The following is a 72,089-nucleotide window of genomic DNA, read 5'->3' as shown; positions in this document are numbered from 1 at the left end:
TTTGCAAGTACGTTTGGTGCTTATTTAGTGTTAGAATAAAAGTTTTTAGGAGAAATCTTACGCCTTTATTAATTTGGAAAGTAAGGAAAACACACTAAAATAAAATTTGCCTATATTCTAAGGGGTCTTAGGACCATCTAAAGCCTTTATTTATTTATTTTATCAGTCTAAAGAACTACTAGGCGTTTTTTTTTTACTAAGGTGCTCTCTATGGCTCAAGCCTTGGGTTTAGTCTCGTAAAACTTTGGTCCTTCGCCGGTACTCATCTTGAATTCTATTCCCTTTGTGTTGACCCACTGACATGTCTTCACCCATCCGTTCTCGCCCTCTTTTAGTGTTGATGCAGGAGAGATTAACTGGGTTGGATCGAAACCTTCATCTTGTAAAGCTAGGGTAGTCATCATAGTCTCGTCCTCCATAGGCCTCGATTCGTTAAACAATGTCCATAGAGCCTGGTTGTCCAATATTTCAGCTGTTTTGGTCTTGGTGAGGTGAGGTGCCTCATCCAAGGTATGGAAGTCATGGAAAATTTCAAATCCGGGTTTTAGCAAGCCATCCTGAACGAAGGGTTCAGGGAAATCACAGCATGGGTGTTCTTCTCCTTCCCGAACGAACATTCCGTTAAGAGTTCTTTGATACGGGGGAAGAAGGGTGGTTTGTTTGGCCTTAGTTGGGTTAAGGCATAGCCCAGACAAGCGGTCAGCAATATCTTCCTCTGTTGGTTCATAGCCTAGGCCAAAGGGAGTAGATTTGTTGGGTAGAAAATGGAACGTGCATTCCTTCTTCCTTATGCCCAATGGGGTTCCTGGGAAACAACCTTGAGCTAACAGCATTTTAGGGATGACTCGGGATGCATGCGGGTCTAGGAATGCTGGATCATAGTCCTCGATGAATTGGATGGCTTCATCCATTTAAAAACCGTAAAGGTCGTCTGCAGTTTCGGCCGTTCCAACCATGGTACAACTGATGTCGAGAGGAGGAGCGCGGATTTCTAGAATTACCCCGTTATGGTTAAGTTTAACCATTTGGTGCAAGGTAGAAGCCACACCTCCTAAGTCATGTAGCCAAGGTCGCCCCAAGAGGAGGTTGAAAGTGGGCTTGATATCGATTATTTGAAACTCCGTGGTGCGTGCCACAGGCCCGGTTTGTATCGTAAAGTTGATTTTTCCCAATACAGGCCTTCGAGAGTTATCATAAGCTCGTACTCCTTGCGTGGAGGTTTGGAAGTCATCGTTTCCTAGCCCCAAGCAATGGGCGATTCGCAATGGGCAAACGTTAACTGCTGAACCGTTATCTACGAGCGCTAGGGGGATGTTTTGTCCTTTGCATCCAACCACTAGATAGAGGGATTTATTGTGGGCGCCTCCTTCCTTGGGCAAGTCTTTGTCAGTAAAAACTATTGCTTTTTCCTCAGCATCTCTTGTGACGTGGTTAACCAATGAGTTAGGTGTGATATCCGTAGGCACTGAGATGAGGTCAAGTGAGAGAATAAGTTTTTCGCGATGCTCCTTTGAAGTACACATGAGATCCCAGATGGTAATCTCAGCCTTAGTTCTTTTTAGTTGCTTCAAGAGAGGATTTTCAATGACTTCTGCGACGGTGGTGTGCCGTCCGTTCTCAGGATTTTGTCTGACTGGGATATCGTCCATGGGAGGTGGGCGAATATTCGGTTGGTGTATCCTTCCGGATCGGGTGAGATTCCTGAGGGGTGGTGTCAATGAGAGCATACCCGGGCCAAGTTTCGGTAAAGAAGTCCTGGCCCGATACTTGAGATAGGTAGATATCTTCAGCATCATCATCCCACGCACCGCACACTTCTCTCTCGATTCGATCCATAGGGACCACAGCGAGTGGTGCACCTTGAGGTGTAATATACACCGTAGGGTCGAAGTTCTTATTTTCTGGTTGGTCGAGAGAGATGTGACAAGAGCCGAGTGGGCTCTTGTTGTTGTTGGGTTTGCCAACGTTAGGGAGAGGTATTACTTCATCCTCTATCATGTCCTGGATCGTGTTTTTTAGATTCTAGCAGTTTTCAGTGTCATGCCCATTTCCTTGATGGAATTTGCAGTAAGTACCTTCGACCCAATATTTACTTTTGACAGGAGGGTCACGGGTGGGGCCTGTAGGCCTCAACTTTCCTTGATTGGTTAGTCTTTCGAAGGCTTGCACCAAAGTCGACCCGAGTGGGGCAAACTTTCGATCTCGGACCCATCTTCCAGGGCTTCTCCGGGCGGGGGTCTCCTCTACGACATGGACTTCTTGGGCTTGGGATGTGTGGCCCCTGTTGTAGGTGTTACTTTTGTATGCGGGCTTGCTTTGTATTGTTTTTGCGAGATCATCCACGATCTTTATTCCCACATCATAAACTCTTTTGAAAGTATCAAGGCCCAGGTACCTAAGGTGTTGTCTGTAAGCCGGGTCCAGGTTGTCAATGAATTTTTGGACCAATTCTGTTTCGGGAGGCCTTTGGGCCGCTTGGTCCCTCCATCTAGCAAAGTAGGTTGTGAAACCTTCATTTTTCTTTTGGCAGAGGACTTCCAGCTCGCGCATGGTGACTTGAAAATCCATGTTCGACGAGTATTTCTTGATGAAGACATTGACAAAGTCCTCCCAAGTGGGGAAGAGCTTAGGGTCCTGGTGGTAGTACCATTTGAGCGGCACAGGTTCCAAGGACAAAGGAAAGGCAGGTAAATACATGGACTTGTCCACGCCTTTCAAGTTCATGGCATTCACAAAGCTCAAGAGATGATCACGGGGATTGTCCGTGGCTTTGAATTTCGGTAAGTCAGATGAACTAAACTTTTCTGGTAGTTTGCCAGGAAAAGGTTCAAGATCGAGGGAGAAGTACTTGCTCCCCATGGTTTGCTGTAGAACCATTTTTTCAATCCTCTTCTCGTTATCGAGGTCGTTTTTGGCTTGCGCAGCTGCTAAGGCTTCGTTTTCCATTTTCAGTTGGCTCATGAGTTGGGTCATTTGGACCATCCGGTCTCGCAATTCTTCGATGGACATGTTTGAGGGTGCGAATCGAGGTTGGGGGAGCGGAGATCCTTGAAAGGGGGAATGACGGACGGAGCTTGGAGTTACTAAACCTTGCGTTGGTGATGTAGCTTCGAGACGCACTAACCTTTGATTTTCAGATCGGCGCCAAGTGGCAGGACCAGCCCTATGCATAAGATAAGCTAAAGTTTAGGCCCCAAAGTTTTAAGCATTACTTAGTCTAGACTTTTGACTCTCTCTATTGGTGTTTCATTCTCTCTTCTGTTGGTACACTTTTTGGTTTTTTTCTTGGTCATTCTTTGGATTTTCGAAACACTTGCCCGTGTGACATTCATAGTTATTAGCATGCTCGGTTTTGGTGCCGAACATTGTCGTCGTAGGAGGCCTAACAACGACACGAAGAGTTATTTATTACTATTTTTTTTAGTCGCTTTTAGAATCGAGTGCCTTTTCATACACCCTCGCAGCAATTATTTTTTTTACGAAAAGTTTTTTTTTTTTGCTACGTATTTTCTTTATGCGCGGGCACCGAGGCTGCTGCGCCTGACCAAAAGGCCAGGCAGCAACTTCAGCGCTCAGCGAAGGGCGTGAGAAATATTGGCGCCCAGACAGGGGCGTTGAAAATGCGTCCCTGGCTGGCCCTTGTCTTCTGTTAGCGTATATCTTTTCGTTTATGCGACTTTGATTTTGCGTGCTTGCCTAATAACGTCCTTTACGCGTTGTGCAGCGTTTGTGGGATTCGTTACGGGCCATCCCGAGCGTCGCTTACTTTTGTGGCGATCGTTCGGGTTTGCGGAACACGTATTTTGGTATAACTCTTTGGCCAATTGGTTTACGAATGTTTGGGCAACTTTTAAGGTCGTTGGTTTTCTAGCATTATTTGTCACACACAATCACATAATTCGCTACACATAACTAACATTACATCATGAGGCAAAATAATAATATGTCATGTAGTTTATGATAGGTTTCTATGGGTAGATTTTGCGCCGGCTTGGTACCGCTTCTATCCTAGATCCAACACATGCCCCGACAGACGGATTTCCCCCAAGAGGTCAATCACGATGTAAGCCAAGGGGGCATGCACCAATGAGAGGGACCTAGTGGGCGAGCGATTGGGTTTGGGACGGGTGTACTACTAGCGAAAAGTGCCGAGTGGAAAACATTCGAAGCGTATGCACCTCCCAGTTGGCGATGGGTATCCTTAGTCCCAACTCCCGAGATGAAACATCCAAGGGAGCCAAGATTCGTTATGCGGTTCTGTCCGTTCACATTAATATGCTGATTTTCAGGTCGTCCCAACTTGATGGGGAAATAAACGCGGGGTAGGATCGTTTCACCCTTCGGCTATTTTGATTACCTACGAGCACGAGTATTTCTTCACTATCCCCAGCGGAGTCGCCACTGTGAGGGGGTCGAAAAAGCACGAGGCTAATGCGTGACCTCGTCCCTCGTGGGCGTGACGTTTCTTTTTGTCAAATCAAGTGTAATTGGATTTCCTGTGAGTTTACACCCAATTCACTAGTAATATAGGAGTCGCCATTCAGTTTTTAACGACAATGAGAAAAACTGACAAAACCCGGTTATCGTGAGATAAAGGGAGTGCAATTATGTTTGACCACGACGGCCATAGGTTCCCTTGTGATCCCTGGTGTGGGGATTGCTCAACGTACACCCGCAGGGCAGAGATTGAGGGTTCGGGGGACTGTAACTACCAAGAGGAGTACTCGCTCTTCGATAACTCCAGAGGCAGGATATCCTTACTAGCTCAGCATAAATAATTGAAGGGACATGCGTTAACTATTAAACTAATCTGAATTGATTTAAGCAATATGCAACACATAATACTAGATCGATCGTGATTATCTTGTTTAGATTGATTTAAGGGACCTAGCATGATAGTTCAATTGTCCAAGATATTATCTTTATTAGGCGTGATAGAACAATAAGATTTAATAGTTTAACAGTTTTATAAAAGGGCAAGGAAAGCGATTAAATCATGCGAAGGGACACATTACGACGCACCCTTGAGAGGTGCGTCATGGTTCTCAGAAAACTAACCACTTTGGCTTTGCTATTTCTCCTTTTATTTAACGAACCTCAAGTTTCCGGGCTTAATTCTTCAGCTACAAGGGACAGGATACGTTCTGTTCGATTTTTGGATCGAAGAACGCGGGATCAATTTCGCAGCGTGAGGCTTAGGCTTAGGGGTTGGAGTCAATACTCAGAATATGAATTGTGTCTTGGTTTCACGTCGAATTTGGGGCTGTATTTATAGAAAAGAGTTCGAGGAAAGATAGAATTTTAAAGCGCTAATTCAAGAAGAATTAGGAGAGAACACGTACCCAGGTAATTTCAGCGCCCAGGGCTGGGCGCCGAAGATTTCGGCGCCCAGAGCCAGGCGTTGAAAATAGGGTCTGGGCCGTATTTCCTTGTCAGATTTGGACTCGTGGAATACAGAGTCTTTGAGACTTATCCGAGTTTTTTTTAAGCGTATTAACTTTATGACGGAATGCGTCTGGGCCCGTTACCAACTCTAGGTTCGTTAGGATTTTAATTAACACGTAACTCTTATTTTCGAATTATACTAGGAACAGGATTCCTCTTGCAAATTTTATCTCTTTTAGGATTTATGTTGGAGTGCAACACCTAATTCTGACAGGATTCTATCTTTTATGACTTGCCACTTTTAGCAACTACCCGTTACGGCAGTTACTATTTTTAGCAGGTTTTTATAAATAGTAGTTTTGGTTGAAATGAAAAGGGTGATTGAGATTCGTTATTTTACAGGAGATGCGTTGCCAAGTGGAGATTTTATGTTCTCATCATCGAACCTTCCCTTTCGGGAATGGGGACAAAAGTAGGTGTCTACATAGAGTGTGTAAAGACTTAGCTTGGAAAGTGTTTCTCAATGAAAGACTTAGGAGAGGCACAATACATATTGAGCATCGAGATCTATAGGGATAGACCTAGAGTATGATTGGACTAAGCCAAAGCACTTACGTTGACAAAGTGCTAGCTAGGTTCAGTATGATGAAAGCCAAGAGAGGCCATCTACCCATGTCACATGGCATATATCTAAGCAAGACTCAGTGTCCCAAGACATCTAATGAGCGTAGAAAGATTAGTGGAATTCCATATGCTTCGGCTATTAGATCTATCATGTATGCTATGATTTATACAAGGTCGGATGTTTCGTTTGCACTCAGTGCAACGAGCAGATACCAGTCAGACCAAGGTGAGGCGCATTGGACTGTTGCCAAGAATATCCTAAAGTACATGAAAAGGACAAAGGATCAATTTCTGGTCTATGGTGGTACAAATGAGTTGATTGTTAAAGGCTATACGGATGCAAGCTTTCAAACCGACAGAGATGATTTCAGATCACGGTTTGGTTTTGTGTTCTGCCTTAATGGCGGGGCAGTAAGCTAGAAAAGTGCTAAGCAAAGAACTATTGTGGATTCTACAACTGAGGTAACGCTAAATAGAGTACGGTTAAATGTGTTAAGCGTATCATAGGATAATAGAGAACGTATTTCAATGATAACAGTTCTGTGGGAGAAATAATAGAGAACGTTTAGCTGGCTTAACCGTTTTATATATTTTGCAATAATATAAAAAATTATATTTAATATATACAAATATACGGTTTAGTTATAGAGCTGTGTTTTGAATGAAGTGAGATGGGCGTACTATATTCCCATTTATTAAAAAAAAGAAAAAACAAATTCATCTCTCTCAATTAAGCATTGGCGCGGCAGATTGTGAAACTCGAAAAAAAAAACCTCCCCACAAAACCTATTCCAAAGTTAACCTTAATTCATCCTCTCGCAGAACCTAAATTCATCCTCCCGCAAAATCCAAACCACAACCGCACATCACCCCAATCTCCCACACCGCAGTGTCGTCGCTCTTTTTCAATCTCTGGTGAAGTCGAGTTTCCACACTCCAATTTTTTAGGTTGGTATTCTTATTTTTGTTCTACATCTTTATCCTTCAACTAATAACGTTTTTAATTATCAAATTGTAATATCTTATATGGAATTCTTGTTGTAAACTCTTAATAATTGCGTGAAAAATATTTTCATTGAAGTTTTTGGTCGAATCATAGAGGAGGGTATAATGATTAAATCGAATTACATTTAATTTATTAGGATGATTGTCGAAAAAATCTGGTAAATTAGTCTTTGCATCCCCGATTTTGTGGTTAAGAGAATTAGAGTTGAAGTTTGTTGGAAGCATGATGATTGTCTTTGGTTTAATAGCTTGAAGTCTGATATGTAATGTTCTGTATTTTTTGTGCTTCTTTTTTCTTCTGGTTAGGTGTGGCTTGGGTGTTTTTCGTGGCTTGGGTACGTGTTTTTCGTGCCCGTGTCTAGTGGCTTGGTGTTCTTCTGGTTAGGTGTGTCTTTGGGGTTATGCCTTGTTGTTATAGTTCAAATTAATAGAAAATATTTCCTATAAAAACTGCAAATAAAGTACAAAATTTAAATATTGATAACCATTGTAATTAGCTATTATTTTGTGAAGCTAGACTATCTCACATAATAGGGAATAATATTATTATGAGTCTAGAATTAGGCTTACTGATTATGTAAATGATAGCCTAGGATTATGCAAATTGCTAGTATTACTCGGCACTGATAGCCTGGGTGTTTTTTCATGCTCGTGTCTGGTGGATGCTCAATTGGAAGGTAGTAGCTACTGATACATGCCTTCTTTGTGGGTTATCTGGTGAATCTGTAGAACACCAATTCTTTGAATGCCCTGATCATATTCTGCCGCGCCAATGCTTAATCTGTAGAACACCAATTCTTTGAATTCCCTAGGATTAGAAGCTCTAGCTATTGATCATATTCTTTGCTGAAAGCATTTATTCTTTGTGGATAAATAGGAATGATAAGATATTTAATCATCATTATAAATCCCTTGCTGATCAGTTTAGGGAAACTCTTTTTAGAGATGCAGCTAGAGCTTCTATTGAGCTTGTAAGCTGCTGATTTATTTAAGTTGTTAGTTGCTTGTTTGTGTAGGTAGATGTTGTCACTGTTGGCTTGGTGGCTTAGTGTTGTAATGGATTTTTCCCATTTCTACTCTTCCTTTTGGTAATATAATTTACTTTATTTGCCCAAAACAAAGTCTTCGTGTCATTTTTTCTTTTTGTTCAACTCACTGAAACTTTAGCAACATAAAATAAATCCGAGTGTTAAATAGTTCAGGTGGGGGTGGTTATGATATTATCGCTCTTAAAACTGGTGTCATTACTTCTGGTTGGGAAAAATATGACTTGGCTATCCAGTTGAGCAACAAAAAATATCAGAGTTCAATGCTTGAAACTGTAAGAACATTATAAGTGTGTTGAGTGTATGTTGGAACAAATAGCCTTTTCAATAACACTTAGCAGCAAAGGCCCGTGCTGCATGAAATGATAGTCTTAGGCTGTGTTTTCTTCAACCGGATTTGACTTGTGTGAACTTACTGAAGCTTTTCAGAGTGTACAACAAAGTTTTGGATCGATTGAACCTAAACATATGCAGAATGCTTGGTATCCAGTCAGTGGATGCCTGTTTCATTAAAGATTTGGGCACAAGTCAACCTCCCAATTATGTCAAAAATCCAAGTTTCTCAAAATCAATTGACAATGTAGCTAGATTAGAAAGATAATGGACTTAATTACCTAAAATCCAGTACATATTTTGACTTGCCAACTCTCCCAAGCTGTAGGATGGTTTGTCCTCCGTTAACCTACAAAATATGTCATTAATTTATTTACTAGAACTTCTGAAGTTATAGCTAGAAATTGTAATGCTTTGTTAGTATACTGGCGCGTTAGTTTGTCAATAATTTTTAAAACTAACACCATATTACGAAAATAACTTGAATGCTTGAGCGTCCTTATTAATGTTAATCTTACCTCCATAGTAAGCTGGAAGTTCTTAGCCGAGCTCTGGATTCTGAGGCCAGCTCTGACAGCAAGTATAATATTCTTCTCAGAATAATTTTTACGTAACCAATCAGCTATTTCCACATCACCTGCAGTTAGGCCATCCTGTTCAGAATTGTCTCGGTGAGTTTTACTTGACAGGGAATAAACAGAGATGATCAACTAAACCTAAATGTGCGTGCAACTAAAATATAAAAAACAACACATAAATATTGAACTGTCGCAACCAAATCACCTCTATCTTTCCCAGGAAAAGAGGATAAGGGAAAGTGTAAGTGTGTTTGATGAGCTGAATTTTATAAGTAGCTCAACTTAAGGTTAAATTGCTCTTGTTTGGCCAACTTGTTTCTTCTTTGCAGCCTGCTTATGTTGTTTATACAGCCTTAAAATTAGAGTTATTAACTGAAATCCTAAACATAGAACTGGTCAGAACTGATTTGACAGAACTGATCTGATCAGAACTGATCTGGTCAGAATTGATCTGATCAGAACAGAATATCAGAACTGATCTGATCAGAACTAACCAGATACTTTCCTTCTAAAGCCTAACCAATACTTTTACATATATGTTCTTTATGATTAGGGTGTTAGCAATTGATGTTCCTTGCCGATTGAGAATGACAAAGGTGTCCATATAGTTGTCCTTGGAGAAGTGTACGTTGGGAAGGAAGGATAAGTGGTCAAGAATAATTTCAAACCTGTGCCTAGCGGTTATTATCGAGTTTGTATTGAAGAATATATCAACCCAAGTGCGGAATTGCCATGTCCCGAGGGGGGGAAACAAAATTCGTTTTTCAAAGCTTGGATAGATTTTTTATATTGCCTGCTCATTTGATTTTTCGTTAAATAAGGTACGGTATTGAAATTTTTATGCGTTGCATATCACGATACTTACTTATTTCATTCAACCTATAGTTTTTACATAGTTTTTATTTGTTTCATTCTCCATTAGGTATACTTATGCTAGATATGACGCGACTACATTATATGCACAGAGTACATGGTAATGATGATTACTAAGGCATATTGAGTCTGCTTGAAATAAGTCATGCCACAATATTTAGGCATTTGTTTAAGGCTCATTCAATTTCTTATTGAGGGAGATTTATGATTATGATCAAAAGGTGGAACCGTCTAACTACATTGTGATTGCCATTTGTTTTAAATTTAGATAACTGATGTATGCTTAGAGAAGAAGAACCTTGTTGTCAAGATATGCCATATTGTTGCTACGCGAGGTGCTCGCATTGCTTCTGCTACAATACTGGCATCGCTGCTGCTGTCGTTGCTAATGAAGATGATGATAACGATGATCTAGTGTGACTTAAGCTAACTCAAGGAGATGGTTACCTTAGTTCAGTCCTGTAGACGAATTGTCAAGTTTACAACCAGTAGACAATTTCACCAATATGGTCCCTGATGTTGCTGCAGAAGTTGTTGTTGTTGCATAAGCTGCTATTGTTGCTGCAGAAGTTGTCCTTGCTGCAGAAGCTGCAAAATCCAACACCCATTACAGAAGCTCCAGCGGCTGCTGTAGTAGGCTAGCTCTTTGATTTATTTTATTTTTTTTATTGATATTGGATTTTGTTTTTGTCGTACCTTCTGTAGATCATTTATATTTTGTCAATGAATAATAGGATTTTGTTATGAATGAACATATTATTTTGTTAATGTATGAAAGGATTTTGGAAAAATCGTGTGGATATTACTTTTATTTTATCTATTTAGATTTAGTTTACATGCAGGACCTAGAATCGTAATATCCTATTTTAGGGATGCATATGCTGCTATTTTTGAATAATATTAAAAAAAGGGGTAGAATATAGAACGGTTGTGTAAGGAAACTGCTTTCTATCTTAATATTAAACAGGAAGTATATAGTACGCCTATGTACGGAACATGTTCTATATCTCAATATTTAGCAGGAAGAATAGAGGATGGTTATGTACGAAATGCGCGCTTTATTATAGATTATATGAGACGGTTAAGTACGTTAACCGTTCTATATTCCTTCTTCATTTTCTAATTTTAGGAAGGGAATAGAGGACGCTTATCTCTTATCACTGTATTTTATGACTAGGTATATAAAACGCTTCTTTTACCCGTTTTATAAACTTTATAGCGTGTTGAGTTGGAGAACGCCTCTAAGGCGTCCTATAAAGTGTATTTCAACAGTACTCTATGCCCTTTTTGTAGTAGTGGCAGTAAGCTAGAAAAGTGCTAAGCAAAGAACTATTGTGGATTCTACAACTGAGGCCGAGTACATTGCTGCCTCAGAAGCAGCAAAGGGAGCTGTTTGGATTCGAAAGTTCATCGAAGAACTTGGTGTTGTCCCTTCCATAAAAGGACCAATGGCTTTGTATTGCAACAATAGTGGAGCCATTGCGCAGGAAAAGGAGCCCAGGAGCCACCAGAAGTCCAAGCACGTACTGCGGCGATTTCACATACTTCGAGAAATCGTTGAACGGAAAGAAATCGAGATTGCAAGGTTTAAACTGACGATAACGTCGCAGATCGATTGGCTAAATCATTGCCACAAGTGAAACACAACACACATGTAGCAACCATGGGAATAAAGCATGTTGGAGAATGGCTTTGATTTTCTGGTTTTGTTTTAGAACATCTATTAAATATGTGTTTAAAACAATTGGTTTAACCATTTCATATTTATGAAATTCTTTATTTCATATTCATTTAATTTTGGTTTAGTTTTAAATAAAAAGACCAAGTGAGTCAAAACATTCAAATGGGATGTCAAGATGGATTCTTTGAAAAAGAAATACCCATAAGTGAACTTGAAGATTGAGGTCACAAAGGATCCCTAATCCAGGTCATTGAAAGGTTGGGCGACCAATGACTAATGAAAATTAGATTACAAGTAGATTTTTAGTTCAGTTTCTTGAACTAGATGGACATGTTATGTCAAAAATCTTTTGCATAGATACTTATTGGATCTTGTATCGGATTGACAATGAGAACACTTTAAGAGATTAAAGTCATGTCATAAGTAGTTATCATTAATGGTGATTAGAACTATTCCTCAAAACATGAGTAATTATTATTGCTCGTTTGAAGAATAGTTCGCTTTGATGCTCGCTAAACGTTGCACTGTAAAAGGAGACTATAAAAGAAGTTATTGGCGTACTATGAATCAAAGTGAGTGTTCATAGATTGCAAGACTGGATAGTCCTCCTATCTTTGATAGGATATGAGGTTGTTGTGTAACAAGGCCTTTCAGAGAGTTAGATATTGTGAAAATGCATGGCCATGCTCAGAATGGTTAAGGCTTAACCTTCTGTAAAAGTTTAACAGTTGAACTCAGTAATCCGAGAAACACTTCTGGACCTAATAAGGATGCTTGGATCTTATCTTATGTTCAGAAAGTAACACTAAGAGACAAAGGAATGTGAATGCACACTTGTCTAAATGACAAGTAGGAGACTGAAGGAAATATGTCCTTCACCCAATGTGCATTAGTCTAATACCAAGGTCCAGATTAATTACGAATAATTAATTATGTGAGATCAAGTGACCGGAACAGCTGGCTGGAGCAATACATCCGATCAGTGAGTTCTAATCTATATTAGGCTCACAGCTTACTCTTGACTGAACCTACCAGGTCACACCATTGACATGTAACAGATCACCAGATTAAATGAATCGGAAATTCATTTAATAACTTTTCGGGAAAATAGTTCGGAAAACATAAATATACGATATAACATAAGCATGTCCCCATCTCTGAGGTCAGCCAATCATGGTTAGGGTTTGGGACCAATTCTCAAAAACCCTTGCCCTATAAATAGTTCAGATCCCAAGGTAAAAAGGGCATTCAATTCATTCCCACCTACCTTAAACTATTCTGCTCTGCCTTCTCTCTAAAAATCACTTCTCTCTCTAGCCTATACTTACTTAAAAATCGGAGAGAATATTCCTACGGGAATATTCTTGTTTTGCGTTGCAGGAAGATCGTGCCAACGCATACTTGATACCTCCGAGTAAAGGGTGACACGTCAGCACCAACAAAGTTCCCACAACAATCATCTTCTTCGTCTTCGAGTTCTTCACCCTTCTCTTCATATGGTGTGTCTTCACTTTCATCCCCTGACCCAGAGGCGACTTCCTCGTACTCTTCATCATCTTCTTCAATTACAGGTTCGGTATACTTCTTAAGCTTACTAGTGTCGGGTACCTGGGGAGAATTATCCTTAACAACTTCATTCATTGAAAGCATATTCATGATTAAGTAATACACAAATTATTTTGGACCCAATTTGTTCCAATTTAACAACGATCACATTAATCCACACTTAACAATACTCACCCATTGCTTATTTGACCCGGTGCGACCCTTTTTGAAGACCATCGTGAAATTACAAAGGCCATCAAAATACAAGTAAATCCATTAGAATACAAAACCCAAATAAATAATGATTCCTTCAGACTACCAAACTAACAATAACTTCAGGGTTTGAACCTTTAAGAATATCAAACAAATACCAAAAAAAGTAAGACACTGAATCCATCATAATACCATACTAGCAACAACATCAACCAACATATGAGAAAATAACCAAGACATATCCCCTGTCTGAATTTGGCAAGCTCTCTATATATTTTAAGTCCTACAAGACAAATTTTCCTCTATTTTACAAACCATTTCAAATACTAATAAACATTTTCAGAAATTTAAGACCAATTGAACAAAGATGACAAAAAATGACAAATTTCTCAAATTTAATAAACATTTTCATAAATTAGATACCTAAATGCCAAAAGGGTCAAATTTAAGACCACCGAATTATATAACAATCAGGTTATACTAATCAGGTTTCTTCATACAAACTAAAAAAATACCTAATGTTTATTTACTACTTATTCTTAGTCAATCACCCAAATTCAAAAAATAAAAAATACATAAGAAATTCACAAACCCAAAAACAACAACCATATTTAATTTAATTGAAAATTGCATGCATCTTCAAAACAAACATAAGTCCACAAATCAAACAAACTTCCAACCCTAATTACATCATTATTGAATTACCCAAATTTCGAAAAAACTCTAAATTAAAAACATACAGAGTTTTAACAACATAACTATCAAAGAATATTTATGAAAGCTTTGATCTTTACCTGTAATGGCGAGTTAAAGGAACTTCCTCCCTCTCAACCCAGAAAATAAGTTTTCAAAATGCAGTTTCCAAAACGCGTCTTGAGAAACCCTTATATGTTGAAGTGAAGTAGCGGCAGCTATCAATGGTGCATCGGTTAAGCGTTTGAGGGGGGGAGGTTATTTTGTGTGGGAGGAATAAGGGGAGGTTTCCGATTTCGGAGGGAGAGTAAACGAGCGGGAGACAAATGGTGAAAAACTCAAAGAAACCGGTAAGTTTCTGGAGAGAGAGGATGAAAATAAGTGTAAAAAATCATTTTCAAATTTATTACAAATTTACAGCTGCAAATTTATTACAAATTAAATTAAAAGGAAAATCATATAACTTTTGAATTTTGGAAAACTCAACCAGAATTCTAGAGAGAGATTGGAAAAATAAAGGAAAAAGAAAATGCTGGTGGGCCAAACCATAAAAGGCAGGGAAAATTACACATTTTCCCCGGTTATATCATTTCAATGGTATAGTAGTTATAGGCTCAAAAAACCTCATAAAGAGATCCATCTGAATATTTTTTTCAAGTATATAGAAGTATCAATTGATAGTAAAAGTAAATTATACTTCCTCCATTCCTAAATAGTTGCACCATTTTGACTTTTTGACACTATTCACTTGTCTTGCTTTGACCTCAATTTTCTACTAATAAATAAAATTAAAAATTATTATACAAAGTATTATTAGGTTTGTCTTAATATATATTTTAAATATATTACTCCCTCCGTCCCGGAATACTCGACCCGGTTTGACCGGCACAGAGTTTAAGGGACTTGAATTGACTTATTTAATTTAATAGGTAGTAGTTGATAGTGGGGTATTATTTTAATGTAGTTAGTGGGAAATGTGTAAAGGGGTGGGGTTGGGGAGAGTAGGGGTTGAATTTTTAATTATTTTTTGTATGGAGTAGGGGGTAGGTGGGTTAATAGGGGTGGAGTGAGAAATAATATAATATTGTTAGAATATTTGAATTTTTAGAAACAGGTCAAGTATTAAGGGACGACCCGATAAGGAAAACAGGTCAAGTATTCCGGGACGGAGGGAGTAACTTTTTATAATTTTTACTAATACATAATTATAAGTATTGATGGTCAAAGTTATGCGTTGGCAAAAATAAAAGTCAAAACGGTGAAACTATTTAGGTATGGAGGAAATATTAAAAGGGTACAAAGTCAACCGCGTCGACTAAAAGAAAAGTTTACAAATGTGATATTGCAAACTACGGTTTTGATGATGTGATTTTTAATGGGGTCTTACTATTCGTCGCCCGCATTTATGCAAAACGCCCACCTCTATTTAAGTAAATGTCCCTCTCACCCCACCTCACCCTCACTCACCCCACTTCCCCACCCACTTACCCCACTTACCCCACTTTCTCTCACTAGACCCACCACAAAATTCCGGCAACCACCATTTTTATTGTCTCCACCTTAACCACCGCCATAATTGGCTGGGCCACCACCACCACCTCAATTCAAATTATTGTCACTCTTTCCACTCAGTGAGCTCAACCACTAGCACCACCACCGTCGTCGCCGCCACCACCACCACCACCAACGATGTCGTCATCACTGTGATTGTAGTGAAATTTAGGCTGAGAACGTAAATGGACGACGACCTTCCTTCAACGCCTCCGTCGTCGTCGGCGGCTTCAGCAGCAACTTGGGAGGTAAAATAATTTTTTTTCCAAGAAAACAAAGGAATAGGGCTGGAAATCCCATTCCTCTTAGGCATAGAAGTAGTATTACCAACCCTATTCCATGCATAAGAGGGAATCTAATTCAATGAAATGGGATTGTTTTTCCAATTCTTCCTAGACAAGGAATAGGGATGATAATCCCATTCCAAAAATATAAAATTCGTTTTCCTTATTTTCTTTAATTAGTTTTTAATTTAGTTTTGTTAATTTGTTGACTAGAATTAAATTATTTGTTTATTTGTTGACCATAATTAAATTTGTTTGTTTATTTGTTGACTATAACTAAGTTAATAATTAGATAAGTAAAAAATGTTAAGTTTTATTTATTTGGATAAATTATTTTGATGATATAATTAATAAATGAGTTTTTATAAAAATAACCTATTTAATAATAAATTATTAAAACATAATAAAAAAAATTAGAATATTAACTATAATAAATTTGACAAAGAATTAGTTAAGGAACACGTGGCAACAAAAATAAAAAACACGGAATAGGGTTGATATCCCTATCTTGTTGTCCTTGGGTGGGAATAGGGTTGGGAGCCCTATTCCGTGTTTTGGATTGGAACAAAAAATGTTAAACACGGAATAGGGGTGAGATCCCTATCTTGTCCTTGGGCTGGAATTGGGATAAGAGCCCTATTCCGTGTCTGTGGATGCGACATAAATGATAATACGGAATAGGGCTTAGATTCTTATTTTGTCCTAGGGTGGGATTGGGAAGTGAGCCCTATTCCGTGTTGGTAATGGCGACAATCAAAAGATGGAATAGGATTCAGATCCCTATTCCAGCCTAGGATGGGAATAGGGTTGAGACTCCTTTTTGTCCTGGGGAGGGAATAGGGGTGTGAGCCATATTCCATGCTTTTTTATGTTTTATTCGTGTGTCCACCGACATACTTGTTTAAAATTCTTGGCTTTTTGTTTGTTTTTTTTAAGGAAAGATATCATAGGCTTTAATTTTTGGCTTTTTCTTAATTAGTTTGTAACATTTAGTTTGTTTACTCGCTAACTAGAATTAAGTTTTTTGTCGACTAATATGTATTACGTGCATTATATTGCTTTGTTTTCAGGTAAATAAAAAAAATATAATTATTTGATATAAAAAATATTAAATATGTTTAGTTAAAAAAAAGTAAATTGATTTTATTAATGAATGCTATTGTCAATTAATGTTTAAATGTTTAATATCGAATTATATAGTTTTAAGTTATTGTGTATTATAGTAACTTGGGTTATTATTTAATGCTCATATTCCGTTGCCTGATGATTATGGTGGTGATGGTAAAGACTATTCTGATCATTTTGTTACAAATGACATTTTTCCGAGTTTTGAAGATGCGGCGGAATGGGCTAAACAAGTGGCTATTGGGCTGGGTTTCTTGTTGACAAAAATTTCGTACAAACAATTCAAGGATGGTCGAGGGTATCGTAATTTGAAATGCGGCCGAGGAAGGAGAAAATGTGCTCGAGATATGGAGGCGGCGGAACGACTAGACACAAAAACTAAGGCGTGCGGTTGTAAATTTGAAGTGAAAGTCCAACGCATGGATTTTGCGTGGAAAATTGTTAAGCGTGAAGGTCATGGCACGCACAATCATAGTTTGGTTGTGTATGAAGAGGGTCATCGAGGTATAAATGGTCTAAGTCCACGAGCTAAGAATCTCATTCGTCAGATGAACAATGCGCACGCCAAGCCAAAAGTGATTATGCCCGCCGTGCAAACAGAGTATCCAGATGATCATCCTAATATGAGGCACATTTACAACTACAAAGATAAAATTAGACGGGATGCAAATGAAGGAAGAAATCCCGCTCAACAATTCTTGCACCTGGAGAAAGAGCACAAGTATGTTCAATGGATCGCCGTCGAAGAGGGGAGTAGGGCGGTACCTCACGCGTTCGTTTCCCACCCTTCAATGGTGGAAGTTCTACGTACATACCCATTGGTCATTGGCATGGACACGACATACAAGACTAACAAATATGGATTTCCTTTCTTGGAGATTGTTGGTGTGACACCGACAAATCAGAATTTTCTGATCGCTTATGCAATTATGAAAGATGAGACGGCAGACAGCTATCGATGGGTGTTGGAAAAGTTGAAGATGCTCCTCGGGGCCTCCGTGAGCCCAAAGGCAATCCTGACAGATAAAGAACCGGGCCTGTTGAAACCGGTTGCTGAGGTGTTTCCCAACACAGCTCACTTGTTGTGTACATGGCATATAAACAATGATGTAGAGGCTCGTGTTGGGAAGATTTGTGGAAACAAGTTGAATGGTGAATATTTCAAGAACGGGGTGTGGAAGAGAATCATGAATGCTACTTCAGAGGCTGTGTATAATGCGGTAGTCGCAGACATGGAAGAGAATTGGTCAAGATGGTCGGCAATTATGACATATGTCCATGGTACATGGCTTAAACATAAAGAGAAGTTCGTTCGATATGAAACAAACAAAGTTCTTCACTTCGGAAACAGAACAACTTGTAGGGTCGAGAGCCAACATTCAGTTTTGAAGAGTTGGCTTGGCAGATCACATGGGGCATTGGATACTGTGTTCAGAAAGGTGCATGCTGCAGTTGAGAACCAGTTCATTGAGATTAAAAATCGCTTAGAGAGCTCGAGACGGAAGCATGGTGTGAAGTACAACGGATTTCTGTTTCAACATCTTACCGGTCGTGTTTTACATCATGCTTTGCACCTTATTTTAGAAGAGCAGAAAAGGATGTGGGAGTTGAGTGTTGAAGTGTATGAACGTTGCGGTGGTGCTTTGTTGACGACCCATGGACTCCCATGTGCTTGCACCATTTTCACAGCTAATCAATGTGGTGTTGGGTTGTACATTGATTTGATTGATCCATTTTGGAAGACCTTGCGGATTAGGGAAGGGGCGAATATTCCCCAGTTCCTCGAGGAGACCGCACAGGATGCAGATCACTTTCGAGTCCTAGTTGATGAGGTATTAAATTCTGATGTTGCAGTTATTAGAGGTATTTCGAGCCTGATTCATGATGAGTTGCACCGTGAGCACGCTGGTCATGTGAAACCAGACCCTAATGTGAGTAGGAGAGGGAGACCACCTAACGACAGAAACTCCACTACACGAAATCTGAGTCACGTAGAGCATGTGCGTAGAAGTGGTAGTAGGGGTCGGGTTCGTGGTCGTGGTCGTGGTCGTGTTCATTCTGAGGCGCGGCCGACTGGAATTTACTCATCTTCCTCGTCATTCTCGTTGGGTATTTATTTCTATTTCCACTAATTAATGTCATTTTTAATGCATTATTTTATGTTATTTTAAATTGTTTGTTTTATGGTTTAGGTACTTTTACGAGTGTTGATCATTTGGCAGGGCACTTTAAGGAACAGATACCAAACCTCATATATCCATTTCTTTGTGGATTTAACGATGTTGATGGGGATGGTAACTGCGGGTTTCGATGTATTGCTCACTATGGCTATGGTGATGAGGCTCGGCATCGAGAGATTTGATCCATGCTTAGAGGAGAATTGACCTTTTTCTGAGATAAATACATATATCTATACGGTGAAGAGCAAATGGATTATGAGATACAACGTATGTCTTGGCAAGGTGGTCGATGTGGACCGGAAAAGTGGATGGTAATAAAACAAGACTGTTAGGTTATGATACATATGAATAAACATAAATCATGCGGAAAAACCATAATGCCAGGAAACATATTATTTACACATAATCATATAGCATAATTTAGATGCATACACTTTGTAGCGTGCCCTCCCTAGCTGCGCCCGAACCGAACAAGAACAAGTCTTTAGGACTCCAAGTGTCGTCCCTCCGTAGATAGTCCACAGCACGTCCGGATCCGCCTTAAGATTGACCAACTAGAATCGCCCTTAAGGTACTATAATTTTCGGGTATTATAGGGCAATAATATGACTGAATTTTTGCTCTCAAAAATGTCACTTTTGAATACTTGAAAACTCGTTATAAATTGTGAACCCAGGCCACATATTTATAGGGGTATGGAAAGAGAATTGGAATCCTACTAGGATACGAATTAATTAAATTAGAATCCTAGTAGAACTCTTATTTAATTAATTTATCTTTTAGGATTAGGAATTTAATCATTAAACGAATCCTATACGCTTTAGGTTTCGTATGTGAACACAAACACACACGCCCACACAGCAGTCCACGAGGGGTGCCATGCGCGCGCGCACAGCCCGAGCAACGCAGCCCAATTGCCACGGAGCCCACGACTGCCGCAGACTTGGGCGCGCGTTGGGCCTGCCTTGCGGTGGGCCTGGAGCAGCCTTGGGCTGGCGTGTTGTGGCGCGCGTTTTCCTTGCTGGACGTGGGCCTTGCTTCGTGCTGGGCCTTCGTCTAGCAAGCTCGTCCGATGCTAATTCATACGACGCGCTTCCGATTAATTTCCCGATTCTGGAATTCATTTCCGATACGAACAATATTTAACATTTCCGATTCCGGAATTAATTTCCGTTTCAAACAAATATTTAATATTTTCGTTTCCGGAATTATTTTCCGATTCCGATAATATTTCCATTTCCATTAATATTTTCCGATACGTACCATGTTTCCGTTTCCGGCAACATCTACGACTTGGATAATATTTATATTTCCGATACGATCCATATTTCCGTTTCCGGCAATATCATCGTTTCCGGAGTATTCATTTGCTTGCCTTTGACGATCTCAGCTCCCACTGAAACCAAGATCCGTCGATTCCGAATATCCATAGATGGAGTATTTAATGCCATTAAATACTTGATCCGTTTACGTACTATTTGTGTGACCCTACGGGTTCAGTCAAGAGTAAGCTGTGGATTAATATCATTAATTCCACTTGAACTGAAGCGGCCTCTAGCTAGGCATTCAGCTCACTTGATCTCACTGAATTATTAACTTGTTAATTAATACTGAACCGCATTTATTAGACTTAACATAGAATGCATACTTGGACCAAGGGCACTATTTTCTTCAGTCTCCCACTTATCCTTAGGGACAAGTGTGCATTTCCTAATTCCTTTGTCGCTCGATGCTTGCTCTTGAACATAAGGTAAGAGTTGTCATCCTTATTATGTCCAGAGGTGTTTCTCGGTTTCAGAGTTCAACTGATCAAATAAACAGATAATCATAGCCTATGATTCATCCGAGCACGGCCATGTATTTTATAGTTTCTAGCTCTCCGAGTGGCCTTGTACAACTTTTAAGCATCTCATCCCGATTTATGGGAGGACAATCCCAATCTTGCGATCTTGAGATTAGACTTCGTTTCATAGGTGATTACCTTAGCGTTGCCTTTATAGCCTCCTTTTACGGTGCGACGGTTGGTCAACGTCAAAGTAACCAGTTCTCAAACAAGTAATCTCAAATCACTCAGGTATTGAGGATTTAGTGTCTAATAATTTTAATGAAATTTACTTATGACAGATTTTCATCTCTTACAGTAAAGTTTCATAGGTCTGTCCGATACTAGTCTTCCCAAAGTAAGTATCTATGCAAATGATTATGACATTGACATGTCCACATAGTTCAAGAAACAGAACTACTAGTCATCTAGCATTCTAATCGTCTAACGTTTTCTATGCGTCCAATTTTATAGAAAACTCCGACCAGGGACCATTTTCAACTTTTGACATTCAAGTTCACTTGATAGATATTTCTTAGTCACAGGACTGGTCCTAACAGTCTATCTTGAATATTTCGTCAAATTGAAGGGACTCATCATTTAATAAACCTCAAATTAAATGGAAAAATGAATTCTATTCATTTATTGTGAATGATTAACCAATAATGTTTTACAAAGTATTAAACTCTAAAACTTTAAAACATCAAATAAGGATATCAAAGCCATTCTCCAATATGCTTGATTCCCATAGCTGCAGTGTGCGAGTTGTGCTTCGCCTGCGGCAGAGGTTTAGTCAATGGATCTGATATGTTGTCATCAGTTACAATCTTGCTTATCTCGACTTCTTTTCTTTCAACGAACTCTCGTAGAAGGTGAAATCTACGAAGTACATGCTTGACTCTTTGGTGGTGTCTAGGCTCCTTTGCCTGTGCAATAGCTCCGTTATTATCACAATACAGGGCTATTGGTCCTTTAATTGAGGGGACTACACCAAGTTCACCTATGAACTTCCTTAGCCATATAGCTTCCTTTGCTGCTTCATGTGCAGCAATGTACTCCGCTTGAGTTGTAGAATCCGCAATGGTGCTTTGCTTAGCACTTTTCCAGCTTACTACACCTCCGTTGAGGCAGAAGATAAACCCACACTGTGATCTGAAATCATCTTTGTCGGTTTGGAAACTTGCGTCCGTATAGCCTTTAACAATTAATTCATCATCTCCACCATAGACTAGGAAGTCATCTTTGTGCCTTTTCAGGTACTTCAGAATATTCTTGGCAGCAATCCAGTGTGCCTCTCCTGGGTCTGACTGGTATCTGCTCATAGCACTGAGTGCGTACGCAACATCCGGGCGTGTACATATCATAGCATACATTATTGAACCAATCAATGATGCATACGGAATCCCATTCATTCGTCTACGCTCATCAAGTGTTTTTGGGCACCGAGTCTTGCTTAGAGTCATTCCATGAGACATGGGTAGGTAGCCTCGCTTGGAGTCTGCCATCTTGAATCTATCAAGTACTTTATTGATATAAGTGTTTTGACTAAGTCCAATCATCTTTTTAGATCTATCTCTGTAAATCTTGATGCCCAATATGTACTGTGCTTCTCTTAGATCCTTCATCAAAAAACATTTCCCAAGCCAAATCTTGACAGAGTTCAACATAGGAATGTCATTTCCGATAAGTAATATGTCATCGACATATAATACTAGAAAAGCAATTTTGCTCCCACTGACCTTCTTGTATACACAAGATTCGTCTGCGTTCTTGATGAAACCAAAGTCACTGACTACTTCATCAAAACGTATATTCCAGCTCCTGGATGCCTGCTTCAATCCGTAGATTGATTTCTTTAGCTAGCATACCTTTTTAGCATTCTTTGGATCCTCAAAACCCTCATGTTGTGTCATAAACACAGTTTCTGTTAAAACGCCGTTTAAGAAAGCGGTTTTGACATCCATCTGCCATATTTCGTAATCGTAATATGCAGCGATTGCTAACATTATCCGCATAGACTTTAGCATTGCAACTGGTGAAAAGGTTTCATCTTAATCCATACCGTGGACTTGCCTGTAACCTTTTGCAACCAATCTAGCTTTGAAAACTTCAAGTTTTCCATCCTTGTCCTTTTTCAGTTTGGAAACCCATTTGCTTCCAATGGCTTGGTAGCCATCTGGCAAATCGACCAAATCCCATACTTGGTTTTCAGACATGGAGTCTAATTCATATTTCATGGCTTCATGCCATTGCTTGGAGCTAGGGCTCGTCATAGCTTTTTTGTAAGTCGCAGGTTCATCACTTTCAAGTAATAAAACATCATAGCTTTCGTTCGTCAAAATACCTAAGTACCTTTCCGGTTGAGATCTATATCTCTGCGATCTACGCGGGGTTACATCTCTAGATTGTCCATGATTCTCACCAGAAACTTCTAAAGATCTCTGAGTTTCATCTTGAATGTCATCTTGAGCATTCTCTAGAGTTTGTTGTTCGACTCAAATTTCTTCGAGGTCTACTTTTCTCCCACTTGTCATTTTGGAAATGTGATCCTTTTCCAAAAAGATACCATCTCGAGCAACAAACACCTTGTTTTCAGATGTATTGTAGAAGTAATACCCCTTTGTTTCCTTTGAATAGCCCACAAGGATACATTTGTCAGATTTTGGGTGAAGTTTGTCTGAAATTAATCGTTTGACGTATACTTCACATCCCCAAATCTTAAGAAAAGACACTTTTGGAGGCTTTCCAAACCATAACTCATATGGAGTCTTTTCAACAGCTTTAGACGGAGCTCTATTTATAGTGAGTGCGGCTGTATTTAGTGCATGTCCCCAAACTTCTATTGGAAGTTCGGCCTGACCCATCATTGATCTAACCATGTCTAGCAAGGTTCTGTTCCTCCGTTCCGACACACCGTTCCATGGTGGTGTTCCAGGAGGAGTCAATTCTGATAGAATTCCACATTCTTTCAGATGGTCATCAAATTCATAGCTCAGATATTCACCGCCTCTATCAGACCGCAGTGCCTTAATCTTCTTGCCTAATTGATTCTCTACTTCACTCTGAAATTCCTTGAATTTGTCAAAGGATTCAGACTTATGCTTCATTAGGTAGACATAACCATATCTACTGAAGTCATCAGTGAAAGTGATAAAGTAGCTGAAACCACCCCTAGCATTTGTACTCATTGGTCCACATACATCTGTATGGATTAAACCCAATAGTTCAGTTGCTCTTTCTCCAACTTTAGAGAAAGGTTGCTTTGTCATTTTTCCAAGTAAACATGATTCGCGCTTACCATAATCCTCTAAGTCAAATGGTTCTAGAATTCCTTCCTTTTGAAGTCTTTCCATGCGTTTCAAGTTAATATGGCCTAATCGACAATGCCACAGATAGGTGAGATCTGAATCATCCTTTTTGGCCTTTTTGGTATTTATGTTATAAACTTGTTTGTCGTGATCTAATAAATAAAGTCCATTGACTAATCTAGCAGATCCATAAAACATCTCTTTAAAATAAAGGAAAATTTGGTAATATTAATCCAACCTTTGGCCGATTTTCTTTTATTAATCCCACCTACGACATATTTTTTAATAATCCCACCTTTACTACCCGACGACTTTTATTGGGCTTAAGTGGCCGGTAATCGGTGAAAAAGTCAACGAGATGGTGATGAATTGATGATGATGACTGAATATATCGAGAGAGAGTACTGCCATGTAGAGAAATAATGCCGCTTACAACAGTTTTATGACCTGTTGGGCCCAATAAAAGTTGTTGGGTAATAAAGGTGGGATTATTAAAAAATATGTCGTAGGTGGGCTTAATAAAAGAAAATCGGTCAAAGGTTGGATTAATATTACCAAATTTTCCTAAAATAAAACGAACAACTATTGTCTTTTATTAAAAAGGAAAATCCCTTAGCATCTAAGCAAGAAACAGAAATGATGTTTTTAGTAAGACTTGGAACATGGAAACACTCTTCCAGTTCCAAAACTATCCCAGAGGGCAACGACAAATAATAAGTTCCTACAGCTAATGCAGCAATCCGTGCTCCATTTCCCACTCGTAGGTCGACTTCACCCTTGCTTAACTTTCTACTTCTTCTTAGTCCCAGTGCATTGGAACATAAGTGTGAGCCACAACCTGTATTTAATACCCAAGAAGTTGAATTAACAAGTGTATAGTCTATAACGAAAATACCTGAAGATGGAACGACTGTTCCGTTCTTCTGATCTTCCTTTATCTTTGGACACTCTCTTTTGTAATGGCCTATTCCATCACAATAAAGACAGCTTGATGTGGACTTGTCCTGCTTTGATTTAGCATTGCCCTTGGACTTTCCACTTTTCTTGAACGGTCTCCCTTTAGCCTTGAGTAAATCTTTGGCTTCACAGTCCAGTATTATTTCAGCCTTTCTGACAAGGTGAACAAATTCTGCAACTGTTTCTTCTCTTGGTTCACTCAGGTATAGTTGCTTGAAGCGACCAAACCCACTGTGCAGTGAATTGAGCAAGATAGAGACCGCCATCCTTTCGCTTATTGGTGTTCCTAGCAGACTTAGGCGATCAAAATATGAAAGCATAAGATCCACATGGAACCTTAGTGGGACGCCTACCCTTTGTTTAGTGCGAAGGAGCTGAACATGTGTTTCTTGGACCTCCATCCTATAACACCTGTTGGGAGAACTAACCTTTAGACCAGACATTGATTCAATCAACTCATGGACGTTCAGGTCCTTGTCCTCCGTGCTTCCACGACAGATATCCCTCAGATTCTTGATGAGCGTGAAAGGTTCATAAGCTACAAACCTTCTAGCCCATTCATCAGGGATATTGTTCAGCATGAGACTCATAACCTTTTTGAGATCCGCATCCCAGGCGGAAAATCTTTCAGGGGTCATGTCTCTGGCATAGTAGCTTGGCATGGGATCTAACAGTACATACTCAAGTCCATTGAGTCTGGCTATTTCAACTAGCTTAGCTTCCCATTCAAGAAAATTTGTTAGGTTCAGCTTGACCATAAGCTCAGGACCCATGATGATGTTTTGATTGTTGTTTGCCATAGTAAAACTACAATTGAAAAAGAATAAACAAATAAATAATCATTCACAGTTTCTCTTAATAAACTTAAATTCTAGCATACATGCATAATTCAATTTTCATTAAGCATTTTATTCAAGTTATGTGTTCCGGCAAGTGTGAATAAAATGATTCCAAGATCCTATAAACCATTGAAGAATTAAGCACATTATGTATTTAGACTCAATTCTAAAATCTTTTAGGTAAGCAAAAGCCTTTTGCTAATATTCTAGAAACTACTCTTGGTTGATAGGTACGTCTAAGAACTTATTAGGTAAACCTATCGATTTTTCCACGACTTAAAAGGACTCCTTACTTATATCGTTGAGTTTCACCAAAACTAACATGTACTCACAATTATTTGTATACCTTACCCCTTTAGTATCAATAAGTAACACCTCGCTATGGCGGAAAACTATTACTAAGATCGATGAAAAAAGGATATCCAAGTAAGTGTTATTTTGGCATGGCACCTTTTAACTCAATTTTTAAGTTTGGAACTTAAGGCTCTTACTATGTTGGTTAGATTTTAAGTGAACTAAAATCCTTAATCATGCAACATAATCAAGCTTCGATCTCATGCATATTTAAGACATATTTAAAAGCAATAAATAACTTAAAACATGCATAAGATAAATGTGATCTAGTATGGCCCGACTTCATCTTGAAGCTTCAACTTCAAAGTCCGTCTTGAAAATGGATTGAAAACTCCGTCTTGAATTTCACCTTGGGAGGCGTCATTTTTTTCAAATAGGATAAGCTATAATTAAACTAATTACAACTATTTGATGGTACGTAGACCATATTTAAATTGAAAAACAAATTTGGAGGCGCCATTTTTCTTCAAATAGGATAAGCTATAATTAAACTAATTACAACTATTTGATGGTACGCAGACCATATTTGAATTGAAAAACAACTTTGGTATTTTAGACCAATTACATTCAAATTAATGGTTCGCAGACCATATTTTCTATCCTATTTGGGCCATACTAGTCACTTCATAACCTGCAAAACAGTACATATACAATATATACCATTCACCCATTCATTATCATGAATGGCCCACATAGCTGGTTAGTAAAACACATTATGCATCACATAAACATTTGCAGCAATTAATCAAGGGCACCAATAATCTACAAATTATTCAGTCCTTATTAATTCTAATCAAGTTGTTTTAACCTTAAGGATTTGTAGACCTAATCAAGAGTATATGACTAAAAGGGCTCCCACTTAAACCAATAAATTCATATGCTTTACTAATTTTAAACATAAAAATGTATTTCTAGTCTAACCGGAAACATACAAATTTAATTAAAATTTAAAGCTCATAAAATTTATATTTGAATTCATAAATTTAATTTAATTTCAGTCGTATTTAAATTAATTCATGATTTTCATTTTAGTAAAATAATTAGAATAAATAAAATTTATTATAACTACAATATTCAAAATTAAAATACAAGAAAATAATTTAAATTATTAATTTTAAAATTAATTAAAATTACGTAAACTGAAAATTTCAAATTAAAATTTCAAAACGATCTAATCGCAACGCAACAATCCCACGCAACGCACGCCCATGGGCCACACGCACACAGCCATTGCTGGGCATGTGCGCGTAGCCCATGCGCTGCGTCGCATCGCTGCTGCTCACCATCGCAAGGCATCACGCGAGCTGGTGCTCGCTACGCGCGCCAGCGCTCGACGCAACAAGCATGCTGCCGCAGCCCATCGCTGGGCGCAGCGCTCGTCGCACGTCGCAACAAGCAAGCTGCTCGCCATCGCTGGGCGCAGCACTCGTCGCACGTCGCAACAAGCACGCTGCATGCCATCGCTGGGCGAAGCGCTCGTCGCACGTCGCAACAAGCACGGTGCACGCCATCGCTGGGCGCAGCGCTTTTCGCACGCACACTAGCGCTCGCTGCGCGCGAGGCTCCGCATGCTTGCGCGAGGCAGTGCGCGCTGTGGCGCAGCTCGCTTGCTGCCCACACGCGACTGCTCGTGCCTTGCTTTCGCCCTCGCCCATTCGCCCATCGCACACAGCCCACGACACAAGGCAGGGCTGCTGCCTTGCGCTCGTGCACCATGGCCTTGCTCATTGCATTCGTACCGCATGGGCGACGAGCTCCCTTGCTCGTCGTCACATGCCCGCACTATACAACACCCCTTAAGGGTAACACGTAGCGTCCATTGCTTTGTGCGTGCAAGTTATATGAGCGAATCGCATAAAAAATTTAAAATTTATATCCAAAATTAATGACAAATTAATAAATAATATTAATTTCATAATTTTAGGGCGAAAAATCGAAAATTTATTATTTGTTAAACATTAAAACTTGAATTTTTGATTGACCTACTGTATCAATTAAATAATAAATTTTCGATTTTTCGCCCTAAAATTATGAAATTAATATTATTTATTAATTTGTCATTAATTTTGAATATAAATTTTAAATTTTTTATGCGATTCGCTCATATAACTTGCACGCACAAAGCAATGGACGCTACGTGTTACCCTTAAGGGGTGTTGTATAGTGCGGGCATGTGACGACGAGCAAGGGAGCTCGTCGCCCATGCGGTACGAATGCAATGAGCAAGGCCATGGTGCACGAGCGCAAGGCAGCAGCCCTGCCTTGTGTCGTGGGCTGTGTGCGATGGGCGAATGGGCGAGGGCGAAAGCAAGGCACGAGCAGTCGCGTGTGGGCAGCAAGCGAGCTGCGCCACAGCGCGCACTGCCTCGCGCAAGCATGCGGAGCCTCGCGCGCAGCGAGCGCTAGTGTGCGTGCGAAAAGCGTTGCGCCCAGCGATGGCGTGCAGCGTGCTTGTTGCGACGTGCGACGAGCGCTTCGCCCAGCGATGGCATGCAGCGTGCTTGTTGCGACGTGCGACGAGTGCTGCGCCCAGCGATGGCGAGCAGCTTGCTTGTTGCGACGTGCGACGAGCGCTGCGCCCAGCGATGGGCTGCGGCAGCATGCTTGTTGCGTCGAGCGCTGGCGCGCGTAGCGAGCACCAGCTCGCGTGATGCCTTGCGATGGTGAGCAGCAGCGATGCGACGCAGCGCATGGGCTACGCGCACATGCCCAGCAATGGCTGTGTGCGTGTGGCCCATGGGCGTGCGTTGCGTGGGATTGTTGCGTTGCGATTAGATCGTTTTGAAATTTTAATTTGAAATTTTCAGTTTACGTAATTTTAATTAATTTTAAAATTAATAATTTAAATTATTTTCTTGTATTTTAATTTTGAATATTGTAGTTATAATAAATTTTATTTATTCTAATTATTTTACTAAAATGAAAATCATGAATTAATTTAAATACGACTGAAATTAAATTAAATATATGGATTCAAATATAAATTTTATGAGCTTTAAATTTTAATTAAATTTGTATGTTTCCGGTTAGACTAGAAATACATTTTTATGTTTAAAATTAGTAAAGCATATGAATTTATTGGTTTAAGTGGGAGCCCTTTTAGTCATATACTCTTGATTAGGTCTACAAATCCTTAAGGTTAAAACAACTTGATTAGAATTAATAAGGACTGAATAATTTGTAGATTATTGGTGCCCTTGATTAATTGCTGCAAATGTTTATGTGATGCATAATGTGTTTTACTAACCAGCTATGTGGGCCATTCATGATAATGAATGGGTGAATGGTATATATTGTATATGTACTGTTTTGCAGGTTATGAAGTGACTAGTATGGCCCAAATAGGATAGAAAATATGGTCTGCGAACCATTAATTTGAATGTAATTGGTCTAAAATACCAAAGTTGTTTTTCAATTCAAATATGGTCTGCGTACCATCAAATAGTTGTAATTAGTTTTAATTATAGCTTTTTCTATTTGAAGAAAATGGTGCCTCCCACGGAGATTTTCAAGACGGACTTTGAAGTTAAAGCTTCAAGATGAAGTCGGGCCATACTAGATCACATTTATCTTATGCATGCTTTAAGTTATTTATTGCTTTAAATATGTCTTAATTATGCATGAGATTGTGGCTTGATTATGTTGCATGATTAAGGATTTTAGTTCACTTAAAATCTAACCAACATAGTAAGAAGAGCCTTAAGTTCCAAACTTAAAAATTTGAGTTAAAAGGTGCCATGCCAAAATATACACTTGCTTGGATATCCTTTACATCAATCTAGGAATAGTTTTCGCTCAGCGAGGTGTTACTTATTGGTCCTAAAGGGGCAAGGTACACAAATAATTGTGAGTACATGTTAGTTTTGGTGAAACTCAACGATATAAGTAAGGAGTCCTTTTATGTCGTGGCAAGATCGATAGGTTTACCTAATAAGTTCTTTGACGTACCTATCAACCAAGAATAGTTTCTAGACTATTAGCAAAAGGCTTTTGCTTACCTAAGATGTTTTAGGATTAAGTCGACAAACTGTGCTTCGTTCTTCAATGATTTTAGGATCTTGGAATCATTTTATTCACACCTGCCGGAACAATAAATTCGAATAAAATGCCAATAACTTGTTTGAATTGCATGGTTGCTTTAATTTTCAAGTTATTATTCATGATAAATGTTTAGACTTTGCATGCTTCAATGTATGTTTTAATTATTGTTTATAATTAAATATCTTGCATTGCAGTAAATCCTTTTAGAAAGGTAACAGTAAATTTCCTCGATTGGTAGTGAATCCAAGAACGATTCACGGAAAAGAGAGAAAGTGAGCAATTTAAAATGTACGTTTCTTATATCGACTTTTATGGTTGTTTTCGAATATCAAAATCGAATGGCGAACTGATTGGTGCTTGTGGATTCAAAAATACGATGTAGTTTTGAGATCATAAAGCATTGAGTTTAAACGCTCAGCTTTACCAATGGTTAACAACCTAATATCTCTGTCCATTTAATTCTCGAATGAGTCTAGTCCCTAGACATTCGAATAGATCGATGCTTAGAGAACTTTAGAAGCTTCTGGTAAGATCATCTAGTTGAAACAAAATATTCAACATAAATTAAAATGGTAAGAACTTTGTTGGAGTGACATTGAACATGTCTAGACAATGTATAAAAGTCAACACTAAAGAATTCAATTCTTAAGACTATAAGAAAGGGTACAAGAAATAGGAAAATAAGGAACAAATGAAAGAAATTTTACGATTTCGTTTCTACTTATGTTTAAAGAGAAGTGACCTAGCAATCAAACTTCCTTGGTATCATATACCGCTTGAGGTTCTTACTTCGGTAATAACTCAAACAATGGAAGCTAGGATACACTAATGACCTACAAGTGGGAAATGGAGCATGGCAATGCTACATTAGTTGTAGGGTCATCTAGTTTGTTTTAAGTCCTTTTCAAAGGCTGGAACTTAATGGCTATTTTGTTCCATAATCAACATACCTAAATTTCTGTTTTCAAACACAGAAAGACTCACATTCAAGAAAAACAAAAACAATGTTTGTTTGTTTATTTGAATGAAATGGTCAATTACAGGTTGAGTTAATATGCTTGATTAAAACAAACAACTCTTTAAAGAACTTTACTAAGTTCAAATCAACCCCTTGATTTGAGTTCCACTAATCTTTGGCATTGTTGCTTAGACCATATCAACAAGTTAACATTCAAAAGCTCTATTTTGATGGACTTTTGAAAGTTCATTGATTTTTAGATCAATTTAAGACGACTAGTCTTACTTGTTGAAAGTAACAAAAGATATGAACTATTGTTAGAACGCCTAGACAATAGAGTTCAAAGCTAAAGAAAGATTTTATGACTTTATTATTTCACATGGATTTGAGTGAATATAGGTTTATTTACTCAAATGTGATATAAGTTGAATCTGTTTGGCTAATTCAAAGATTCAGAAGTATAAAATCCACTTGGCAAGAAATCATAAAGATCTAGGTTAGATCATGTTGATGATTACTTAAGTCAAGCATGATCATAAATGATTGTGTGTAGTAAAATTCACAATCTAGCTCCACAAGATATGGCATATCTAAGTTGGAACGATCGAAAACAATTAGTACTTGATTCGATCAATGATGGATCATAAAGACTATTCCTATAATTTCTAAAACAAAATGCCCAACTACCACCAAACTAAACCAAATTCGTCAAAGCTATTGAAAAGTAATTTCAGAATAACTTTTCATAAAATATATCTAGAGAGTTGCTAGACTCAGTGGGAGCTTAGTGTTTGTCATTCAACAAACTAAGGCCCAAGTATAGATATATGTTTTATTGTGATTTATTCAAATGAGACACAAGGGTATTGTTTCTACCACGAATTTTTGAGAACATAATGTTTGTTCGCTCGAAATAATGTCCTTTTGGAGATTCGTTTCCAAAATGACAAGTGGGAGAAAATAGACCTCGAAAGTTTTCGAGGCGAACAACAAACATAAACGGACATTCCGGAGGCTTTTCGAAGTGCTTCAGAAAATCCGAACTTATTCTTTAAGGACTTTAGAAGTGGCTTTAAAGAATAGACATCTCTTAGAAGACTTTACAAGTGCTTCAAGGAGAACAGAATATTCAAAGGACTTTCAAGTAGCTATTTGATATTCTATTGTTTGATGTTCTATACCCAAATAGGCATAGAGTTCAAATCATTGAAACTATGAGATTCTTCTATTAGATAGTGAAGAAACATGGAGTTCAGGTCACTGAAACTATGCAATTCTTCTATTAGATAGTGAAGAAACCTACAACTTGCAGTCAAACTATTATCATGTATATTAATGAGTTTGTGACCTGTAAGAAAGCTATGACGAAACCCAGATTCCCTAAAATTGTTAGAGGCCATATATAGACTCAAATTTTTTAAATGGTTAGAGGCCATAAAACATACTCAATGTTTTGATGACAAAATTGCAATTTTGTTGATTTGCAAGAATAGGTTAACACCTGTTGGTTGCAAATTTGTTTGAAGGATAAAAACCATCAAACATAGAATTGTGTTCACACACAAAGCTAGATTAGTTGCTAAAGGTTACAAGAAAATTCATGGCATGGATTGTGTTGAAACCTCATGCATAATCATAATGCTCAAGTCTATAAATCAAGCAATGATTGCATATTGGTACATATGGCAATTGGATGACAAAACAATTCCTCAATAAAATGTTGGAATAAACTATGTACATGGTATGTCATAGGATTTGTGGATCCAAATAAATGCTTGAAAAAGAAAGCTAGCTTATGAAATCTAAGTACAGATTTAAGCAACAATTGGGAATTAGAAATGTATTTTAGTGAAGCTAATAAGTATTTTAGTTTCATAAAATGTACATGATTCTTATAGATATATAAGAAGTTTAGTGGGAGTACATAAAACTTAATTGGTCCTATGTGTATCACACACATATCTCTCTATTGTAAAATAACATTCAAATGCTAATGACTTAGATTTGAAATTATTCATCAATGATGGACCAAGGCGAAACTTAGTACATACTGGGTATTAAGATCTATTTACAAAGATCTTAAATTAATGTTTTAGATTAAGTAATGGCATTTACTAAATCAAACACGAAAGACTCCATTGAGATATTCGACCCATGTGAATAAATCTAAGTAAAGAATGTTTGAACTATGTATAAGCATTTACTAAGTTAAACATCAAAGGATCTAAGTAAGATTCTTAACCTATATTATATGTCAAATAATTTAGCTGGATTTAGTATCTACTGAAACTAGATGAGCTAAACTTACATGAATAGAATTCAATTGGGAATTATTCTGCAAAAGAATTTATCATGTATGATATAATATGAGGATCGCCAAAAACGTATCGTATGACTTTAGGCATGACGAACATATACCAATCTCTATTGATCTAAGTGAAGATCAACTAGATTGAGATCAAGAATACTTATGGTACTTGAAAAGGTACATAGGAATAGTTCTTGATTCAAGGAAATAAAGATATGCTAAATATTGATGCTACACGCATAAACACTGGCAAAGGATCAAGCAAGACCCTTTGGAGTTAACCATTGATAAGGACGAGCTATAGAGCATCGTGTTTTGAAATGGCAACATGGATTGGAGACCATGAGTTGTTGCATGGGAAATTAAATATTAATTTCTATGTTCTAAGATACAGCTGGAAAGTCTTCCACATATCCGTGAACTTCTTGGATAAGAAAATCCAAACCAAAGCATCACTAGCAACCTATACAGTTGAAGTAGAAGTACTTATTGCCTAAGAAGCAATAAAACTGAGTTGTTTACATTAAAAGTTCTTCACTGAACTTGGCTGGATCACATGTCTGCTGACTTGATGGTTCTTCATTGCAAAATGCGTAGAACCACTATTTAAGTAAGAAAGAATAGATCACATAATAAACAAAATCAAAAGATCTTATCATCCTATCTCGAAAAACATTCGATGAAAGGGATATTAAGATTAGCAAAGCATGATAACTAAACCTATGCAACAAGTGAGAAGCAACACTCACATTGTAGCACTGGAAATCAAGCATAGCTTTGAATTCCATGAAATGTTTTAAAGATGGGTTAGAGGCCCATGGTTGTAAAACGTTGGGGTTGAACATTTATCATATATGAAATATATTTTTCATATTCCATTTAATTTGTGGTTTATTAAATGATGAGTCCCTTCAATTTGACGATATATTCAAGATAGACTGTCAGGACCAGTCCTGTGACTAAGAAATGTCTATCAAGTGAACTTGAAAGTCAAAGGTTGAAAATGGTACCTAGTCGGAGTTTTCTATAAAATTGGACGCATAGAAAACGTTAGACGATTAGAATGCAAGATGACTAGTAGTTCTGTTTCTTGAACTATGTGGACATGGCAATGTCATAATCATTTGCATAGATACTTACTTTGGGTAGACTAGTATCGGACAAGACCTATGAAACTTTACTGTAAGAGATGAAAATCTGTCATAAGTAAATTTCATTAAAATTATTAGACACTAAATCCTCAATACCTGAGTGATTTGAGATTACTTGTTTGAGAACTGGTTGCTTTGACGTTGACCAACCGTCGCACCGTAAAAGGAGGCTAGGCAACGCTCAGGTAATCACCTATCAAACGAAGTCTAATCTCAAGATCGCAAGATTGGGATTGTCCTCCCACAAATCGGGATGAGATGCTTAAAAGTTGTACAAGGCCACTCGGAGAGCTAGAAACTGTGAAATGCATGGCCGTGCTCGGATGAATCATAGGCTATGATTATCTATTTATTTGATCAGTTGAACTCTGAAACCGAGGAACACCTCTGGACATAATAAGGATGACAACTCTTACCTTATGTTCAAGAGAAAGCATCGAGTGACAAAGGAATTAGGAAATGCACACTTGTCCCTAAGGACAAGTGGGAGACTGAAGGAAATAATGCCCTTGGTCCAAGTATGCATTCTATGTTAAGTCTAATAAGTGCGGTTCAGTATTAATTAACAAGTTAATAATTCAGTGAGATCAAGTGAGCTGAATGCCTAGCTAGAGGCCGCTTCAGTTCAAGTGGAATTAATGATATTAATCCACAACTTACTCTTGACTGAACCCGTAGGGTCACACAAATAGTACGTAAACGGATCAAGTATTTAATGGCATTAAATACTCTATCTATGGATATTCGGAATCGACGGATCTTGGTTTCAGTGGGAGCTGAGATCGTCACAGGCAAGAAATGAATACTCCGGAAACGATGATATTGCCGGAAACGGAAATATGGATCGTATCGAAAATATAAATATTATCCAAGTCGTAGATGTTGCCGGAAACGGAAACATGGTACGTATCGGAAAATATTATCGGAAATGGAAATATTGCCGGAATCGGAAATATTGCCGGAAACGGAAATATTGTCAGAATCGGAAATATTATCGGAATCGGAAAATAATTCCGGAAAAGGAAATATTAAATATTTGTTCGAAACGGAAATTAATTCCGGAATCGGAAATATTAAATATTGTTCGTATCGGAAATGAATTCCGGAATCGGGAAATTAATCGGAAGCGTATCGTACGAATTAGCATCGGACGAGGCCTGCCAGACGAAGGCCCAGCACGAAGCCGGGCCATCGACCAGCAAGCCAGCGCGCCACAACGCACCAGCCAAGGCTGCGCCAGGCCCACCACAAGGCAGGCCCAGCGCGCGCCAACGCTGCGGCAACGTGTGGGCCTCGTGGCAATGGGCTGCCAGCTCGAGGCTGCGCGCGCGCGCATGGCACCCCTCGTGGGCTGCTGTGCGTGCGTGTGTGTGTTTGTGTGCTATACGAATCCTAAAGCTATCAGGTTTCGACATATGATTAAATTCCTAAACCTAAAAGGATGAATTAATTAAATAAGAATTCTATTAGGATTCTAGTTTAATTAATTCGTATCCTAATAGGATTACAATTCCCTTTCCACACCTCTATAAATAAAGGCCTAGGGTCATTATTTTATATAGAGTATTCAAGTATTCAAAGTGATTTTGAGAGCAAAAATTCAGTCATATAATTGCCTACATTAGCCGAAAATTCTAAGTACCTTAAGGGCGATCCTAGTTGGTCAAGCGTAAGGCGGATCTGGACGTGCTGTGGACTATCTACGGAGGGACGACACTTGGAGTCCTAAAGACTTGTTCTTGTTCGGTTCGGGCGCAGCTAGGGAAGGCACGCAACAAAGTGTATGCATCTAAACTATGCTAAATGATTATGTGTAAATAATATGCTTTCCTGGCTTTATGGTTTTTTCCGCATGATTTATGAATTGTCATATGTATCATAACCTAACATGTAGCTCAGCACACAATAAGCCTCGACTCTGGCACCTAATACAACCTCGATCTACGTTGTCTTCCCCCTCTAATGGGCCCTCCCATAAGCGAGACGCAATGTGACCCGCGAAGCTGGGAATAACACTACCATCCTCAGGACCTCCACCCATCGGTCCCGAAACTAACCAACTCGTGTCCCTCCTCCTGCTCGCCCTGGTACTACCCCCCGCGCCTATGGCACCCTCCTCGGCTAAAGAAACAAATCTACCCAGAACAGATCTCCCCACTGGTTTTAGCGCCTTCGGGTACACCGAACAATATCCCGGATTAACCACCGAAGAATGTCCCGGATTACCCAGCCCTAGATCCAAAATCAAACCCTGACCCTGATCCTGATCCTGACCTTGATCCTGATCCTGACCCCGATCCTGAACCTGTCCCTCAACCTGATCCTGTCCACCTATAACATCAAGTACTTATTTTTTATTTATTACTAATTATTAAGTACTTATTTTTTGTTATATATTATTTATTATTCATTATTCATTACTAGTTTTTATTTTATTTTTTATTACTTATGTCATTATTTATTATTACTAATTTTACTTATGTTCAAAACTACGATAGTTGTTTCGAACCGTACTATAGATTATTTCTTAATTATTAGGCAATAATTGTTTAGAATCGTACTCTAATCCAAATGCCGACATACTCGTTTCCTTATTAGCCGACATAATTCATTTCTAAACTCTGTATATATTTGATCCATTTTTCAGTCTTAAATAAAATAAATTAGTGGGTGTTTATGATTACTAAATGCCTATATATTAGGCCATTGTCATAAATATAGTTGGGCAAACAAATAATAAAAGAAAATGGGAAATAAAAATCTGATAGGATAAACAAGTGTTGAATAAGCAATTGTCATAAATATAGTTCATTCATGCAATATGTACAAACAACAAATGGACAAATTTTTTGAACACAACCACACGCCAACTTTAAAGAAGGAAAGCGATTAAAGAAAAGTATAATAAAATAAATAAAAGTAGGTAATGGATAACACCCATCCAAATTCACGGACAACAAACGACATGGGCATGCAACAAATACATGGAATAGGATTGAGATCCCTATTCCATCCCTAGGTTGGAATAGGGCTAGTATTCCTATTGCCACCTAGGGGTTGGAGTAGGAATATTAACCCCATTCCATTGCAAAAAAGTAAAAAAAAAAATTCTTACTGCTACTCATATAGGAACTGACCCACTACTACACTAGCTAGGAATAATAATGATGACCCTATTATTATTATTAATTACTTACTTTTTTTTTTATTATTTATTTTCATTATTTATTATCACTAATTATTAGTTACTCCACTAAATTTTCGTTACTAATCATTTATTATTCTTATTTATTATTACTCCGTACTAAATACTAATTATTATTTTTTCGTTGTATATGATTTCATTATTATTCGCTATTAATTACTGATTTTTTTTATTAATTATTACTAATTATTAATTTATAATTTTGCGTTATTAATTTGATGTCAGCGAAACAAAAAAACAAGAAACGTGGAATAGGATTGAGATCCCTATTCCATCCCTAGGTTGGAATAGGGCTAGTATTCCTATTTCCACCTAGGGGTTGGAGTAGTAATATTAACCCCATTCCATTGCAAAAAAATAAAAAAAATAAAATCCTTACTGCTGCTCAAATAGGAATGATGACCCTATTACTATTATGATGACCCTATTGCTCAAAAATCCTTACTGATTATTAGTTACTAAATTTTCGTTATTAATCATTTATTATTCTTATTTATTATTACTAATTATTAAATCATAATATTGCATTAATTAAAACAAGAGTTAGCGTGTTGGCAATCCCTATCATTATCAATGTTTGATGCCAGCGAAACAAAAAAAAAACAAGAAACATGGAATAAGGCCATGATCCCCATTCCATTCCTAGGCTGGAATAGGGCCAATATTCTCATTCCTACCTAGGAATGGAACATGATTCTTAGCCCTATTCCATGTAAAACACGGAATAAGGTGGAGATTCCTATTCCGTGTATTACATGGAGTAGGGTTGAAATTTCTATACCCTACCTAGGTAAGAATAGGATTTCTGGCCCTATTCCCTAAAAAAAAAATCAAAAAAAATTCATACCTGTAACTCGGACGTAGACGACGGTGGAGGCGGCATCCCCTCTACTTGACCTGACGAGCTGGCCTTTGACTTCTTCTTGGGACCCTTTTCAAACTCGTTCATGGTGGGTGGGTCGTGGATGACGGTGGTGGTGGGTGGATCGTGGATGATGGTGGTGGTGGTGGGTCGTGGATGACAGTGGTGGTGGATGACGGTGGTGGGTGCCCGCAATGGGTGGCCCCGGTGGGAAGGGGTGGAGATATTATGTAGAGAGAGAATGTGATGTATGAGTTGGGGTGGGTTTGGGGTTGGGGTTGGGGGGGTGGGGTGAATCTATTACTATATACTAAAAGAGACATCAGGAATGACACATGTCACTTCCTGGTGCAATTTTTTCTCGCCAAAAACTTATTTCCTAAAATATATCTTATTTATTTATTTATTTATTTATTTAGTTTTTAACAGTTTTTATAAATGATTTATGTATGGAAACAAAATATTGGCTTACTAAATAAGACAATAATAAATACCACATAATAACTTGCTTAACATTATATTGACATATTTCTGTCAAATAGGTATATCAATAATTGAAAATACATTTAGTCAATATTTTGATCAAATTAGCATATCTATACTATATATTAAAAGGCGTTTCTAAAGAAGTTTATGTGCCACGTGGCACTCTGTTTGTGAGTATTTCATTTCACATAAACCTCATATATTTAAAAATTTAGTGCATGTATAAGACTTGAACCCGTGACCTCATGTTTAAACAATGAAGTGTTTACCAGTGAGCCATAACACGTTACATGTTATCATTGTATAAAGAATACTAATAAATGTAATAAAAAGGAATTGATCTATAACATTTTCAAATCCTATATAATAATATAAATGTTACTAATGCAGTAACTCGGGGCATCGCTCGGGCCTAAAAACTAGTTATGCATATAAAATATGTAATACCTAAAGTTTCACATCAGATGATTAAATAGTAATATGTTCAAGATTTATTAATTATGCATTATGTTTAAGAGAAGAAATATTTTATAAAAAATATGGTCAAATAATAATTTTAAAATATCCGTGCATGCACGGGACATAATCTAGTTTATAAAGATAATATCGGGTTTTCACCATAAATAAAACGGACCACGTACATAAAAGTGGGCGTCGAATAGCGTGGTATTTTTAATGTGTCTTTCGTATATTTCGCCAAAATAAAACATCACTCCTAAGTCCTAACTCGGTTCCCCTTGTCTCTCTGGCTGTCTCTCTCCACACTCAAACTGCAGATCTCACCGACTTTGCCCAGAAATTCATACACAGAAAGAGAAATAGATGGGAATTAATGGATTGTTTGCAGATTCAAAAGGGGGTCAAACGTTAATGGTGGGTTTAATTTTGGTTGCTGCCTGTTTTTATGCAGGCACCCTTTTTGCCAATAATACCCCTCTTTTGGGCATCCCTACTTCCTCCTCTGCGTCCTCCTCTACGTCCTCCCTTGGTAAATTTTCTCTTCTTAATATTGCTTAAAAAATCTATCTTTATTCGTTTCTAGTTATAAAGATTCAAACTTTGTTCATTTCCAGTTTTAAGATTCAATCTTTATGACTTCTAGTGTTAAAGATCAATCTTCCTTTTGCAATTAAGTTTAATTGCTTTGCATTTGTTTAATTGCATGTGACTGATTCTTTTTGCTGGTGGGATTTTGGTGGGTGTTGTGTTTTAAGCTGAAGTAGAATAGTACATTTATAAAAAAGTTACTTGAGTAAGGATTTATACAAAAAATCACTCGATGTAAGGTATTGTTGATTGGCAGTTAATTCGCTTGAGCAATGAAGTTGTGGCCTTCTGTATGATTATGTTTCTTGGTGGTAAGCTTGTAGACCTGGTTATTGGGCGTGGCGGGCTAGGCTGATGCGGTTATAAATGGGTCTATGAACAGTATTTGTTTCATCAAAGTACTACGAAGTACAAAGTTTTTGGAAGGTGAAGTATTGTCTGAAATGTAGAGTTTGGGTATAGCTAGGTGAATAAATGGAGGGTTATTGTGTATTTTTACAGAGACATATTGAATATTTTGGTGGGTTTTAGATCCTCGTAGAAACGAGCTACAGTACAGACTACCTTTCCCGCTCTTTTTTTAATTGGAATAACAAGCTTAAAGATAAGTCCGAGCCTTGACTAGAATGAAGTTCTGTCTGCTCAGTTGCTTCACTGTTTTTTGCTCCAATGTAAGTAGAGTTTGAGGTGAATGTTTCAATTTCTTTTTAGTGTAAGGCTACTGTCAGATGCTGTGACTTTTTTGGTCTGTAGTATCTTCTCCAAGTGGCTAGGGGGATTTCCTGTATGTATTAAGGATATATGGTTGGAGGTTTTTTCGTGAGATTTGAAGTGTTGTACTGGTATCAGGAATGACAATTTTTCAACACATTCCACAAATAAGGATAAATCAGCTTTTGGATGGTAAAGGGTATAGTCAATCTCCTGAATTATAACCAGTTTCTGAATAGGATGTGGTGACCATTTCAGTTATGGTAGAATTATGTTATTGTACGAGATTATGCATTTATGGAAACCATTAAATTTATTTGTGTAATAACCCATGAAGACTTGTGCAACATAAAATACTTTATAAGGGCTAGGTGAGGGTAGGAAATTACCATGTTTGTGGAATCTGTCGATAAAATCCATTTTAACACCCCATGTGGCCATGCGACTATGCAGCTCCAGGATAGATCGGGAAAGGATTAAAAAGGGGGGTACAGAAGAGGCTTTGCACCTTCAGATGCTGTGGATTTTTTGTTGTAATGTTGGCATGTTGCTTAAGGTGTGGTACTAGTAATGTTCGGCTACTAGCACAGTCAAGTGGGTCACTATTTTTGCAACAAGAACAACAATTTTTTTTTGAGGGAACAAGAACAACAACATTGTGACCCCCTTGGTATCAATTGTGCATAGAACAGAAATGATTTACGTAAGTTTAGCTGGATATCCTGTTAAAAATTTCCCTTCCTCCCCTCTGAGAAAATGGTAGAGTAGGTCTTGTGCATGTTCGGGTCTACTTTGAATTAAAGGCTAGAGACAATAAATATTGCTACCATAGCAATCTACATACTAGAGTTTGCATCTGCTTTTTTCTTCACTGCACCTTTTTATTATTGGTTTATTGTCATAGCCAATAAGTCTGGATAGCTATTGTTCTAGAAGGGGATTGAAGCTTTATTTAAGGTGGGATTTTGGTGGGTGTGAGTGTTGTGAGCTTAAGTAGAATACATTTATGTAGAAGTTAATTGAGTAAGGATTTATACAAAATTATGCAACTTCTATGAAAGATATTGTTGATCGGCAGTTAATTGGCTCACGCAATGAACTTTTGAGCTTCTGTGTGATTTTGTTACTTGGTAGTGAACTTGTAGACCTGGTTATTGGGTATGGCGGGCTAGGCCAGTGCGGTCTTAAATGGGTCTAGGAACAATTGGTTGTTTCATCAAATTATTACTGTAAAGTCTTTGTGAAGCGAAGTATTAACTGAAGTGTAGAGTTTGGTTCAGCAAGGTGGATAATTGTGTATTTGTAACAGAGATACACTGAGTTTTTCGATGGGTTTTAGATCCTGGTAGAAACGTCTAGCTACACTACAGACTACCTTTTTGCACTCTTTTTTAATTGGGATAACAAGCTTTCGATAAATCCGAGCGTCGGCTAGAATGCAGTCTTGTCTGCTCAATTGCTTTGCTGTTTTTTGCTCCAATGTAAATAGAGTCTGAGGTGAATGTTTATTTTTTGCTGTTTTTTACTCCAATGTAAGTAGAGTCTGCGGTAACTTTTCCAAGTGGATAGGGGGGTTGCCTGCATGTATTAACTATTAAGGATATTTGGTTGGAGAATGCGTTGTGAGACTTGAGAGTACTGCACTGGTATCATGAATGAGAGTGTTTCAACACATTCCTCAAAAAAGGATAAATCAGTTAATTTTTCTATTGGTAAAGGGTATAGTTAATCTCCTGAATTATAAGCAATTGACTTGTTATTGTCCACCCCTGAATAGGACAAGACAATCATTTCTATTATGAATTTATCATAGAACTTTGTTATTGAAAAGAGGATAGAGAAAAACCCCAAAAATAATTCATTTTTTCCTTGTCTCTTTCAGTGATAGGTCATGTAAAATCCTCCTTTTCTATTTTAAAGTAACTGTTTTATGTAAGGTGTGACACACTTCTTTTGAGAATCTAAATGAACCTTTTTGTTTATTTTTCCCCCCCAAAAAGGCTTTTAATTTTACTACTAAATACTATTTTACCCCTTTGTGACAACAAGTAATACTATTTTGATTTTTTTTTTCCCTCAGAAAATAAGTACCACAAAAGTTAAAAATTGTGCGCCTTTCGTATGAAAGGGCCTGCCTTCGCCTTGCGCCTTGGCTCCAGGGAATTTTGCCGCCTTGGTGCGCCTCGCGACTTTTAAAACTAAGGTCCATAGAAAAGTAATATTCTAGAAATATATGGATATCTTTGATTTTCACTTGTTTAAGATGTTAGACAAGCACATATTGATTTGCCCCATTTTTTGTAATGAAGCGGTAAAAAAAGAAAACTGATATGGTGCGCTGCTTATCATCCTCGACAGCTGAGTCTGTTTGATACCTGAACAGAAGCATTTTCGAATCCTGGAGAATGTGCTCATTGTTCTGCACTTAAGCTTGGTGGTTATTTCCTAACCCCTTACCCCCTCCCAAAAAAGTACAAATGATGTATTTTTGAACAGATGCTGTGATAGTTAAACCATAGGAGTGCACTACACTATTGACCACTCACATTTATAGAAGAGATTGCCAAATTGTCCAAATGATGATGAACTCATTGCAATGTCAACTTTTTGTTTGCGCTACGTTGATCTGGATTTTGTGCAATTGACACTGCCACATAACTTGCAGGTTCCTTAAGCTTTACAAACAGAGTTTCTCAAACTAATCGAAGGACACCATTGGCGATCCCTCAATCAGGGATGAACGTATGCCCAATCAACTTGAATGAACATATACCTTGTCATGATCCTTCTTATGTGAAAGATTTGCTACCAAGTCTAGATCTTTCGAGGAAAGAAGAACTGGAGAGGCACTGCCCTCCTCTCGAGAAGCGTTTATTCTGTTTGGTACCTCCCCCCAAGGATTATAAAATACCCATAAAATGGCCAATCAGCAGGGACTATGTTTGGCGTAGTAATGTGAATCATACTCACCTTGCAGAAGTGAAAGGGGGACAAAATTGGGTTCATGAGAAAGACAGGTTGTGGTGGTTTCCTGGTGGTGGTACTCATTTCAAGCATGGAGCCCTTGAATATATTCAAAGGTAAACGTTTGTAACTTTTGTATCATCATGACTCTAGGGACTAGATCTGCCAAAACCTCTACACCATGACTATGTAATGGTTTAAGGTCTTTGGTGCTCTCTCGCAGATAATTGATCTGCTGACTTAATTCTGTATGCAGGTTAGGAAATATGACCACTAATGAGACAGGTGATCTCCGTAATGCAGGGGTGTTTCAGGTTCTAGATGTTGGCTGTGGTGTTGCCAGCTTCGGAGCATATCTGCTTCCATTTGATATACAAACAATGTCTTTTGCACCCAAAGATGGGCATGAAAATCAGATTCAATTTGCTTTAGAACGAGGAATCGGCGCAATGATAGCTGCCATATCCACAAAACAACTTCCTTATCCTACAAGTTCATTCGATATGGTACATTGTTCAAGATGCCGTGTTGATTGGCATGAAAATGGTTAGTACTTAGTATGTCCTTTCTTTGTTCTCACTTTTGTCTTGGGACATTTCTGATGCATATATACATACATGTGGTTGGATTTTATCCAATTATCAATGTTTCTGGTTTCTTGTGGATGAATTTTTGGTGAAAGAAGTGGAAGTCATTCTTTAAGTATGGAACCACATAATAAATACGCATAGTTGAATTGTATATAATTGTCGATGTTTGTGGTTTCTTGTGGATGGACTTTTGGTGAAAGAAGTGGAAGCCATCCGTTAAGTATGGAACCTCATAATTAATATGTGTGGTTGGATTGTGTCCAATTGACATTGTTTGTGGTTTCTTCTGGATGAACTTTTGGTGAAAGAAGTGGAAGATATTTGTTAACTGTCTTTGTTCAGTTAAATAAAATGACATTTTCTATTTGTTTTTCTTGTAAAAGGTGTTGGTACTGTTGGTGAGATTTGCACTCTTGACTGTTTTTCACAAAATCCCTCATAGAGGGTTTCTTGGTAAAGTATGCTAGGATTATCAAGGATGATTATCTTCTCACACCTTCAACTAGAATCATTTAAATCCGTCATTTATCAACAATCTCTCCTTCCTTGTTTTATGTGAATAAAAATAATCATTCTATGCTAGGATTAAGCGCTATATGATTTACTTTTAACGTGCTAGAGTAATCACCTTGTCCCAGAAAATTTTAATCTTTTAATCTTTGTTATATCCAGCTCGCTATCTTAGTTTAAAAAAGCGCGCCCAAGGCGCGCCTAGGTGCAAGGCTCACCTAGGCTCCAGCCTTCGGCGCCTTCAGCTCTCTAGGCTCACTGATGTCAACCAATGTCAACCAGGCGCGCACCTTTGTGCGCTGCGTAGCGCCTTGTGTGCCTTCAGGGCGTAGAAGTCTGACGTGGATCTTTTATTTACTCTTTTTTTTCCTTTTCTAATGACATAAACACACCCCATGTGACCTATCAACGTTCGTATCTCTACAACCTAAGCTTTTTGGGTAGTGGCAGTAGCATAATATGAGTTAATTTTCATATTCCCAGCTTGCAATTACCGTGGAAGGTTCTAATTTTGGCACTCCAACGACGGGATCATGCAATGCTTATGAACCGACAAGAAAATATGGCACTCGAATAGTATTATGTTGTTTTGAGTATAAATTGTGTTAATTTTGTTCTATACCGAATTTTAAGGTTTATTAGGAAATTATGTGCGCCTCCTATCCAAAAGGCGCGCGCCTGAGCCTTGCGCCTAGGCTTCATGACCCTTGTGCGCCTCCTATCCAAAAGGCGCGCGCCTGAGCCTTGCGCCTAGGCTCCATGACCCTTGTGCGCCTTAGTGTGCCTTGCGCCTTTTTAAACTAAGCTCGCTATATGATTTACTTTTGACTCTGCGAGATTATTATTACCTAATTCCCTAATCACCCCAACGAACCGTGAACCGTAAAGGCGAATTAAAACATGAAAACTGTACATTTTTTCTCTAATTAGCAAATTAGTTAGCGAATTGCGAATTGCGAATTGCGAACCCGTATCCAATCCTAATACTAGCGAAGCAGGTAACAATGCCTAGAATACTTGATTTATAGTTTATACACCTGTAAAATGTTATATTACAGAAATCCTGTTGCACCAATTTATATTTCTCATCAGTGTTTGCCATGTACAAAGAAATAATTTTTAATTTAATTTTTACAGATGGCATCCTGTTGAGAGAAGTGGACCGCCTCTTAAGACCGGATGGTTACTTTGTATACTCTGCCCCGCCAGCATACAGAAAGGATAAAGACTATCCTGTTATATGGGATAAGTTGATGAATATAACAACAGCCATGTGCTGGAAACTCATAGCCAAAAAGGTCCAAACAGCAATCTGGATTAAACCAGGGGATCAAACATGTGTCCAGGAGAATGTGGAGCAGAACCTGATACAAATATGTGACGTGGCCGATGATTCAAAGCCATCATGGAATAAACCACTGCATAATTGTGTAACAAAAAGTGGTGAAATATCAAATCCTAATAAACTTCCTCCACGGCCAGAGCGTCTTTCAGTGTATTCTGAGAGTCTGAGCAGATTAGGTATGTTGCTCGTCTAATTCTAGACTAATTAAATAGCTAATGATGTCTTTCTTTTCTTAGTTAATACTTTGTATGCCTCATTACTAATGGCTGAGATATTTGTGCTCGAATACTGGCATTGTGAAGTTGTAAGGCAGACTGGACTATGTAAGGAAACCATGTATAAAGTCATATATGATGTAGTCACTGTATCAGGGAGATAGGCTGAAACAAAAGAGATTGAATGAGCATTTTGTTTTGTCCTTGTGGAGAATGGAGAGTTGCAACTTTGTAAGCTTAAGTTTGAAATTTAAGATGCTCTGTCAAAAAGAAGAAAAAAAGATGATTCACTTGTATGTGATACGGCTTTTAAGCAAAAACATTGAGAAGAGAAGCTGTTATTTCTGACTTAGAATGGTGTTCTGAAAGTAATTCACTTGTATGTCTGACTTGTGATGTGGAAAATCATAGTTTAATCTGAAACTATGTTCTTTCGTGGTAGTTAGGACGAGTCATATTATATACTTGTATGTATTTGTATGGTTAAATTGATCCCTTCGCGTGACTGCAATAGGTATAAGTCGAGAGCAATTTGCTACAGACACACTATTTTGGCAGCGTCAAGTTGAGCAGTATTGGATGTTGATGAATGTTAACAAGACAGAGATTCGAAATGTCATGGACATGAATGCTCTTTGGGGTGGTTTTGCTGCAGCATTAAATTCATATCCTGTTTGGGTCATGAATGTGGTTCCTTCAACCATGGATGACACATTGACTGCTATTTATGGCAGAGGTTTGCTAGGTGCTTTCCATGATTGGTAAGAAGCTGACTATTATACTTCAGCTGCTATTTTTGATAACGTAATGCTGAGTTTGTACTTTGTTAACCACCAAAATTCATGAATGCTTTCTGTTTAGGTGTGAGCCTTTTTCAACTTATCCTCGATCGTATGATCTTTTGCACGCGAGTTATCTTTTCTCTCATAACAAAGGACACAATAACAATTGTCTCCTGGAGGATGTCATGCTCGAGATGGATCGTATGCTGAGACCCGAGGTAGCATTCAATTCAATATGTTTCCTGTCTCATTTCTTACAATTAATCTTCAGATATACCCTTCTCCGTTGTGATTATTGCGAATTGAAATTTGTGATGCTGTGATCATTTCTTTTTCTTGATAATTGGAACATAATATCAATTAACTTAGAAGTATACATAGCACATAACATTTTTGGTGATTAAAGACTGTCTTATGAGACTATTCAAATCTTCTTCATTCTTTGGATATGTCACTTAAAAAGAAAGTACCGATACCAATTACCAAGTGAAAGCTCACCTACGATGGGGCACTAAATAATATGGATTAATGTTTAAGCACCCTGCAGGATAACACCATGTATAATAACATCCAGCCTATGAGCTGAATATTTTTTGACTCTGAAGATTATATTTCAACAAGATCATCCAACTTGCATTCCGTTGTTTTGTTACTAGAAAAAATTAGAGGAAGGGGAGAAGAAGAGAAGATTAGGACATAATGTAGATAATGTCGCATTCCTTTTTCAAATAAAGAACATATTTTGAACCTTAGAAAACTATTTTTTATAAATACAAGTATGGGGAAATACAAGTAGTCAAACATTAGTTATTTCCTGTCAGAAACTGAAGTTGTGGATTGGAATGTGATCAGAATGTTATATGTGCAGGGTTTTATAATTATCAGGGATGAAGAACGGATCATGTCGAGAATTAAGGATCTTGCACCAAAATTCCTTTGGGATGTGAACTCATACCAGCTACGAAACAAACATAATGAAAACGAATCTGTGCTAATTTGTAGGAAAAAGTTCTGGGCAATTGTCTGAAAGATGTGTGTGCCAAACGAAAACGAATAGCTCATTGATTCATATACACATGAATCCCCAAACTCCCCTGGATATTTCCGGTCCTTTAGAAATATTCGGAAGTTATCATTCATGCGAACAGGTGAGAGATTGGGGCAAGGCAATGGCGGGTGGAGGACAAAAAAGATGGGGGCAGTGAAGAGCATTTTGTAATTGTGTTAGCTTTCTTTCTATTCTTGTGTTGTTCTCATGGTACATTTGTGTATCTAGTTTTAATTTCTTTTTTTTGTTTTTTTTGAGCCAGTAGTTCTGAGTTCGATGTATAACATTTAATTAATTGTTACTGCCTCTTGTACGGCTATATAATTGAGAAGATCAATACTTGTTGACGAAATACCCCTAGCGATTGTTTTTATAGAACATTATGATGCCCACCATATGATATCCTTAACATAAAACACACACACTTGACGTTTCCATTTAAAAATTGACAAATACATTTACAAAAAGTTTGTCAATTTGTGGGTTTATGGGGGGTTATAACCTTAAAAGTTTATTTTGCAAATAATCATACTTTCGTATGTTGCTATACAAGCCCATCATACAATATGTGGGTCACAATGCAACAAAAGGCCCAAGTTGGCGTGGTCTGTAAACGAAGTAATTTTGGATGTCTATGCACAACACGGTAACCCGGTTTGACAAAGAACCTTTCAGTTGGGCTACTCGTCTACTTCTCCTACACCAATTGGTTCTAACCTTACTCGTTTTCTTTGCTCATCGGGCGTAAATTCCTAGTCGCCGTAGCTATTACTCGCTCTGTTCCTTAATACTCGATCTATTTTGACTTTTTGCACTATTCACATAATTCACTTTTAACCCTATTTTATTTCTAATATATGAAAACAAATGCTAGTATATAATATATTGTTGGCTTCATCTTAATATATATTTTCAAAATATTAAAATTTAATTAAATTTTTATAATATGTAATTAAAGAAATTGGTGGTCAAAGTTGTGCATTGACAAACGTGTCCGGTCAAAACAGGTCGAGTATTAAGGAACGGAGGGAGTAACTTTGGAAAAACTCAAATACGTACTCCAGGGGGTAAAGTGAAGAACATTTATGTATGATTGACCAGCAAGATACGAGTATTTTAATTTTTAATTAAGCTATTTCCAGCCTTATGAAAGGATAACATACCATTCAATTTTGGCAGGCATTGTTTTCACCAATCACCCTCTTTTGTCTTAATTGTCTTCTTCATTATTATAATAACATTCCATCTGCTTCAAATACATTTCTCTTACTTAATTATCCATCAATCCCTCAATTTAGACAAAGAAAAATATCAAAAAACATTAGTCCAACACGTGATAACAATAATGGGGACGATACTTATAAAAACGGATTGTTTTTCATATACAAATCTTGACTGATATTCCGTAGTACTTCCTCCATTTTTATTTACATGACACAATTGTACTTTCGACACTATTCACACATGTTCTTTTGACTTACTTTTGTGATTTATACATAAGAAAAAACATAGTCGTGTGGGATCTTATTAGATTCGTCTCAATAAATATTTTTTAAATATCAACTTTTTATAATTTTTTCTTATCCATAATAAAATATATTAACGTTTGAAATCGTGCATTGGCAAACGTGCCTAAATAATTGTGTCATTTAAAAAAGAATAGAGGTGGTATTTGATTAGATGAATTGCAATATCGCATTATGGATATACTACAACGTATAGTATTTGACAAAAACATTATGCTAGTTGCTGGTAGGCTTAATATTGGGCGGTGGTATGAGGACCCGCGCGTATGCAATATTGATGAAGAACAAAGTTGACCCTATATGATGTATGCATACATCATGCATGAAGATGACTGCCCAACGGGTTGGATAGAGTGAAACTTATTCTAAACATTTGGCCTGTTATTCTTATTTGACTTAATTAAACTGAACTGAATTGAACTGTAATAAAGCTTAAAAGAACATGATTTTAGGGCGGAATAAAAATACTGTAATAAATAGCGGTAATCGTTAATTAGTAATGAATTTACTAGTATAGGTAAGACATATAAGTATATTACATTATTTATTTACCACACTTTGTTAATTGACTATTGTTAGTATTCAATGAAATAATTTATTTAGATAGATAAAAAGGCGTAATGTTAGTTGTGGTCGAGTACTCCGGTCTCCGGAACGTACATGTACTCGTAGTTGATCTGTAGAAAGAATTGCGGAGTACTCGTAAAAGAGGGGATAGACAGAGGAGAGCAATATGTGGAAAAGAGGAAGGAAGTGTGGGTCATGGCCCAATAAAAGGGCTTCTTGATTTGACTACACAACCCCATGCTTGTCTCCTCCTTATTGCCCCCACAAATCCTACCATCACATCTTTTCTTTTCCCTTTTTATTTTCACTTAAATAATTCATACAACTCACGCTTCTTTAATAACTACGACTTCTTCAAATTTTTATTTTCAATTTATTTTATTTTTATTACTATGATATTATGGATACTTCATTTAAAGGTTAAAATAACGGTTTTTTCATGAAATACCCCCGAGCTTTACAAAAACGCACCAAATACCCTCGCGTGTTTCGATTCACATAATATACCCCTATTTATCCGTACTGTTCATGAGATGCACCTAACAGTTAACGGCGTTAGTCTACCGTTAGTGGAGTTTTACTATTTTGCCCTTAATTGTGTTATGACCCCCATTTACTTACCTTCCCTTTGGCAGAAACTCAAAAAAAAAAAATCTCATATTCTTCTATTTCTCTCTCCTCTCCCCTGTGCTTCAAGCTTCAACCTACCCGAAACCCAGTAATTCTGGGTAGATCCGTCCGATCTCATATTTTTTTTATTTCTCTCTCCTCGCCGGCGGAGGCCGATCTCTGGTCGCCGGCAGTGATCCGGAGGATCACTTAAATCAGATGCTGATGGTGGTCGACTTGGCTTCGCGGAGGGTGGTCGTTTTCCGGTGGCCGCATTGGGAAGGTTGTCGATTCTCCGGTGGCGCGGAAGTTTCGCGGCGGTGTGTTGGCTGGGAGGGGGTTGTTGATGGCTGCGACAGTAGGGTGGTGGTTGCTGATGGATGCGACGGGGGTGGTGGAATCTGGGTGGTCTTTCGCATCCACGGATAGGTTTGCTGGCGCGGGTGGTTGCTCTTGTGTTGGCTGGGTCGGGTATTTTAGCCCATCTCGATCCACCACTTGAGTTTCTGTGACATTAAGAAAATACTAAACTGCTCCCAGATCTCCCTTGAACTTGTAGCAACTCCGTACACAAGCTCGTGTCCTCAAGAATCCCAAACCAAATTTTTTATGGAATTCTCAACGGACTCCCGCGCTGAAAGAAAAGTTCCATTCCCCACAGGTTCATGGTTCGGTCCTCTCCACACTTCAATCTGTTCCTTCATAAGCGTAACTGGGATACATGGCACCAAGTCCTGATAAAAAATTTGGTGACAAACAACCAGAGATTCAGAGGAATTAACTAATCTGTCATTTGAAAAATTGGTTGTTGCCATTATTTTGTTGGTGTAGACTGTAGAGTGTACTTAGATGTTGCTGACTTGCTGGTATAGTACTTGGGACCCATTTGTTTCATAAATATTGAAGTGGTAAAATTGGGAACTTGACATGGAATTTGATCGGTAGCATTGCAACTGATTTGGTGGAGTTTTGGGAAAGAGCTAGAAGATTAGGATTGACGACAGGTAGCTCCTATAAGTTTAAAAGGTTAATACGAATGAAGTAAATCATTCATTCTAAGCGCCTGACCTGTAAATACTACACCAAAAAATCGCACTGATTTGGTGGTGGAGTTTTAAACTTGACTAATGCACTGATCGATATGTACACCAACAATATAATTAGGTGAACAATTTGTGGAAATCAAATTCTGCAGTTTAAAACCAGTTTGAGTATTTGGTGCAACTTAGTTTCCAAATAGGTGTATATTGTGCAATAGGTTTATAAATAGGGGTATTCTGTGAATTATAAACACGACTTAACGGAGGACTAACGGAAGGTCGGTTTAGGGGTATTTGGTGCAAACTTGGAAAAAAATAGGGGTATATTATGTGAATCGAAACACGCGAGGGTATTTGGTGCGTTTTTGCAAACCTCGGGGGTATTTCATGAAAAAACCGTTAAAATAATCTCACACCAAAATAAATAAATTTAAAGGTTAAATACGGATTTGCTATAATTTTTTAGTCTTCGGAGTAGAAAGATAATTTGTTAAAGGAATTTACGGTTTATGTTATGTCTTGTTTGATTTGTTTTGATTTATTTCAAACAAAATAAGTTCAGTCAAGTTTATATCATAAAATTCAGTGAAAATAAGTTTTTTTCATATAATTTCACACACAAATCGGGTCATTTCAAATAAAATAAGTTCAGATAAGTTAAATCAATTAACTTCATATAATACAAATTCAGACAAAACAAGCCGAATAGAATAGACTCTTACTATCCCTTATGACACTATCGTACCCGTATTACCGCTGATGCCAATATTAAAAAAGATAACTACTTCTTATTTGACTAGATACTACAACTATTTAATTAAAATGTAACTATTTGATAAAATGGTATAACTTTTTTTTTGACGAGATAAAATGGTATAACTAAGAATAGTAGAATATAACTATTAATCAATTTAGTAGAGTAATTATATATTTGATTAAAATTATAATTGTTTGGTAAGAACCTGATCTTATACATAAGACTGGTTTACATAAGTTTTTGTATTTAATGAGTTTGCTGAGACAAGTTACTATGTACTTTGTTATTAGTTAAACAAATTTGCATTCAAATATTTAAAAGCTACCAATTGCTTGGTGGTCCAGTGGTGATTGGGGCTGAACTTGGTAAGGAGAACTCGTGTTCGATCCCTCGCAACAACAATTGGGAGGGGACTGGAACCTAACCACCCATAACTCGCCCCGAACCCGAATTGGCCCTAAGGGTGAACCGAGTGCTAACACAAAAAAAAAAAATTATAAGCTTAAATGAGATTAAAATTTAAACACAAACTACTAACTTGAATTTCAAACAGCCTCATACATAATTCAAAATAAGTTAAAATTAATTAAATCAAACAAACCCTAACAATAACATTGTTAAACTTTACGCTCATTAAAACACAAAAATAGTTTATCACAAAAAAAAACACAAATAGTTAATTGTATTATTGTTTAATAAAAACGGATCGCCCACGTTCAATTCTCAGAAGCTAAATAAATAAATAAAGTTAATTGCAAAATCTTTCATGAAAGAAAAATAACAAACATTCAATAAAAACAAGCATGCTAGCATTAAATTATTGTCAACAATTTCATTAAATCCACATGGATAAATTAAGGTCATACAGTATTTGAGATTGAGCATACAGGACGCTGATTCACGTATTTATGACTTAATGCGGAATTATCAGGAAGAATGTTATATCTAGTTGTATAATTTGTCTTGTCTTTGCGAACTTCACCTTATTATATGTATGTACTACGTGCTTCATACCACGGAGTAATAAAACTATCGAAGATCAATGTATATTTATATGTGAGCACAATATTTACACATTTCTAAAGAAAGTGAATTTTGGCTCAAATGAGCCACAAAGTAGGATATTACATTATTACAATTATAGTAAATTAGAGAAATTTTTAATTTATATCATCGATATTTATTAATGTCGTCTTAATCGGTTCTTTAATTCATAATTTTTTTTAGGGGCTCTTAAAGTAACTGGGTGCTCCTGTTCCCTGTTTTCCTACCAATTCTCCCATCTAAGTTCTCGTTAATAATTTTATCTGTTGGCAACTTCACTTTCAAAGTTTCAATTTATTGTGGTGCAGTATATGGACCCACTGTAATATTTCGTACTTCATACTTCCTCCGTCTTTTAATACTCGCAACGTTTGGACTTTTGCCACTATTCATATAATCTACTTTGACTATTCGTAGTGTTTTTTATATAAGATAAAACATAGTCATGTGGAATCTTGTTAGATTCGTATCAATGTGTATTTTCAAAATATCAACTTTTTATAATTTTTGCATAAAGAGAATTTAAGATATTAATGATCAAAGTTGTGCATTGGCATGCGTGAAACTAACAAACGTTGCGAGTATTAAAAGACGGAGGAAGTATATCTTTGACTCCCGTCCCGGTTCTTAACTCTCGCGACCCACAAAATTCACACAACATATATTTTTCTACTCTATATCTAAGTATCTAACTCCTACTCCTATTTTATTAGAACATACTCCGTTTCGGAATACTTGACCTGTTTTCCTTATCGAGCCGTCCCTTAATACTTGACCTGTTTCTAAAAATGGAATTATTCTAACAATATTATATTATTTCTCACTCCACCCATATTAACCCACCTACCCCCTACTCCATACAAAAAATAATTAAAAATTCAACCCCTACTCTCCCGCAACCCCACCCCTTTACATATTTTCCACTAACTACATTAAAATAATACCCCACTATCAACTACTACCTATTAAATTAAATAAGTCAATTCAAGTCCCTTAAACTCTGTGCCGGTCAAACCGGGTCGAGTATTCCGGGATGGAGGGAGTATTAAGTGCACGTGCATTCAGGTATACGATGCACCCTTACATATTTCTCCTGTTATATGTAAGGAGAAAATATAAGAGGGGTCGCCATTGACATAAAAATTTTGATATTGGTAAAATGAAAAAAATTTAAATGTACCAATGGGAAAGTGTGAGAGATTAAATAACACAATGAATTTAATTGGTTAAAATAATCATTTGGACACAAATTTTGATAGAATATTAAAGCATTTATGTGATAATATAGGATCTTTTACCAAATTGGCTACTTTGATAATTTTATTTACCAAAATGGCTAATTTAAAATTTAAACTAGCTAAAATATATTTACCAAAATGACTATTTTTGATTTTGAGTCAACAATCATTAAACCGGTTTGGTTTTTTATTTATTTATAGTGAACCGGTTTGGTTTGATTTTTTTCCCCACTATAAGCGACAAGAAAATAGTAATTTTGAGTTCATTTTTTTAGATGAACCATATATTTTGATACTAGCTGCAAAGTATACTCAACATAACATCAACGCAACGTAAATCACAAACTGCAGAACAATTTAAAGAGAAAAGGATTTGCGAGTATGTTATACTTAAAAAAGAAATACATTACAAACATTAGAATGAACTTGGACAGTGATTAGACCATGCAAATAAAAGGAGTTATAGCTTTCTTCCAACATATATATATATCAGATTATTTTACAAGAACAAGCGTTAAGTCCAGAGATTTTTGTAATGACAGTAAAAATACAAGTGAATCAATTAATTTTCAGAATTTAAATCAGCCCCAAATAGAAGAGAAACAATATTAAAAAAATTCCCAACTCCAAACACGATTAGAAAATGTCAGGATGTTTTATATAATTTGTAGCCAGAAATAGATTCGATAACTAATCAAAATTGAGAAAATTGAGCCTCAAATATGCATAAAAAATGGGCCCTATAAAAATAAATAAATTACATGTCATTTTTCCCTCTTAGCCGGAATCTTCAGTGATAACATTAGGATTTAGGAATGCCGATGATCGACTGGGATGACTCCGTAGTAGCAATGACAGTAAGAACCCAAAAAAATATAAAAACTGCAAACCCAAACAAAAATAACCCCAACCCGATTCATCATTAAAAAAAAACTAAACCAAATCGGTTCACAATTAAAAAAAACAAACCCAAACCAAAACCGGTTCATTGGTTTTTTATTAAAAGTCAAAATTATGGCTAGTCTGGGAATTAAAATTCAAAAATAGCTATTTTGGTAAATATAATTGTCAAATTAGCTACTTTGGTAAAAGATCCGATAATATAAAAGGAAATGTAAAGAACATTTTGGGACACCCAAAAAGAAAATTTAAAGAACAAAAAGAGACAGAGGGAGTAGCTATTTTGGACATGTAGCTCATAATCTTGTTGGAGTCAAATCGAGTCAAATCAAGGCAAGTCTTTAGCCGATCGGCCAATTCAAATTGAAATTATTAAAAAACGTACAATACAAACTTTTATATAATGCGATTTTACACAAAATACCACCTTCATGTCATATAAGATAAGTAATTGAACCAATTAGTAAAATAATAGAACCAATTAGTTAAACACTAGAACTAATTAATTAAGCACTATAACTAATTAGTTAAGCAATTAAAGTGATATTTTTGATAAAACGTTCTTACACAAAAGTTGCCGAAGATACAAAGTACTGATATCGGAGTACTCCGTGTTTAATAATGGACACCCCATTCAACCCTAGCTAATTTAAAATGACAAAATGTGAAGTTAAAGGTAGATGGGTAATTCTAAAGATTCATGGTTCAATCACTTCCATGCTAAAGATCTGATCGATCGGAAAGACAGGGTCAACAAAAGCCATGCAAAAGGAATACTTTCAGTAACGTCACTCCTTTGATTGTATAATAGGGGACGAATTCAGAGCCTCAGCTTTGCTAGTTAGCTACGAGTACGTTATTTTTTATTAAAATATTCACGTATTCTATTCGATCCCAATAATAATGCAGTAATAATGTATAATTAATTACTTTTTTTTTCAAGTCCTTTTTACTTACAATAGTTCAATTCAATAATTAAGTTCATTTTAATTCAATTTAATTTAGCAACACACAAATTCTTATTACACATATAAATAAAAAAAATTAACTTTAAATGCTTGAAAGTTACCCCGATATATGCAAAACTTATCTATTTTTAGTGATAAATGTTTTTTATTTTAATAAAAAAATGTTCATTCAAAATCTCTAATAATGTACTTCCCCTGTTCATAAATACTCGCAACATTTGGTATTTTCACACTATTTACATAATCACATATTCCACTTTCACTATTGTTGGTGATTTATATGTCAAATAAAACATACTCATGTGAGATTTTGTTAGATTCTTCTCAATACGTATTTTCAAAATATCAACTTTTTATAATTTTTGCTTGTAGGGAATTTAAGATATTGACGATCTAAATTGTGCATTAGCATGCGTGAAAGTGACAAACGTTGCGAGTATTTATGAACGGAGGAAGTATAAATTAATCATTTAACCATTTAAAATATTTATCTGTCAACTTTTTTTTATGATATAAAAGTTAATCAAAACATATTAAAAGTTACAAAAAATAGGTGAAAATTATTTTGATGTACAATAACACCATATACGTGCAAGACCTTTTGTTAGCAATATATGAAGTAATTTATCTCATCACATGTTTAGTAAGTTCATCTTAGTCAAGTTCGATTTAATTAAGTCTTTATATTGGTCAATTTAACTCTACAGTTCAGTTCATTTCAAATCAATCTAAGGCTCTGTTCTCTTCACCTTATTTTCACTTATTTCAGGTCTGATAAGATAAGATAAGATAAGATAAGATAAGATAAAATAAGGGTCAATAAGATAAGATAAGATAAGTTCAGGGCCAATAAGATAAGATAAGATAAGATAAGCTCAGGGTCAATAATATAAGATAAGATAAGTTCAGGGCCAATAAGATAAGATAAGATAAAGTGAGGTAAATATTACATAAGGTAATACTATAAGTTTCAATAAGATAAGATAAGATAAGGGGCAATAAGATAAGATAAGATAAGATAAGGGTCAATAAGATAAGATAAAATAAGATAAGATAAGATAAGATAAGATAAGATAAGATAAGGTCAATAAGATAAGATAAGATAAGATAAGATAAGGGTCAATAAGTTCAGATAAGATAAGATAAGATAAGATAAGATAAGGGTCAATAAGATAAGATAAGATAAAATAAGATAAGTTCAGGGCCAATAAGATAAGATAAGATAAGTGAAATTCAGGTGAAGAGAACACTACCTAAATATATTTTTTTATTTTTTTATTTTTATAATAAGGTATATCGATGGTGTAATGCCCCGACCTCTAAATCACATAATTAAGAAGCGGAATTAATCTAATTCGGTCGGGACATTACCTGCCGTAACTCCCTCTTGGAAATTACAAGGCAACCATCAATTATAAGTAATTAAACTCCAAAATTAATATAATAATCATTTATATTTCCAAAATAAAAGTACATAACTTACTACAAGTCTTTAATTAAACTATTAAAACATTAAGCATAAACTAGGTGAATAATACTAAAGTGAAATTCCTCGCCACTACTCGTTTCCATCGTCGTCCCCCGCAGTACCTAAACCAGAAAACAAAAACGGTGAGCCGAAGACTCAGTAACGAACTATCCTAGCAACGTAAATTCATTTCAATTCATTTTATTTAATAACACAGGGATAATAGAATAGTGAAAAAACATTTTATAAAGCCATTTAATTAATTCATTCATAATTTTTGGGTGCACATGCTAGCCATGACAAGTATGACATAGTGGAATGTCTTCCACGATGGACCGCTGTCCATAAAAAATGGGGCCTTGGCCCGAGAACATAAGAGCCTTGGCTCAATGGGCGGATGCCCCATGGGTACATGCATGACCGAGAATCGTAACCTGTGAACATATACTGCCAAACGGACTAGGTCTTTCACTTTCATTTATCATGTTTCGTTTAATTTTACATTTTAACATTTTTACTTCAGTTGAAGTAACATAATTCCTTTAGATAATGTGATCAAAATAAAACATCATTTAGATCCTGGGATCAATAAAATATCATTTCTTTCATGGCATCACATAAACATCATTTCTTTCATGGTTTCTCATAAACATCATTTTATAAGAAATATTTCAATCAAATCATATTATAGGAAATAATTCAATCAAATCATATTTAATTTCCCGCAATTCATTAAACATGTCAAAACATTCAGTTCATAAATTCAACCATATCGTTATAATTTCATAATCACATTTATAAGGGAATTGCGGGTACTAGGAATAGCCGTTACCTAAACTCCGCGATTTGCTAGGGTTTTTCCTTGGTTCGTTCGTCCTGAGCTCCGAGTCCAATTTCTTTCAAAATAGTAAATAATTGAATTAGTACTAAATCGATAAATAATTTAAAATCAATATTTTATAAATCATAAATTTTATAAGTAATGGGTTATAAATAACGAATTTTAATAAAATATAATTTTGAAATTTAACGAAAATATTATTAATCAAATTTTCAAACGAAATATATATATTTATTTCATAAATCGATTTTCATGAATATTATTTAAATTCCATTTTTATTAATTCAAGCTAGTGACTTTATTTTAGTAAAACCGAAAATTAAATATAAATTCCTTTTTGAAAATAATAAACAATTTTATTAGTAATTAGCTAATTTATCACAATTTATTAAATCATGCAATTTAATAATCAAGAAAATCTGAAAATATAATTCAGTTCTTAACTTACCAAAGGCCCAAATTAAATTGGCCCAACCTTAACTTGGGTTTGAGGAGAATTAAAAACCAAAGTTTAAAAATCTAAATTTCTGGTTTTGGTTTCTGGGAAAGGGCACGAGTAGGGGAAGGGGAGAGGATACGGACGAGGAGCAGGAAAGAGGAGGGAGGAAGGGAGGCTAGCTGGGGTGACACGACGCCGGAGGGCGACAGTGATGGCGGTGGTTTTGTGGCGGCAAAACGGCGAGGGAGAGAGAAAATGGGGCACGAAGTGGGCGAGAACATGGGAATTTGGTGGGGGGTTTTCGATCGGTTTTGGGGGAGGACGAAGGGCGGTTCTGTTAGGTTATGATACATATGACATTACATAAATCATGCGGAAACAACCATTAACCCAGGACAACATATTATTTACACATAATCATATAGCATAATTTAGATGCATACTCTTTGTTGCGTGCCCTCCCTAGCTGCGCCCTAACCGAACAAGAACAAGTCTTTTAGGACTCCAAGTGTCGTCCCTCCGTAGATAGTCCACAGCACGTCCGGATCCGCCTTAAGATTGACCAACTAGAATCGCCCTTAAGGTACTAGAAAATTTCGGCACTTTTGAGCAAGATGTGTTTTAATTTTCTCTCAAAAACTCACTTTTGAATACTTTGAAACTTGTGTATAAATTATGACCCCTAGGCCTTTATTTATAGAGTTATGGAAAAGGAATCGTAATCCTAGTAGGATACGAATTAATTGAAATTAGAATCCTACATGAATTCTATTTAATTAATTTATCCAATTAGGAATAGAAACTTAATCATACACTGACTCTTGTAGATTCAGGAATCACGCATGAGCACAAACTCACACACACACGGCAGCCACAAGGGCTGCCCATGCGCGTGCGAGCAGCAGCCCGCGCAGCACGGCCCACGCAGCCGTGGCCCTTGGCGCGCGCTGGGCCTGCCTTGCGGTAGGCCTGGGCGCTGCCTTGGCTGGGCTTGTGGCGCGCATGCTTGCTGGGCGATGGCCCCGGCTTCGTGCTGGGCCTTCGTCCGGCAAGCCTCGTCCGATGCTAATTCGTACGATACGCTTCCGATTAAATTTCCATTTCCGGAATCTATTTCCGATACGAACAATATTTAATATTTCCGATTCCGGAATTAATTTCCGTTTCGAACAAATATTTAATATTTCCGTTTCCGGAATTATTTTCCGATTCCGGCAATATTTCCGATTCTGACAATATTTCCGTTTCCGGCAATATTTCCGATTCTGGTAATATTTCCATTTCCAATAATATTTTCCGATACGTACCATGTTTCCGTTTCCGGCAACATCTACGACTTGGATAATATTCATATTTCCGATACGATCCATATTTCCGTTTCCGGCAATATCATCGTTTCCGGAGTATTCATTTCTTGCCTGTGACGATCTTAGCTCCCACTGAAACCAAGATTCGTCGGTTCCGAATATTCATAGATGGAGTATTTAATGCCATTAAATACTTGATCCGTTTACGTACTATTTGTGTGACCCTACGGGTTCAGTCAAGAGTAAGCTGTGGATTAATATCATTAATTCCACTTGAACTGAAGCGGCCTCTAGCTAGGCATTCAGCTCACTTGATCTCACTGAATTATTAACTTGTTAATTAATACTGAACCGCATTTATTAGACTTAACATAGAATGCATACTTGGACCAAGGGCATTATTTCCTTCAGTCTCCCACTTGTCCTTAGGGACAAGTGTGCATTTCCTAATTCCTTTGTCGCTCGATGCTTGCTCTTGAACATAAGGTAAGAGTTGTCATCCTTATTATGTCCAGAGGTGTTCCTCGGTTTCAGAGTTCAACTGATCAAATAAACAGATAATCATAGCCTATGATTCATCCGAGCACGGCCATGCATTTCACAGTTTCTAGCTCTCCGAGTGGCCTTGTACAACTTTTAAGCATCTCATCCCGATTTATGGGAGGACAATCCCAATCTTGCGATCTTGAGATTAGACTTCGTTTGATAGGTGATTACCTGAGCGTTGCCTTTATAGCCTCCTTTTACGGTGCGACGGTTGGTCAACGTCAAAGCAACCAGTTCTCAAACAAGTAATCTCAAATCACTCAGGTATTGAGGATTTAGTGTCTAATAATTTAATGAAATTTACTTATGACAGACTTTCATCTCTTACAGTAAAGTTTCATAGGTCTTGTCCGATACTAGTCTTCCCAAAGTAAGTATCTATGCAAATGATTATGACATTGCCATGTCCACATAGTTCAAGAAACAGAACTACTAGTCATCTTGCATTCTAATCGTCTAACGTTTTCTATGCGTCCAATTTTATAGAAAACTCCGATTAGGGACCATTTTCAACCTTTGACATTCAAGTTCACTTGATAGACATTTCTTAGTCACAGGACTGGTCCTGACAGTCCATCTTGAATATATCGTCAAATTTGAAGGGACTCATCATTTAATACTAAACCAAGATTAAATGGAATATGAAAATACATTTCATATATGATAAATGTTTAACCCAATTGTTTTACAACCATGGGCCTCAAACCCATCTTTAAAACAGTTCATGGAATTCAAAGCTATGCTTGATTTCCAATGCTACAATGTGAGTGTTGCTTCTCACTTGTTGCATAGGTTTAGTTATCATGCTTTGCCAATCTTAATATCCTTTTCATCGAATGTTCTTCGAGATATGATGATAAGATCTTTTCGAGTTTGTTTATTATGTGATCCAGTCTTTCTCGCTACAATGGTGGTTCTACGCATTTCTCAATGAAGAACCATTAAGTTAGCAGACGTTTTTCTTGCTTCAAGAGTGGTTCTACGCATTTTTCAATGAAGAACCATCAAGCCAGCAGATAGGTGATCTACCCAAGTTCAGTGAAGAACTTTAAACAACCCTGTTTTATTGCTTCTTAGGCAATAATTACTTTTACTTCAACTTTATAGGTTGCTAGTGATGCTTTGTTTGGAATTACTTATCCAAGCAGTTCACAGATATGTGGAATACTCTCAACTATATCTTAGAACATAGAAATCATTATTTTAATTTCCCACGCAACAACTCATGGTCTCCAACCCATGTTGCCATTTCAAAACACGATGCTCTATAGCTCGTCCTTGTCAATGGTTAACTCCAAAGGGGTCTTGCTTGATCCTTTGCCAGTGTTTCTGCGTGTAGCATCAATATTTAGCATATCTTTATTTCCTTGAATCAAGAACTATTCCTATGTACCTTTTCAAGTACCATAAGTATTCTTGATCTCAATCTAGTTGATCTTCACTTAGATCAATAGAGATTGGTATATGTTCGTCATGGCTAAAGTCATACGATACGTTTTTGGCGATCCTCATATTATATCATACATGATAAATTCTTTTGCAGAATAATTCCCAATTGAATTCTATTCATGTAACTTTAGCTTATTCAATTTCAGCAGATACTGAATCCAGCTAAATTCTTTGACATATAATATAGGTTAAGAATCTCATTTAGACTCTTTGATGTTTAACTTAGTAAATGCTTATACATAGTTCAAACATCCTTTACTTAGATTTATTCACATGGGTCGAATATCTCCAATGGAGACTTTCGTGTTTGATTTAGTAAATGCCATTACTTAATCCAAAACAATATCATAAGATTTTTGTAAATAGATCTTAATACCCAGTATGTACTAAGTTTCGCCATGGTCCATCATTGATGAATTATTTCAAATCTAAGTCATTAGCATTTGAATGTTATTTCACAATAGAGAGATATGTGTGTAATACCCATAGGACCAATTAAGTTTTAAGTACTCCCACTAAACTTCTTATATATCTATAAGAATCATGTACATTTTATGAAACTAAAATACTTATTAGTTTCACTAAAATACATTTCTAATTCCCAATTGCTTGCTTAAATCTGTACTTAGATTTCATAAGCTAGCTTTCCTTTTCAAGCATTTATTTGGATCCACAAATCCTATGACATACCATGTACATAGTTTATTCCAACATTTGATTGAGGAATACGTTTTGTCATCCAATTGCCATATGTACCAATATGCAATCATTGCTTGAATTATAGACTTGAGCATTACGATTATGCATGAGGTTTCAACACAATTTACACCATGAATTTGCTTGTAACCTTTAGCAACTAATCTAGCTTTGTGTGTGAACACAATTCCATGTTTGATGGTTTTTATCCTTAAAACAAACTTGCAACCAATAGGTGTGAACCCATTCTTGCAAATCAACAAAATTTCAATTTTGTCATCAAAACATTGAGTATGTTTTATGGCCTCTAACCATTTAAAACATTTGAGTCTATATATGGCCTCTAACCATTTTAGGGAATCAAGGTTTCGTCATAGCTTTCTTACAAGTCATAAACTCATTAATCTACATGATAATAGTTTGACTGCAAGTTGTAGGTTTCTTCACTATCGAATAGAAGAATCTCATAGTTTCATTGACCAGAACTCTATGTTTCCTTACTATCTAATAGAAGAATCTCATAGTTCCAGTGACTTGAACTCTATGCCTACTTGGGTATAGAACATCAAACAACAGAATATCAATAGCCACTTGAAAGTCCTTTGAATATTCTGTTCTCTTTGAAGCACTTGTAAAGTCTTCTAAGAGAAGTCTATTCTTTAAAGCCACTTCTAAAGTCCTTAAAGAATTAGTTCGGATTTTCTGAAGCACTTCGAAAAGCCTCCGGAATGTCCGTTTATGTTTGTTGTTCGCTTCGAGGTTTATTTTCTCCCACTTGTCATTTTGGAAACGAATCTTCAAAAGGACATTATTTCGAGCAAACAAACATTATGTTCTCAAAAATTCGTGGTAGAAACAATACCCTTGTGTCTCATTTGAATAAATCACAATGATACATATATCTATACTTGGGCCTTAGTTTGTTGAATAACAAACACTAAGCTCCCACTGAGTTTAGGAACTCTTTAGATATATTATGAAAAGATATTCTGAAATTACTTTTCAATAGCTTTGACGAATTTGGTTTAGTTTGGTGGTAGTTGAGCATTTTGTTTTAGAAATTATAGGAAAAGTCTTTATGATTCATCATTGATCGAATCAAGTACTAATTGACTTCGATCATTCCAACGTAGATATGCCATATCTTATGGAGCTAGATTGTGAAATTACAACACACAATCATTGATGACCATATTTGGTCTCAAGTAATCATTAACATGATCTAACCTAGATCTTTATGATTTCTTACCAAGTGGATTTTATACTTCTGAATCTTTGAACTAGCCAAACAGATTCAACTTATATCACATTTGAGTAAATAAACCTATATTCACTCAAATCCATGTGAAATAATAAAGTCATAAAATCTTTCTTTAGCTTTGAACTCCATTGTTTAGGCGTTCTAACAATAGTTCATATCTTTTGTTACTTTCAACAAGTAAGACTAGTTGTCTTAAAATGATCTAGGAATCAATCAACTTTCAGAAGTCCATCAAAATAGAGCTTATGAATGTTAACTTGTTGATATGGTCTAAGCAACAATGCCAAAGATTTGTGGAACTCAAATCAAGGGGTTGATTTGAACCTAGTAAAGTTCTTTAAAGAGTTGTTTGTTTTAATCAAGCATATTGACTCAACCTGTAATTGACCATTTCATTCAAATAAACAAACAAACATTGTTTTTGTTTTTCTTTGAATGTGAGTCTTTCTGTGTTTGAAGCAGAAATTTAGGTATGCTGATTATGGAACAAAATAGCCATTAAGTTCCAGCCTTTGAAAGGACTTAAAACAAACTTAGATGACCCTACAACTAATGTAGCATTGCCATGCTTCATTTCCCACTTGTAGGCCATTAGTGTAGCCTAGCTTCCATTATTTGAGTTATTACCGAAGTAAGAACCTCAAGCGGTATATGATACCAAGGAAGTTTGATTGCTAGGTCACTTCTCTTTAAACATAAACTTATAGGTAGAAACGGAATCGTAAATTCCTTTCATTTGTTCCTCGTTTTCCTATTTCTTGTACCCTTTCTTATAGTCTTAAGAATTGAATTCTTTAGTGTTGACTTTTATACTTTGTTAGACATGTCCAATGTCACCAACAAGGTTCTTTACCATTTTAATTTATGTTGAATATTCTGTTTCAACTAGATGATCTTACCAGAAGCTTCTAAAGTTCTCTAAGCATCGATCTATTCGAATGTCTAGGAACTAGACTCATTCGAGAATTAAATGGAAAAAGGATTTTAGGTTGTTAACCATTGGTAAAGCTGAGCGTTTAAACTCAATGCTTTATGATCTCAAAACCACATTGTATTTTGAATTCACAAGCACCAATCGGTTTGCCATTCGACTTTGATACTCGAAAACAACCATAAAAGTCGATATAAGAAACGTACATTTTAAATTGCTCACTTTCTCTCATTTCCGTGAATCGTTCTTGGATTCACTACCAATCGAGGAAATTTACTGTTACCTTTCTAAAAGGATTTATTGCAGTGCAAGATATTTAATTATAAACAATAATTAAAACATACATTGAAGCATGCAAAGTCTAAACATTTATCATGAATAATAACTTGAAATTAAAGCAACCATGCAATTCAAACAAGTTATTAGCATTTTATTCGATTTTATTGTTCCGGCAGGTGTGAATAAAATGATTCCAAGATCCTAAAACCATTGAAGAATTAAGCACAGTTTGTCGACTTAATCCTAGAACATCTTAGGTAAGCAAAAGCCTTTTGCTAATAGTCTAGAAACTATTCTTGGTTGATAGGTACGTCTAAGAACTTATTAGGTAAACCTATCGAATTTGCCACGACATAAAAGGACTCCTTACTTATATCGTTGAGTTTCACCAAAACTAACATGTACTCACAATTATTTGTGTACCTTGCCCCTTTAGGACCAATAAGTAACACCTCGCTGAGCGAAAACTATTACTAGGTTGATGTAAAGGATATCCAAGCAAGTGTATATTTTGGCATGGCACCTTTTAACTCAATTTTTAAGTTTGGAACTTAAGGCTCTTACTATGTTGGTTAGATTTTAAGTGAACTAAAATCCTTAATCATGCAACATAATCAAGCTTTTGATCTCATGCATTTTAAGACATATTTAAAGCAATAAATAACTTAAAACATGCATAAGATATTTGTGATCTAGTATGGCCCGACTTCATCTTGAAGCTTTGACTTCAAAGTCCGTCTTGAAAATCTCCGTGGGAGGCACCATTTTCTTCAAATAGGATAAGCTATAACTAATTACAACTATTTGATGGTTCGCAGACCATATTTGAATTGAAAAATAACTTTGGTACTTTAGACCAATTACATTCAAATTAATGGTACGCAGACCATATTTTCTATCCTATTTGGGCCATACTAGTCACTTCATAACCTGCAAAACAGTACATATACAATATATACCATTCACCCATTCATTATCATGAATGGCCCACATAGCTGGTTAGTAAAACACATTATGCATCACGTAAACATTTGCAGCAATTAATCAAGGGCACCAATAATCTACCAATTATTCAGTCCTTATTAATTCTAATCGAGTTGTTTTAACCTTAAGGATTTGTAGACCTAATCAAGAGTTTATGACTAAAAAGCGCTCCCACTCAAACCAATAAATTCATATGCTTTACTAATTTTAAACATAAAATTGTATTTCTAGTCTAACCGGAAACATACAAATTTAATTAAAATTTAAAGCTCATATAAATTTATAATTGAATCCAAAAATTTAATTTAATTTCAGTCGCATTTAAATTAATTCATGATTTTAATTTTAGTAAAATAATTAGAATAAATACCATTTATTATAATTATAATATTCAAAATTAAAATCCAAGAAATTAATTCAAATTATTAATTTTAAAAATTAATTAAAATTACGTGAACTGAAATTTTCAAATTAAACATTCAAAACGATCTAATCGTAACGCAAACACCCTACGCGTTGCACGCCCATGGGCCGTACGCACACAGCCATTGCTGGCCATGTGCGCGCAGCCCATGCGCTCGTCGCATAGCTGCTGCTGTCCTAACGCAAGCCTCCGCACAGCGCCCCATCGCACGCGAGCTATCGCTCGCAGTGCGCGCGCGCGAGATCGCTCGCTGGGCGCGCGACATCGCTCGCTGGGCGCGCTGGCTCGCTCGCTGTGCGCTCGAGCCATCGCTCGCTTGGGGCGCGACATCGCTCGCTGGGCGGGCGACATCGCGCGCTGTGCGCGCGAGCCATCGCTCGCTGGGGCGCGACATCGCTCGCTGGGCGAGCGACATCGCGCGCTGTGCGCGCGAGTAGTGCTGGGCGCAGCGCTCGTGGCACGCGAGCTTGCGCTCGCTGCGCGCGAGGCTGCGCGCACTTGTGCGAGGCAGCGCGCGTTGTGGCGCAGCTCGCTTGCTGCCCACACGCGACTGCCTTGGCTCGCCCCTCGCCCATGCCCATTCGTTTATTGCTCGTGGCACACGACACAAGGCAGGGCTGCTGCCTTGTGCTCGTGCACTACGCCCTTGCTCATTGCATTCGTGCCGCACGGGCGACGAGCTCCCTTGCTCGTCGTCGCATGCCCGCATTATACAACACCCCTTAAGGGTAACACGAAGCGTCCATTGCTTCGTGCGTGCAAGTTATTTGAACGAATCGCATAAAATTTAAAATTTATATTTAAAATTAATGACAAATTAATAAATATTATTAATTTCATAATTTTAGGGCGAAAAAATCGAAAATTTATTATCCAATTGATTTCCGATTGTTATGGATTCAAGTCTAGGTCATAAAAATTTAAAATTTATCGTAAATTTACAATTTTTATGGTGGTTTTTAATCATAGGTTTCTAATTAAATTACAATTAATTATGAAAATCAGATTAATTCTAAATTATTCTAATTTTCAACAAATTAATCATAATTACAAATTAGATTGCATAATTAACAAGACTAGGCATTCAAACTTGTTAAACATATGCAGTAGGTCAATCAAAAATTCAAGATTTATCAACAAGAATCGCAAATATTTAATTTAACATCTTAAATTTACGAAATTTTGCATTCGAAAAACTAAAACCTTCGAAAAGTCATAGTTAGGCTTCGAATTTGAGAATTCTGGGTTCGGCAGAAAAATACTATTTTTGTCAAAATTTTAGAATGCCTTTTACATGCGGAATTGACACAAAAATCACTCAATTCGGATGAGTAATGAAGAAACTGCCGAAAAACTGCGTACATATAATTAAATAAACGCAATTTGCAATTAATTAACAATTACGAAAATTAATCACCCCTTTTAATTCTTGCAAATTTGTAATATTTAACCATGTTCATGCAATTTAGATTATGAAAATAATAAGGGGCTCGTGATACCACTGTTAGGTTATGATACATATGACATTACATAAATCATGCGGAAACAACCATTAACCCAGGACAACATATTATTTACACATAATCATATAGCATAATTTAGATGCATACTCTTTGTTGCGTGCCCTCCCTAGCTGCGCCCTAACCGAACAAGAACAAGTCTTTTAGGACTCCAAGTGTCGTCCCTCCGTAGATAGTCCACAGCACGTCCGGATCCGCCTTAAGATTGACCAACTAGAATCGCCCTTAAGGTACTAGAAAATTTCGGCACTTTTGAGCAAGATGTGTTTTAATTTTCTCTCAAAAACTCACTTTTGAATACTTTGAAACTTGTGTATAAATTATGACCCCTAGGCCTTTATTTATAGAGTTATGGAAAAGGAATCGTAATCCTAGTAGGATACGAATTAATTGAAATTAGAATCCTACATGAATTCTATTTAATTAATTTATCCAATTAGGAATAGAAACTTAATCATACACTGACTCTTGTAGATTCAGGAATCACGCATGAGCACAAACTCACACACACACGGCAGCCACAAGGGCTGCCCATGCGCGTGCGAGCAGCAGCTCGCGCAGCACGGCCCACGCAGCCGTGGCCCTTGGCGCGCGCTGGGCCTGCCTTGCGGTAGGCCTGGGCGCTGCCTTGGCTGGGCTTGTGGCGCGCATGCTTGCTGGGCGATGGCCCCGGCTTCGTGCTGGGCCTTCGTCCGGCAAGCCTCGTCCGATGCTAATTCGTACGATACGCTTCCGATTAAATTTCCATTTCCGGAATCTATTTCCGATACGAACAATATTTAATATTTCCGATTCCGGAATTAATTTCCGTTTCGAACAAATATTTAATATTTCCGTTTCCGGAATTATTTTCCGATTCCGGCAATATTTCCGATTCTGACAATATTTCCGTTTCCGGCAATATTTCCGATTCTGGTAATATTTCCATTTCCAATAATATTTTCCGATACGTACCATGTTTCCGTTTCCGGCAACATCTACGACTTGGATAATATTCATATTTCCGATACGATCCATATTTCCGTTTCCGGCAATATCATCGTTTCCGGAGTATTCATTTCTTGCCTGTGACGATCTTAGCTCCCACTGAAACCAAGATCCGTCGGTTCCGAATATTCATAGATGGAGTATTTAATGCCATTAAATACTTGATCCGTTTACGTACTATTTGTGTGACCCTACGGGTTCAGTCAAGAGTAAGCTGTGGATTAATATCATTAATTCCACTTGAACTGAAGCGGCCTCTAGCTAGGCATTCAGCTCACTTGATCTCACTGAATTATTAACTTGTTAATTAATACTGAACCGCATTTATTAGACTTAACATAGAATGCATACTTGGACCAAGGGCATTATTTCCTTCAGGTTCGCCGGAAATAGGGCGGCGGAGGTTGGTTGGCAAGGTAGTGGTGACAGTTGGGAGTGGTGGTGCGTGGTGTTGGTGGTGCAGCGAGGCGAGGAAAGGGGAGAGAAGTAGGGGGTGCGTGGAAGGGGAAAGCAGGGGAAGTGCGGCGCAATGGTGGTGCGGGGTGGTCGGGCGGTAGTCGTGGCTGGTCAGGGTGGTTGGGGTGGTGATAGGCAGCAGGTAGAGATGGTGGTAGACGGTGGTTGCAGTGGTCGTTGGTGGTGGTGGTGGTTCGAACAAAGGAGGAACAAGGGAATGATTTTCAGTTTTGGTTGGTTGATTTTGGTTGGAAAGAAAAAGAAAATGGCAATTGTGTCTGATTATAAAATCAAGAAGAGTGTGGAAGAAGGTTCATCCCTTGGGGATCAAGCAAATGAACCAACACTGAAATGAGGGGAAAAGGGGAAGGGAGGAAAATGCTCCTTTTTGTTTTGTACGTGGAGAGCAAGGGAAGAGAACAAAATGGAATCTTGCTATTCCAAGGGCAATTTTGTAATTTAACAATATTAGGCCAAAATTCAGAAATTGTTGTAATTTTCAGAAATTTATAAAAATAGAAAAGTTTAAATAAATAAATTCTTTGTAAAATTACCGTTAACAGGAAAAAAAAATATTCTTTTATAAATTTATCGTTTAAAGTAAATCGTAAAAACGTTTAAAATAACGAAATTCGATTATTCGTAATTATTTAAAACAAAATCAAGCTAATAATATTTTTAATTTTAAAAAATCAAGTTTAAAATATCGGGGTATTACATCCTTACCCCCTTAGAAAAAGTTTCGTCCTCGAGACTGGAGCTCAGTCGAACTAGCCATTCATAGGAATCATACAACTCATACTTAATCATTCTATTCGTTATACAAACATGGTGGACTTATATTACAACATAATCATTCACACAACACATTAACAATTCATACATCTTATCGTTCTTAAGTGAACAGCTGGGGATATTTCGATTTCATCTGCGCTTCAACTTCCCATGTAGCTTCAGATGTTAAGTGATTGGCCCACAAGACTTTAACCATTGGAATCACTTTGCTTCTAAGTCGCTTTTCTCTTCGTTTAAGAATTTCAATTGGTTTTTCCTCATATGTAAGATCGTTACGCAACATCAAGGGTTCGTGCGTAATCACATGGGTAGGATCAGGAACATATTTCCTTAACATTGATACGTGGAACACGTTTGAAGGAAATATGTCCTTCACCCAAGGTGCATTAAGTCTAATACCAAGGTTCAGATTAATTGCGAACAATTAATTCAGTGAGA

The 72,089-nt window shown here is 37.1% G+C and overlaps 2 protein-coding genes and 1 long non-coding RNA gene across 3 annotated transcripts; all 3 read left to right on the top strand.

The window, feature by feature from the left end:
• Positions 1–6,714: 6,714 nt before the first annotated feature.
• On the top strand, positions 6,715–9,792 carry LOC130465841 (uncharacterized). The gene is made up of 2 exons (XR_008925859.1): positions 6,715–6,957; positions 9,525–9,792. It is a non-coding gene; the product is annotated as an uncharacterized lncRNA (long non-coding RNA).
• Positions 9,793–17,283: 7,491 nt separating this feature from the next.
• On the top strand, positions 17,284–19,298 carry LOC110803376 (protein FAR-RED IMPAIRED RESPONSE 1-like). The gene is made up of 2 exons (XM_022008884.2): positions 17,284–19,045; positions 19,129–19,298. The coding sequence occupies exons 1-2, from the start codon at positions 17,284–17,286 to the stop codon at positions 19,296–19,298; spliced, it is 1,932 nt and encodes a 643-aa protein (XP_021864576.2).
• A 20,809-nt stretch (positions 19,299–40,107) lies between these two features.
• On the top strand, positions 40,108–48,973 carry LOC110803374 (probable methyltransferase PMT7). Its single transcript, XM_022008881.2, has 7 exons — positions 40,108–40,395; positions 43,831–44,245; positions 44,386–44,675; positions 46,367–46,750; positions 47,304–47,550; positions 47,651–47,789; positions 48,440–48,973. Exons 1-7 carry the CDS (start codon positions 40,230–40,232, stop codon positions 48,596–48,598), a joined length of 1,800 nt encoding a protein of 599 aa, XP_021864573.1. The 5' UTR covers positions 40,108–40,229; the 3' UTR covers positions 48,599–48,973.
• The last annotated feature ends 23,116 nt before the right edge of the window (positions 48,974–72,089 follow it).

The sequence above is a fragment of the Spinacia oleracea genome, chromosome 1 (genome assembly GCF_020520425.1).
Source record: "Spinacia oleracea cultivar Varoflay chromosome 1, BTI_SOV_V1, whole genome shotgun sequence".
Lineage (NCBI taxonomy): Eukaryota > Viridiplantae > Streptophyta > Magnoliopsida > Caryophyllales > Amaranthaceae > Spinacia > Spinacia oleracea.
Note: the sequence above shows the minus strand (reverse complement) of the source record. Positions and strands in the feature narration are given on the sequence as shown.

What these genes read in the sequence shown, in the direction of transcription:
- LOC110803374 (XM_022008881.2), top strand. Translation starts at nt 40,230, where the DNA reads ATGGGAATTAATGGATTGTTTGCAGATTCAAAAGGGGGTCAAACGTTA. An exon ending in CTCCTCTACGTCCTCCCTTG is followed by an intron (nt 40,396 to 43,830) that starts GTAAATTTTCTC and finishes CATAACTTGCAG; the next exon opens with GTTCCTTAAGCTTTACAAAC. An exon ending in CTAGGTGCTTTCCATGATTG is followed by an intron (nt 47,551 to 47,650) that starts GTAAGAAGCTGA and finishes CTTTCTGTTTAG; the next exon opens with GTGTGAGCCTTTTTCAACTT.
- LOC110803376 (XM_022008884.2), top strand. Translation starts at nt 17,284, where the DNA reads ATGGAGGCGGCGGAACGACTAGACACAAAAACTAAGGCGTGCGGTTGT. An exon ending in TTCCTCGTCATTCTCGTTGG is followed by an intron (nt 19,046 to 19,128) that starts GTATTTATTTCT and finishes TTTATGGTTTAG; the next exon opens with GTACTTTTACGAGTGTTGAT.